General features: G+C 36.8%; 6 protein-coding genes across 6 annotated transcripts; 1 reads left to right on the forward strand and 5 right to left on the reverse strand.

The window, feature by feature from the left end:
• The first annotated feature begins 5160 nt into the window (after nucleotides 1–5160).
• On the forward strand, nucleotides 5161–8995 carry LOC102628105 (chloride channel protein CLC-b). Its single transcript, XM_006469981.4, has 6 exons — nucleotides 5161–5521; nucleotides 5612–5812; nucleotides 5895–6072; nucleotides 6667–7199; nucleotides 7357–8506; nucleotides 8626–8995. The coding sequence occupies exons 1-6, from the start codon at nucleotides 5337–5339 to the stop codon at nucleotides 8728–8730; spliced, it is 2352 nt and encodes a 783-aa protein (XP_006470044.1). The 5' UTR covers nucleotides 5161–5336; the 3' UTR covers nucleotides 8731–8995.
• Nucleotides 8885–13332, reverse strand: LOC102628392 (uncharacterized). Its single transcript, XM_006469982.4, has 15 exons — nucleotides 13023–13332; nucleotides 12817–12931; nucleotides 12592–12703; nucleotides 12431–12475; nucleotides 12039–12106; nucleotides 11892–11946; nucleotides 11700–11779; nucleotides 11530–11613; nucleotides 11014–11127; nucleotides 10527–10645; nucleotides 10310–10427; nucleotides 9907–10040; nucleotides 9485–9635; nucleotides 9293–9372; nucleotides 8885–9163 (listed from the first exon to the last, which is right to left on the reverse strand). The coding sequence occupies exons 1-15, from the start codon at nucleotides 13196–13198 to the stop codon at nucleotides 9079–9081; spliced, it is 1536 nt and encodes a 511-aa protein (XP_006470045.1). The 5' UTR covers nucleotides 13199–13332; the 3' UTR covers nucleotides 8885–9078.
• A 680-nt stretch (nucleotides 13333–14012) lies between these two features.
• On the reverse strand, nucleotides 14013–14453 carry LOC107175849 (uncharacterized). Its single transcript, XM_015527627.1, has one exon. The coding sequence runs from the start codon at nucleotides 14451–14453 to the stop codon at nucleotides 14013–14015; it is 441 nt and encodes a 146-aa protein (XP_015383113.1).
• Nucleotides 14454–20345: 5892 nt separating this feature from the next.
• Nucleotides 20346–51714, reverse strand: LOC107175848 (receptor-like protein EIX1). Its single transcript, XM_052435566.1, has 2 exons — nucleotides 50700–51714; nucleotides 20346–22461 (listed from the first exon to the last, which is right to left on the reverse strand). Exons 1-2 carry the CDS (start codon nucleotides 51447–51449, stop codon nucleotides 22411–22413), a joined length of 801 nt encoding a protein of 266 aa, XP_052291526.1. The 5' UTR covers nucleotides 51450–51714; the 3' UTR covers nucleotides 20346–22410.
• On the reverse strand, nucleotides 20570–22240 carry LOC127900281 (receptor-like protein EIX2). Its single transcript, XM_052434895.1, has 3 exons — nucleotides 21771–22240; nucleotides 20902–21045; nucleotides 20570–20735 (listed from the first exon to the last, which is right to left on the reverse strand). Exons 1-3 carry the CDS (start codon nucleotides 22238–22240, stop codon nucleotides 20570–20572), a joined length of 780 nt encoding a protein of 259 aa, XP_052290855.1.
• Nucleotides 48636–50686, reverse strand: LOC102629145 (receptor-like protein EIX2). The gene has a single exon (XM_025095019.2). It carries the CDS (start codon nucleotides 50475–50477, stop codon nucleotides 48696–48698), a length of 1782 nt encoding a protein of 593 aa, XP_024950787.2. The 5' UTR covers nucleotides 50478–50686; the 3' UTR covers nucleotides 48636–48695.
• Nucleotides 51715–72089: the final 20375 nt, after the last annotated feature.

Genomic DNA, 72089 nt, shown 5'->3' on the forward strand with positions numbered 1-72089 from the left:
CCTTTTCTTCTCTTTTTAATTCTGCTTTTAACTTTTCTGATTCCTCTAATATTTTTGGATACTGGGTTTTTATAAACCAGTCATCATAACTTCCTGGTTGAGGTTTTGTCATATGTTTTTCAATGCTTGTCCCTATTATTCCTGATTTTATTATTTCAAGTTTCTCAACTTTTTTATTTTTCTTTCGACTTATCTGAATTGTTGATAATTCTATTTTTATTTTTCCTATTTCCTGTTTTATTTCTCTCATTTCCTCTTTAAGATTTAAAAGTATTTCTTTTAATTCGATTAATGTAGTTTCCATAAAATGTAGGGGTACTAACAGCTATTTTTACTTTTGAGTGTATGTTACATCCAATCGTAACATAGGGTTAGCCTCAAAATAAATCTATATGTACAATAAAATATGGATAAAGTAATAAATTTAGAATCATAAAGATAATTTATTAATTTATTAATATTAATTAACCAATAAATTAATAATTATTAATTTATGAAGGTATTGTTTATTTTTAAAAAAATGATTACATTTATCATGTAAATTTTTACCTTAGTTTTATATTTATTATAGTCTATTTGAATAATAGTCGGCTGTCTTACATTGATCCTAATAAAAGATTTGTAGAATTTTTAATTTTTCAAGTAAAAAATGATAGTTCTACTATAGAAACCTATCTTGTGCAAAAAAGCACTTAAAGCGATATTGATATTAAATTATTTCTTATTTTGTTAAATTAATTCTTATTTCTAAACGATAATATCAACTGAAGTTTCTTTTTGCATAACACAGAGTCAATTCCAATGAGAAACAAATAACACCGAGAACATATTTTAGAAAAAACTTATAGATATTTTATATGGATTTAGTTTTAATTTAGGTAATTATTAATTTATGTAGTACTTGGGTCTTATGGGAAAATATGAATTATTTAAAAATTTTATTATCTTATAAATCTGTCGAATTATAATTTTACCACTTTAGTCCTAAGTCGAAACTGATAAAAACTATTATTTAATCAAATTTATTAATTTACCAAGTTCTATTATATAAATAAAATTGATGAAATAACAGTTAAAAGAAAAAAGTTTATTAAAAACTATATATGATTTGACATTTCAATTTTAGTACCGTTACATTTGGTTTTAGATAATTGGAGTTTTAGATATACTTCAATAAAATGATAAATAATTCGACCAAGTAAATCTTAATTGTCAATCACCCTCCACTTAGTGGTGGACAGTTTCTTGGTCTGATGTTGAAGTCGAGAGTTTAAGTTTCTCCGCATGTGTTGTGATAGTTGATTTTTCTCCTTTAGAAATAGATTTTTAGGTTAAATTTCAACTATGTAATATTAAAACTAACTTCATTAATTTTTCATATGTCTATTAGTAGATCTGCGCTGTATTATATAATATAATACTCAAATAAATAAACTAATTAATTAATTAACTCATGTACCTATTGAAGTTCAAATTTAAAACCGAATTTTAAGAAGACCACTCCTTACTATTATAGTTGGACCTTAGTTTCAACTTAATATTAACAAAAAAAAAAATCAAAACAACTAAAATGATATAAAATTAACTATTTCAATCATACAAAATTATCTATTTCAACTTAATATTAACCAAAAGAAAGTCAAAACAACTAGAGCCTACAAAACCACCAACACCCCCTTCCGTTTTATGAGAGAAAATTGTCAAAATCAGTTCAACGACATGAGACAGTTGAAGTGGTAATGACCAGTCATTTAGGCTTTGCAATTTGGTGGAGCCTGGGGTCTCGGTCTCTCAGGGCAAGACCACCCACTTGGGGTTCCCCCATAGGATTGGGAAAATTACAAAAATTTAGTGGCTGATCCTACACAAACTTTTTTCCTCCTACCGACTCCCCTTCCTGAAGAGAAACATGATCTTTTACAAAAGAAGATTTTGGCACCAACGGATTAAAATAGTAGGGTGAAAGAAAAATGGTTAAGTTCATCAAAGATTAGACAAGTTTTGATCATCTTTTCTTAAGGGTGTGTGCGTGCGTGTGTGTGTATATATATTTTCTAATTATTTGTTGTGAGCACAGACCAAGTATTTGAGCCTAAAAAAACATAAAAAAATTGTTTTCTAAATAATTGGAAGAAAAGATTTTGTGCAATGACAACGAAGAGACATGAAATATTCACATGCGTGAGAAAGTGACGTACCGCCAAATTAAAGTCTAATTGGACACGTAATAAAAATCAGTTCAATGATGCTTTCGTTGGATGCGAGCGGGACCATTGAGGTGAACTACTTTTCGTTTTAGATCCCAAAATTTGTGGGATTAAGTATTATAAAAATAAGATATGGGCTATATAATTAGGGATGGCAATTGTACCCGTAAATTCGTAAATTCGCCCAAACTCACCCGCCAAAATCCGTTCGTTGCGAATAATTTTATCCGTTGCGGGTGGGTTTAGTATTATAAATTAAAATCCGCACATGAATGCGGGTGGGTTTAGTATTAACCTTATATCCGGTGGATACCCGCATGGATATCCACCAAACCCGCAATATTTTTTTCAAATATTTTTAGTTTAATTTTAATCTAAAAATGTATAAAGAAAATAATGTCATTAATTAAATTACCAAATAGCCAAAGGCTCAAAGTTGTGTATGTGTGTGTGTGACCTATATCCTATTCTAAAGTCATAATCTAAAGAAAACTAAAGGCATTTTCCTTCGAATTAGTATTTGAAAATATTAATCTTAATTTTTATTATAGGCATTGTGTTGGATGGGTGCTTATGGTGGTGAATGAAATGAATATCTTCTCTTGGAGCTTGTTTTAAATGATAATATGAAATGTAATTATTATTTTTAGATACTAGTTTGCGTTTTTTAAATGGATTTGTGTAATTTATACTTAAATTTGAGAATTTGTGTTGAATTGATGTGGAAATTTTAATTTTTCATTTACATTATTTAAATATAAAATTGAGTATGTTATATGGAATTTGAGGTTATTATTATAAATTTATATATTAAACATTTGTGATTTTAAATACGGAAACCCGTAAAAAATCCACCGGATACCATTGCGGGTTTGGTAATTGTTAAAACCCACTGCGGGTGGGTTTTTGTAAAAAAATTAAAACCCGCTACGGATTACGGATGGATTTGGTAATTTAAATTTTGTGCGGGTTTGAGTTTGGTAATGGCAAACCCGCTGCGGACGGTGTCCATTGCCATCCCTATGTATAACAAATGACAAACTAAAAAAGTTGACCAAATATTAATGTGATAAATGATATTGGAATCTATTATTTTTATTTATTTATTTTATATGTAGGCTATTCATAATAATATTATAAATTGACTTTTTTGGAGAGCAAAGAGTGGGGTCTTGAAATTGTTTTGGTTGCACATTTATTCACATTTGAACTTTTCATAAATTAATGAAACACGTAACCAATCTAGATACCTCATGTTTCACGCTAAGCACCAACTTTCCCAAAGACAACAAAAATTAAATTAAAAAAAATAATGTAGATCTTCCGGATAACTCTTGTGTGAATTCAATCAATAGACAGACTGATGATTTTGATGTTGATCAAGTACTGAATATTACACCAGGCTAATAATTTAAATAGTTTTAATTAATAATTAAATTATTCTTTTTTTTAAGATGCTTATAAGTGGGTTTCAAATAATTTTATTTAATCAGCTATTTAAGCTTTAATCATATGATTAAAAATCAATTTAAAATTTCCCCATCTTTCTACTTATCAAAAGAAAAAAAAGGATTATCTAATTTAATTTTGTTAAAAAGGACTTATTGAGTTATATCTAATTTAATCCTAATTCAATAGAATTAGAAATGAGAAAATTCTTTTTTTAAAAATAAAAAAGGAGAAAATAATGCAGGCATTGTTATGGATTGGGATTGAAACATCCTAGCTGGATATCCATGGATCACGTTCACTGATGTTTGCCACGTGGACCACACCCCCCCCCCCCTGATTGAGTACGAAGAAACACAACTTTGATGTGGGCCCATGTCGATATGGCCGCTAAAATCCGAATAAATACCCGACAATCAATCATACAACGAATTATTTGACCAATGATAAAATAGATGGAAAAGATGACCCTTCACTAACACGAAGAGCCAGTTTAGTCTCCACCGTTCGATCTCTGAATGATCCCCGCTCCGATTTGTCACAAGTGTCTTGCTGGCACAAGTGCAAACAAGGCTGTGCTTATCTGTCACTCCACGTTTTTCAATTTTTTTTCCTTGAATGAAAGTGACTCAACGTTGATGCCACGAAAGATGTGTAATGTTAATAATATGAGGCCAAGTGAAACAATTTTTCAATTTTGTGCTACATTCATAATTTGTTGTTGCTAAGAAACAACAAGAACCCAATGGGAGAATTATATTATATAATTGGGACGCATAATAACATCATACATGTTGCATGAAAATGTTCTATTAAGAATTATTTCCTCTAGCTTGGAATACTTATCTTTTTTTTTTTTGAACATCTAGTGGGAATGTAATTAACAAGAAATGGATTTGATCGTGGACCACGATACGGCTATCAATAAAACATAATAATGTTATTGTCGATAAGATCTTGGCAGTGATCTTGGTTGCTGCTATGCATTGAAACCAAAATTATTATCATTATTTTAAATAACACTTGGCCATTACTCAAAGTTCCAAAGTAACGTGAAAAGTAGCTGCTCTCATCCGCAAATCATTATTAAGAACCAGCCTCAAGCTTATCAGGGTCTGAATATTAGGTGCAGGGCGGTTCAAATCAAATCTAGTTACAGATATTTGAAAGAATAGCAACGTTGCAAATTCAAGAGGATTTTCTGGTTAAAATATTATTATCAGCTGCATAATTTTGTTGTTGATACATTACTTGCAGAATGCTTTAACCATAATTATTTGCTACATTCCAAGCATGATTATCGCATTAATTAACTAAATGGACCCGATTCAGCAGGGACACCGGACACATTTAACCTTTTCCCAGCATTGAAAATTTTTTTCTAAGAAAATTGATAAGAATTTTCGAGTACCTCAAGTTGCCTTCTGGTTACACTGCCAGGGTGGCAAATGGGTAATTTGGCAAATTGGCTACAAATTAACACTTGTTATTCACATAAAAGGCAAGTCCAGTGCATTATTTGTAACAAGGTTTGACCATACATTTTCAGTAAGACAAATATTGAATGGTGGGAAGAGAAAGGAGTTAATTCAGTCCATTCCAATCCAGCGCCAACAACAGGATCATAATTCACCAACCCCAAAAGCCTCTGAGATTTGAAACTTGTGTTGGTTTGCTTCAATGGAGGAAAATTCCAATCCAGTGGCAAGAGCAACACAAGCCCACATGGAAGCTGATGAAGAAGAAAGAGACCCTGAAAGCAATTCATTGCAACAGCCACTTCTGAAGAGAAGCAGAACATTATCTTCTAGTCCATTAGCCCTTGTTGGAGCCAAAGTTTCCCATATTGAGAGCTTAGATTATGAGTAAATAAAACTTAAATTTTTTTTTTCCTTCTTGTAATCTCTTCTTAGAATATTCACTGAGAATTGATCAGGTGATTTTCCCTTTTGCAGGATCAATGAAAATGATCTATTCAAGCATGATTGGAGAAGCAGATCCAAAGTACAAGTGTTGCAATATATTTTCTTGAAATGGTCACTGGCCTGTCTTGTTGGTCTCTTAACTGGCTTGATTGCCACCCTCATCAATCTTGCAGTTGAGAACATTGCTGGATACAAGCTTCTTGCTGTTGTAAGCTTCATAGAGAAGGACAGGTAGGCATTACAATTGACAACATTCAATTTTCTTGAACAATATTCAAAGTTAGGAATTGGAAACTGTTTGTGATGATGACAGGTACTTACAAGGATTCCTGTATTTCACTGGGGTTAATTTTCTTCTGACCCTGGTTGCTGCTGTTCTTTGTGTATGTTTTGCACCCACGGCAGCTGGTCCTGGAATACCAGAAATCAAAGCTTATCTCAATGGTGTTGATACTCCCAACATGTTTGGAGCCACAACATTGATTGTCAAGGTAGATCAACTTATAGTTAAATTTACAAGCTCATATATGAAATGAAAATTTTTAACTAAGCTTTACATCGGTTTCAATAAGGATTTTGTGGCTTTAGTTAGAGTAGAATCTTGCTTATATTGGTGGATTGAATCGGAAGAAGAATTTCCACAGTGGGTTGATTTCTGTTCTGAAAATGACATTTCAAACACAAACTTGCCTGCTCATTGCCACTAAATTTAGACAAGGAAATGGGTCCATGTTCCAGTTTACTTCGGAAATTTATCCATTTCTTGAGTTTCGTAATATCTAGCAATCATCTGTTCTTCTTTGGCTCATAACTTTATATTAACAAAAGATTGTAGAAATCCATGAACATCCATTGAAAAATCCATTACCACTTGAAGGTTGTATAGGTTCTCAAAGTCGTTTTATGTGGCAGTTTGTATATTTCCCCCCAAAAAAAAATTTAACTTAGAAAATGAAGCTAGGAAATGGGAGCAATGAGACCTGGAATATCTGAATAATTATTACTTCTTTTTTTTTTTCACCCCATCTCGCTCTGTTTTGAATTAGTTAAGTAGGCCTGATTTCTTCAGTTTATTATGATTGTAGATTATTGGAAGCATTGGAGCTGTGGCCGCAGGGCTAGATTTGGGAAAAGAAGGGCCTCTGGTGCATATCGGCAGTTGCATTGCTTCATTACTTGGGCAAGGAGGGCCTGATAATCACCGTATAAAATGGCAGTGGCTTCGGTACTTCAACAATGACCGTGATCGCCGTGATCTCATCACATGTGGCTCTTCCTCAGGCGTATGTGCAGCTTTCAGAGCGCCAGTGGGTGGTGTCCTGTTTTCTTTAGAAGAGGTAGCAACATGGTGGAGAAGTGCACTTCTCTGGAGAACTTTCTTCAGCACAGCAATTGTGGTGGTGGTGCTCAGAGCTTTTATTGAAATATGCAATTCTGGGAAATGTGGGCTTTTTGGTACAGGAGGGCTTATCATGTTTGATGTGAGCAATGTTCCAGTTAGGTATCATGTAATGGATATCATTCCTGTAACTTTAATTGGCATAATTGGTGGAATTTTGGGAGGCCTCTACAATCACATTCTGCATAAAGTTCTCAGACTCTACAATCTCATTAACCAGTAAGCAACTCAAATGACCTGCATTGTTTCTCAATTACGCTGCATTCATATTCCAAAATCTCTGTTTGATGCTAGGTTTCACATCCAAGACTCGTTTCACAGTTAAGAAAGCTGAAAATCATAGTTCAACTTGTATTTTCACTTTATTTCATTGCAGGAAGGGAAAGATGCATAAGCTACTTCTCGCTCTTAGTGTCTCAGTCTTCACCTCAGTGTGCCAATATTGTCTTCCTTTCCTTGCTGACTGCAAAGCTTGTGATCCCTCATTTCCAGAGACCTGCCCAACCAACGGACGATCAGGGAACTTCAAGCAGTTCAATTGCCCAAATGGCCACTACAATGATCTAGCAACTCTTCTTCTTACCACCAACGATGATGCTGTTCGAAACATCTTCTCCTCCAACACTCCCACTGAATTTCAACCATCTTCCATCCTGATTTTCTTCATACTGTATTGCATCTTAGGACTCATTACTTTCGGCATTGCTGTGCCTTCTGGACTCTTCCTCCCAATTATACTTATGGGCTCAGCATATGGCCGCCTTCTTGGTATGGCCATGGGATCATACACCAATATTGACCAGGGGCTTTATGCTGTTCTTGGTGCTGCATCCCTCATGGCTGGCTCAATGCGGATGACTGTTTCACTTTGTGTCATATTCCTTGAACTAACCAACAATCTCCTGTTACTTCCCATTACAATGATTGTTCTTCTAATAGCCAAAACGGTTGGAGACAGCTTCAATCCAAGCATATATGAAATCATACTGGAACTAAAAGGCCTACCTTTCTTGGATGCACATCCTGAGCCATGGATGAGAACTCTAACTGTTGGCGAGCTAGTTGATGCTAAGCCACCAGTAATTACTGTGTCTGGAATTGAAAAGGTGTCACGAATTGTTGACGTACTGAGAAACACGACACACAATGGTTTCCCTGTTTTAGATGAGGGTGTGGTGCCGCCATCAGGACTGGCTAATGGTGCCACAGAATTGCATGGATTAATCCTAAGAGCACACCTGGTTCTAGCACTGAAGAAAAAGTGGTTTCTGCAAGAAAAAAGGAGGACAGAGGAATGGGAAGTGAGAGAGAAATTTTCCTGGGTTGAGCTGGCAGAGAGGGAGGGTAAAATTGAAGAGGTGGCTGTAACAAGCGCGGAAATGGAGATGTACATTGACTTGCATCCTCTTACCAATACAACACCTTACACAGTCATTGAGAGCATGTCAGTGGCAAAAGCTATGGTGCTTTTCAGGCAAGTTGGACTCCGCCATTTGCTTGTTGTACCGAAGTATGAAGCAGCAGGGGTAAGTTTATTAACCGTCTCTTATTGATCATTTTAGTGTAATTTGTACTGGCAATTCATTATCAATAAACTTTCTCAAAGATGTAAATATCAGTAACCTATTGTGTACTCCATTTGCAGGTATCTCCAGTGGTTGGAATCCTGACCAGACAAGACTTAAGGGCTTTCAATATTTTGACGGCTTTTCCACATCTGGAAAGATCTAAGAGCGGACAAAAACACTGAAGAACATACCTAAACATAGCGGGAGCAGCAGTTTTTCCGGAGAAAAGCCTCTCTTCAAGTTTGTTCTTGAATTTTTATATCCAGTTTAGCATTCTTTCATAAAATTCTAAAGAGATGGGTAACATGTATTCTTTGCACACACATTTGCATCAGGTGCACAAAATTTAAGTTTCTTATGTTTTGAGGAGAAAGATAAAGATGATCACATTATTATTTTACAACAGAAAAATTAGTGATGGCGTACAAAATATTTTCCATTTAAACATCTTCATGGTCTCAATTCTTCTTACATGTGGATTAGCTTATCTCTCTCCTTCTTCCATTCCTACTGCAGACCAATTGGACATGTCAAAATGCGTTTTTCTTCTTCTTTTTAGCCAATTTCTTTTTCTTGAGACCTTGACCCCTCTTGAATACAGCCAACACTTCGATGCTGCAAACAATACGCAAAATCACTTGGAATGCATACAAGTATACAACACGACAACATAGCTCCAATAATCACATCGTACTTTAATTTTCTAAAGAAAATCAGACAGGTCTCTCAATGAAATAGCAATACCTTTGTGTGCCGGGGAAGAAATTAAAACCATGGGCCTTTTCCAAATGCCACGCCTTGCTAGACAATAATGATTTGCAGTCCTGTTACAACAAATTTTCCATAATTACAATGAAAAAAATATTCCACTAAATGGTTTCAGGATAACCAGCAGAATATAAACCTAGTTCTTTGACAGTTTGACTGTGGAAGTACCTCTTTGAAGCTTTCCCATCCACAGCTTATATAAATGAGGGTTTGTGGAAGTGATTGATTCTCAGAATTTGATTTGCTTCCAATTTGAACTGAAGCCTCCTTTGCTCGTAAAATCCATGGTCTCTTTTCCTCTTTTACCATGGAGGATGAACTGAAGTCAACATAAAACAGATTTAACAATTTGCAAAGAATTAATTACTTAATTTCTCAAAGTGTGACTGAACAGAGCAGTCAGGTCCAGCAACAGATCCTAGACCTTTTTTCGTCTTTTTTCCCCCCTTTTTCAAATGAACATTGCAAAGGCAAGGGAATTTATTAAAAAGAAAGTGAATTGAGCGTTAAAAGCCACTGCGGTGGACAAAATGAGCCTTATAAGCAATAGATCCTAGAGTTGATGCCTAAGAAATATAAAAATGTCCTACCTTTCTGATAATGATTTAGCTTTACGCTCTGCTGATCCTATATTCTGTAATGCATGAACAAGAGATGAGTCCAATCCCTTTCTAGGAGGATCAACGACGAGCACATCTGATCCCACAAGCCAAGACAGAGGTTCCTAAACAATAAGTTGAGGGAAAAAAAAAAAAAGTTAGCCCTGCACCCACAACATAGTTGAGGGAAAATCTTGGGAACTCAACCAGTTTGACTGTTTTTCTCGTGTTTCATATAAAATTCAAAAAATTTGCAAATTAGCCACTTTAAACGAGAATAATTACCTTATGATCTTGTGGAAATAAAACACAGAGATATTCAAAGTATGAAGTTCTAAGGTGAATCCTAAGATGTGTATGACAATAAATTTAATTTGGAGAATTAAACACTAACTATTGAATTGTCTGCGTTGTGCCAGCTGATGTTGCCATCCACAGATTTAGGTAAGCGGCTCACTGTCTTCTCAAACGATAGCTGTGATTCTTTGTTTATCTCAACACATTTAACAGACCTGAAAAATGACAATATTAAATTGCGATCAATATGATTTTTATTTGGAATAATAAGAGTGGGGGTTCAGACACAGCATTTAAAATCATTCATTTCTTGCCTGCATTTTCTAGCAGCAGCTAATGATAATCCAATCACACCAGCTCCTGCATACAAATCAGTGACAGATGCTCCATAAGGGACATACTTTTGTAATTTCCGGAGCAAGATATCAAAAGCCTGAAAAAGTTGCATTTGACACAGTATAATCAAGTACAAAATTTTGAAGGTAGAAATAGTTAGGTTTGCTTGTTTAGCTACTTTTCAAGCCCTGTAATCAACATGGTAAGAAGCTTCATGAGATACAATAATGCCAAAGGGAGTGTCAAATTAAAATTTTAAAATCCTATACAACATCTATCGCTTCAGATAATGACATATCTCATCCTGAAATTGTATGCCAACTAATTATTGCATTAACTAAGAAGCATATATTGAGATACTGTAATGCCACTTTAAGCACTATCTTCATAAATCCTTTATTGTAAGAATTTAACGTACAAGCAAATTAACCAAGGAAAAAATGACTGGAGTAGAAATACGCATACCCGTGCGTTTGCTTGGCCAAAACTGGATGGAGCCAAAGATATATCAATTCCTCCAACATTTTCCCAAAAGTCAGTTTCTCCTAAAAGATGTCTCCACCTATTGCCAAATATTACCTGCATCATCGATAAACTTTTCTAAAATTTCAAACATTCATATCATTTGTAAATCAGCAACTATGTACAATGCTCACTTCCCCTCCCTCACCAAAAAATGTCAAGAAGGAGAATAAGAATATCTCCAGAGTCCCAACTCTACATATGTGACCTTCCTCTCAGAAGGCCTATTTGAAGAGTCAAATGAAATTGCAAAGCATCTTACATTGATTAAAACCATCAAAAGTAAGAAGCATATTCTTAATAATTGAAGCAACTATTATTGTTTTTGTTCCACCATCATTGACATTAGTTTTCTGCTATCAATAAAAGCAAAACTAATTGTACACTGAACCAACAAATACAGGGGACACCCATCCAAGCTAGTTCTTCTATTAAATTAAAAATCAAATTTTAACTCACATTATTAGTTGATGTCTGAAAGTTTGCCCATACAGAGTGAATGTAATGCTCACGGCTCCTTGAACCACCATTTCTCCATAAAAACTGCAAATTGTAATGAAGACTTGATATCTCAAAAAGGAAAAATGCAAAAGAATTGCAGCCAAAAAAAAAATCAACGTGGTGGTCACCTCGGCTAAAGACTCTAATTTGTCCGAATTGGGGGACTTTTCATTTCTTGAATTCCAAACTAAAGTAATCTGTACTTTTCCTAGAAAAGGAAACATGCTATATAACTTCAATAAAAATGGTTCAACTATTATTTAAAATGTCCAAAATTGAACATTCTATTAGAACAATGCACTTAGCTAACTTGTAACAACCATTTCTGTATCTTTCCGAGGCGGGAAGGGATGTGTTGTAAGTGGTCACAGCCATCTGCACACACATAATTTTATCAACTTTTAGATGGTTGCAATTAATAATACATTTTCAATAGGTATTCAGTAGATGTTAATTGGACTAGTCACCTGAACATATCGCAAATCACCTGTCCTATCATCCTCATCATATGGCTCAACATTTAACTCTTTAATTCCTACAAATAACACACAGAACGATATAAACAATGACTACCAAGAAATTTGCATGAAAGATCTCATAAAAACAAATAAATGTAGCATAGGCCATGGTCTAACTGTGAGCAAAGAACCTAAAGCAAGGAAGTAAAAAAAAAAAAAAAGCCTGTTTTCCAAAAATATCTAATTGAAGTTTTCTAGAAGGGGAAAAAGGAAAAAAAGCTAAATTTTTACTTAAAAATGCAAATAGAAAACTAAAGCAAACCAAACGGTAGGTTTCTTGATATTCAAAAGCTAGAAAACATAATAAAATTTAAAAAAATAAAACAGAAAAGAAAAAAAACCTTGTCTCAACAGCTCAACAGCAGCATTAATACGAGGATGATGGGCTGCAAAATCAGTAAACATCGACAATTAGTCAAAATATTCACCATTAAATACAATATACAAAAATTTAAAAGTTACAGTCCCAAAGTTAATCAACAAATATATAATTATAACAAACCTTTACAGTGAGGAATATCCACTACATTATGAGTCCCCTCCTGATACAGTCCAATCAGAGGGCTTGTCGACGTGCCGCGGACAGCCAATTTGGCTCGACACCTCCATCCGTACTGTTAATTAGCAAAGCTCGTTACCAAAATTCAAAAACCCTAAATTTTCAAAATAAAAAAATAATAATCGAAAATGAAATGAATTGAGAAATGAAAGATACATTCGTGCATACCAGTCTACAGCTATCGAAAGTGAAATCTAAAAGACCAATACTCTTGAAAAAATCAGTAGCCTCGTCGACGATGATCGGACGGTGGAGATTGAACTCGTGCGTACAACCAGAGCAGCTGAAATATTCAAAACAATTGGAATAGATAAATTGAGCTTTTTATTAATGAAATAAGGTATTATGATTTTTAATATGAAGGGGGTGCGTACGATTGGAAGTGAGGGCACTGTAGGGCGCAAGTTAGAGATGGGAGGTTGGCCGCAGGAGGGTCTAGAGGGAGAGAAGAAGGAGGAGCTGGGGGTGGAGGGTTGCGCACTGCTCCGAGTGACACACGGCAGGTTATGACCGGAGAGGGAGGACGAGCGGAGAGGAGGCACGCAGGCATTTGTGATTAGTAAGTACAGTCAAGCTCAGCAGTCGCTTCCCTGTGGCGGGAATGGATAAAGTGCGATAACTAAAATATCAGGAGGTAGGCTCACCGGGTCGGTTGAATTTCGATGGAGCCCGATCCCACTTAATTTCAAATTCATTTAAATTATTAGTTTTTACATTGACTTTCCAAAATTTTATTCTATTAATTAATCAGTATATTTTTTATTAAAACTTTTATTCTATTCGGGAGCTATTAGCACGTGACTGGATTGTTCACATGGAGCATGTGTACAGAGAAGCAAATAGTACTGCAGATTTCCTTGCTTCCTATAGCCTAATTAAACCCTTAGGCTTGCATGTTCTTCATTCTCCTCCCTGATATTGTTGGTTTACTTGGTAATGATGCTCATGACATTGCACACTCTCGTTTAGTGTTGCGGTAGCTCTTCGTGAGCCCTTCATTAATCAAAAAAAAGAAACAACCCAATATACTTTCTGAAATTATCTTTTTTAATTTTTCTTTCACAAAAAGTAACAAATAATAATCAGTGGTAACTAAACCCAGGTACTACAACGGAGTCGTTTAGATCAAAATACATCAACGTGAACGCCACTACAGAAAGTCAGAATCAAAACTTTTCCCGCAACAAACATCAGCCTACGAGTACATATACCGTGTTATATACACCCACTACACAGAGAGAAAAGGAAGGGAATTGGAAAAAAAAAAAAAAAAACTCACTAAAACGACATCGTTTTCGCTTGCGAAATCCTAATCCGTTTGATCTTGAATTTTGAAGACTTGAAGCAAAGCCCGCGCGCACAAGTCACACCAAACCACAAGTCGACGCATGGCTTACGTTAATAGGCAAAAACCGCGGAAGAGGAACCGCACTGGGAGGCGGCGAGGAGGAGAACGCCGTACCAGCAAAAAAATCCACATTATCAGACTCAACATTACTGCTACAAACTGCGATTTGCTTCTCGGAAGCGTCCTCCTTCTTGATCAAGCTAGGCGGCAGCACCGCCTCGTCGTGTTTGAGGATTTTGACCCGGCCGATCACGAGGTTATTTTGTGAGGGTAATTTGATCACCGTCAAGGACCGAGACTGATCGTCGCCAGAGCGCCGCTTTCGTCGGAGGCGATTGCTGAAGAGGTTAGGGACAGGTTTAGGGGTAGGGTTAGGGCCAGGGGGAGGTTTGTTGAAGCGAGGAGAGGATCGGAAATTGCGAAGGCAGTCCTGAGAGTGAAGGAATGCCGTCGCCATTACGCTGATTTTCTTTCGTGGTTCAGAGAGTTAAGTGGAGTGAAAGTAAAGACTAAAGACTAAGAAATGACATTTTAAGACGAGTGTTTGGGAGTATTAATAGATTTGTTCTACTCCTGGTCGGTTGAGGAAAGCCGGACTGGATTTCGCGATATAGAAGAAGCGCGTGAGCGCGTCGGCGGATGGACCTCTCGGTAATTTTACTCTTTTATCCTCCATTTTCCTTTTAATTTTACAACTCTGTAATATTTTTCTCTAAATTAAACGTGAACTTACAATATTAAAATATGCGTTGCGATTGCAAAACCACACCATTAACATAATCAAAATAGTAATTTGAAAAGTTTTATTAGATTTTTTAATAAATTAACTAAAATTTTTATTTTCTTATCCAACATGAGCGGAATTTAAATTCTTAATTTTTTGCATACTTATTTTAGGAGTTGAATGGATACAATTTTGTTAGACATCAAATGAATGTATTAATATTAAAGAACATATTACAAATGTGCACGCATAATTGTCTGAAGATGTAAAGTGTTTAAATTAGGCCATTGAATAAACGAGTTAATCCACTTTAATGTCTCTTACAAAAACAAAAAGCAATTGATCTATCTTTATAAATATATTTGCTTTACTTCTTGAACTCATAAACCAGCAATCTAACGTGCTTTATTTTAAACGCTGTTAAGATAGTTCATATTTTGGAATTAAGGAGTTAACGAGCTGATTAGTTTAGTTTGTTAATATTGCTGATGTGTAACTTGCTGAGTCAGCAGGTTAGTTAAAGTTGTTAGTAACAGTTTTTGTATTTGATCTTTGTTTTTGGTTTACACACACAACGTGTGTACAGCAGTCCAGAATATGTATATATACAGCTGTTATTAACAAGATCAATATAATTACAATTCATTTTTTCCTCTCTGATATTTTCTCCCTGGTTCGTTTATTTTCTCTGTATCCAAACACTCAAACTCTGTTCTTAACTTGGTATCAGAGCTATGATCCAAGCTGCCATGGCTTCTTCTAGCTCAAATCCAAATGTCAATCAAACTGTTTCTTCATTTACCTTTACAAATCCAATCAAATTAGACAGGTCAAACTACACAATCTGGAAGTCTCAGATCCTTTCTACAATTCGAGCCAATGGACTTGAATCTCTTCTTGATGGAACTCGAAAGTGTCCTAATCAGTTTCTGAATCAAGAAACAGCAAGCGTAAGTCCAGATCAAGTGACTGCAGTGGAGCCACAAGAAAACCCTGAGTTCAATAACTGGAAGAGGCAGGATCAGTTGCTGTTGAGCTGGTTGATGTCATCGATCAGTGTTGAAATTCTCAGTCTAGTGGTAAATTCTAACTCAGCTAATGAACTCTGGATTAATATTGAAGAACAATTTGGATCTGAAACAGGAGCTAAGAAAGTACATCTGAAAATGTTGCTTAATAATCTCAAAAAAGGATCAATGACAATCACTGAATACTTTAGCAAGCTTAAAGCTGTAAATGATGAACTAGCTTTAGCTGGAAGTCCTGTAACCAATCTAGATTTTATGACTCATCTGATATCTGGATTAGGACAGCCATATTATCCTGTGGTTGTATACATAGAAGCTAACATGTTGAAAATGTCAGTGAATGAAGCATATTCTATGCTTTTAACTCATGAAGCTAGAATTGAGAGTAATCAACAAAGTGCCAATAAAGAAACTAAGTTGAATTATACTGCCAATATAGCTCAAACTGGATCTAATAAGAAATCTAGTGGTAATAACGGAGGTGGTTATGGTAATTGGAACCAAAATGCAAATTGGAATGGAAATAATGGTGGCAGAGGAGGCTACAATAATTACAATGGAGGTGGTTATGGTAATTGGAGTCAAAATGTCAACTGGAATGGAAACAATAATGGCAGAGGTGGTTATAACAATAATGGAGGAAGAGGTGGCTTTGGTAGAAGTGTTACAGGCCAAGGAAGGGCTAACTGGTCTGATGGGAATCACTGGAATAACAACAATTCCAACAAGAACTACTCTGGACATGGAAGAGGTGATTGGAATGAATTTGGTAATGGTGTAGTTGGTCAGAATGGTGCCTTTAATGGTAACAAAGGTGTTCAGAATTCTCCTGCTATCATCTGTCAAATTTGTTTCAAGCCAAGGCATACTGCAGCTGAGTGTAGGAACAGGTTTAACAGAGATTTTGCTCCTGCATATCCACCATCAAACTTCAACTCTTATCAGTCAAACACAAAAGCTGCATTTCTTACAACTTCAGAGGGTGGTCTAGCTGATCAGGGATGGTATCTGGACAGTGGTGCTACACACCACCTCACAAACAATCTGCAGAACTTAAATATGGGAATGGAGTATTCAGGTAATCAGCTTTTACATGTTGGTAATGGTGAAGGTTTAAATATATCACATATTGGTTATGCTTGCTTTCATACATCCTGTGATTCACTCTTACACCTAAATGACATTTTATATGTACCTGCTATAACCAAAAATCTTATTAGCATTTCACAACTCTTGAAAGATAATGATATAACCATTGAGTTTGTTGCCAATCTTTGTTTCATTAAGGACAAGAAGAAGACTGTGCATCTGGCTCAAGGGATTGCTAAAGAAGGATTGTATCAGCTGCTGTCAAAGGATACTTTTCTTTCTAAATCCTGTTCTCTAGCCTATGTACCTAGGTCCATGCTTTCTGTTATTAGAAATTCAGCTTCAGTTCTGTCAAATAAAGCTGAAAATAAACCTTGTATTGATTCAGTAGATTCTAAGAGTCATGTAAACATTACCAAATCTGATATTTGTGGAAATTTACTGCATCAACGACTTGGTCATCCAAATAAACTTGCCTTGAAAAATATCATGCCTCATTTGTCTCTTAGACCTTCTATAACATTGCCTGATTTCTGTGATGCATGTCAGTATGGAAAACTTCATCAGTTATCCTTTTATTCAACTGGAATTAAAACCTCAGTACCTCTTGAGCTTATACATACTGACCTTTGGGGACCATCTCCCATGCCCTCTATCTTACATGGCTATAGGTACTATATCAGCTTTGTAGATGATTACACCAGATATTGCTGGATTTTTCCTTTAACTCTCAAATCAGAAGCCTTAGAAACCTTTCAAAGCTTCAAAACATTGGTTGAGAAACAACTTAACCTCTCCATTAAGTCAGTACAATCAGATTGGGGGGGAGAATTTAGAAGCTTTGTAACCTTTCTCCAACAAGAGGGAATAAGTTTCAGACATAGTTGCCCTCATACACATCACCAAAATGGGGTGGTAGAAAGAAAACACAGGCACATTGTTGAGACAGGACTGACATTACTTGCTCAAGCCCAAATGCCTCTCTCTTTTTGGTGGGAATCCTTTCATACAGCATCATTTCTTATCAATAGGTTACCAACACCTGTCTTGAACAACATCTCTCCATTTGAAAAACTTCACAACAGAAAACCAGATTATCAGTTTCTTAAGATCTTTGGTTGCTCCTGTTTCCCTCTGCTCAAGCCTTACAACAAACATAAACTCAGTTTCCACACCCAAAAGTGTCTTATGATAGGTTACAGTCCTATTCACAAGGGTTACAAATGCCTTGATCCTACTGGAAAAGTCTATGTTGCCAGGCATATTAAGTTTAATGAATTTGAGTTTCCTTATACTGAGTTATTTTCCATCCATAAAACTGTGAATTCTTCATCTAAAATTCACCAGTCTGAAAGTCCCTTTACAGTTCTGAATTTTCAGTCTATCTCTCATGACAGCAGCTCTACATATCCATCTGCAAGTAATCATGTTTCAGATGCAGGTTCTGATTCTAATGCCCTAAACTCAACACCTCCACTCTCTACACAAAGTACATCACCCAATCTGCAACACACAAACACTAGCACTTGTTCAACACACAATCCTTCTACCTCACCTCAAACACAAAACTCTCCACCTACTCATAATACACATTCCATGGTCACAAGATCTAAGGCTGGAATATTCAAACCTAAGTCCTACTTAGCAGTCACACAAGATCTTGAACCAACCTCAGTCAAAATGGCTTTGAGTGATCCAAGATGGAAGCAAGCTATGCAGGCAGAATTTGATGCTTTGCAGATCAATGAAACCTGGGAGTTAGTTCCTAAAGAAACAACACAGAAGATTATAGGCAACAAGTGGGTTTTTAGAGTAAAGTACAACCCTGATGGAAGTATATCTAAGCACAAAGCTAGACTTGTTGCGAAGGGGTTTCATCAAACTCCAGGTGTGGACTTCTTTGAAACATACAGTCCAGTAGTCAAACCATGCACAATCAGAATCATCTTGAGCCTTGCTGTTATGCATCACTGGCCTATAAGACAACTTGATGTAAATAATGCCTTTCTAAATGGCATTCTCAGTGAAGAGGTGTATATGTCTCAACCAGAAGGGTTTCTTCATCCTCAGCTTCCTACTCATGTGTGTAAATTGAAAAAGGCTCTTTATGGGCTCAAACAAGCTCCAAGAGCTTGGTATGATAAGTTGAAGAGCTCAATGTTGCAGTGGGGTTTTCACACTTCCAGGTCTGACACTTCCTTATTCATCCAGCATACTGAAGGAGAATTAGTTGTAGTTCTTATCTATGTTGATGACATATTAGTCACTGGGTCAAACACTAAACTTGTGGAAAGAATTGTTCATCAGCTGGGAAAAGAATATGCTTTAAAAGACCTTGGGGAGTTTAATTATTTCCTTGGTCTAGAAGTTACACCATCACATGAAGGACTCCATCTTTCTCAGACCAAATACATTGGTGATTTGCTGAAGAAGGCACAGATGCTGGACAGCAAAGGGTGTCAAACTCCTATGAGCTCAACTGAGAAGCTAACTAAAGACAAGGGGACAGCTTTTGAAAATCCATCTCTGTACAGAAGTGTAGTGGGATCTTTACAGTATGTTATCTTGACAAGACCTGAAATAGCTTTTTCAGTCAACAAACTCAGCCAATTTCTCTCAACTCCTTCTGTTTTTCATTGGCAAGCATGCAAACGTGTACTAAGATACCTTCAACTGACAGCAAGTTATGGTTTACAGTTCTATCACACTGGAAATCTCACATTGACAGCTTTTTCAGATGCTGATTGGGGATCAGATTTGGATGACAGGAAATCAATTGGAGGCTATTGTGTTTACTTAGGCAATAATCTCATTTCCTGGTCTTCCAAGAAGCAGCAAATAGTCTCCAGAAGTACAGCTGAGTCTGAATATCGAGCATTAGCTTTGACTACTTCAGAGGTACTTTGGATAACTTACTTGTTTAAAGAGTTACAAGTGAAGTTACAACAGACTCCAGTACTCAATTGTGATAACAAAAGTGCTGAAGCATTGGCCAGCAATCCAAAGTACCATTCAAAAACAAAACATATTGAGCTTGATTTGCACTTCATCAGAGAACATGTTGCCAGAAAAGAAGTTGTGATTAATCATGTTCCTAGCTGTGAACAAGTTGCTGACATTCTCACTAAACCATTAGCCATTGATCAGTTTAACTATCTTAGATCCAAGCTCAATGTTCTTCCCAGACCTTGAGCTTGAAGGGGGCTGTTAAGATAGTTCATATTTTGGAATTAAGGAGTTAACGAGCTGATTAGTTTAGTTTGTTAATATTGCTGATGTGTAACTTGCTGAGTCAGCAGGTTAGTTAAAGTTGTTAGTAACAGTTTTTGTATTTGATCTTTGTTTTTGGTTTACACACACAACGTGTGTACAGCAGTCCAGAATATGTATATATACAGCTGTTATTAACAAGATCAATATAATTACAATTCATTTTTTCCTCTCTGATATTTTCTCCCTGGTTCGTTTATTTTCTCTGTATCCAAACACTCAAACTCTGTTCTTAACTAACGCAAAACAACAGTACAGCAAGCTTATAAATAAACAGTATGCCATTACAATTGCAACTATTGCTATGATGAAGCAGTTACTCATCTTCGCACGTGTTTGGTAACTTCAGATCAGGTTTCCCCACTTCCATTCTTATCCAACATTTCTCTCTTCAGACGAACAACATTTAATGCCAAAATGTGAGAAATAATCTTTTATTTTATCAACAAACTGGAAGCAAGTTTATCTCCAAGACTTCTTGATGATCAAAGTGCCACAAACTCCCCAAAACCCCACAACGAAACCAAGTGTCATGCTAACAAAGAGCCATAGCTTGTCACGCTCATTTTCGTCTTCCTCATATTCATCACCACCAGGATCCCCCGGCGTTCCATCGATTTCAGAGCACCTTTTTGGTAGTGGATCGCCACAAAGTGGTAGATTACCCTCATAAATTGATGGATCATCGAGGCTTTGAAACTGGTTCGCTTTTGGTATTTCTCCGGACAAGTTTTTTTATGACAGGTTCAAGTGATTCATGAACGTAAGTGAAACCATGCTTGGAGGAATAGAACCAGAAAGCTTGTTTCTGGATAGGTCTAACGATTCCAGCCATTCCAGTTTTCCAATCTGTGTTGGTATTTTTCCCACCAAATGATTCCGTGACAAGTTCAAGGTTCCCAAATGAATAAGTCTTGTGAGCTCCACCGGCATCTCTCCTGATAGATTGTTGCTTGACAGATCCATAAGATTTACAAGGTAAAAAGTGGTATAAAATACGTATTCACTTCCTTTTAACACCACTTGCAAACTTCCCTCGTATTTAACAGAATCTGGAGGTTCAACTTTCATACCACTGAAGTTTCCTACACAGGGAGGAATGATTCCTGACAGGTTATTGTGTGAGAGGTCCAATATGTGAAGAGCAGGAAGCTTGCACAATTCAGGAGGAATGGTTCCATTGAAGTAGTTGGATCAGAGGCGCAAAATTGACAATGATGGCATGCTTTCTCCTATCCAAGCTGGAATGCTGCCCGATAGTTGATTGTCTCCAAGATCAAGACTATCCATCATTGAGCAATTTTTCAGTGAAGGAGGGACTTCGCCAGAAATATGATTGTTACAGAGTATTAAGAACCTGACTGAAAGAAGAGAACCTATTGATTCTGGAATTTCACCCGAAAGACTATTATTTGACACGTCTAGAATATACAGGGAAGAAATGTTGCTCCACAACCGAGGAATCTCACGGGCCAAATTATTGTTAGAAATGACCAATGTTAGTAATTGTTGTAGATTGCCTATGGACTTGGAAACGCTACCATTTAGAGAGTTAAAAGAGATGTCTAAGTCTGTCAGGAAGGGAATTTTTTGGCCAAAGTCACGAGGAATTGGCCCAGAAAAGGAATTATCCCTCAAGTACAGCTTCGTCAAGTTGAATTACCAGAGTGGGAGTGGACCCTCGAAGCTATTTGAACTCAAATCAACTGTGCCCGGAAAGCGAAATCCTAAGGAATTAGGAATTCTTCCACTTAATTCATTATAAGCTACATTTAGTTCATCTAGAGTCAAGTCTAATTGCCAAAACCAATCGGCTATGGTGTCTGAAATCCTAACATTGTTAAGAACCAAAGTTGTCAGTTCAGTTTGATTTCTAAGCCATGTTGGAAATTTTGGACCTAGTTGGGACGATCTAATATTGATGAATGTGAGTTTAAAAGGAGGAATCCAATGAGAACTGATGTTGAAAATCAAGGAAATGTTTTCCGATTGTTTGTGTAATGAAAGTTCTTTTAGGTTTGAGAGTTTCCTAAAATGAGTTTCAGTTATGATACCCTCCCATTGGTTCTCAGAGAGATCTAACACTTCAACTGCTGAGAGCTGCCCAAAATTTTCTGGGAATTTCCCATTCATTTGATTAGATGAGAGGTACAGTTCCTTCAGAAAGGTCAAGTTTCCTATTGATGGTGGAATTGAACCAACAAAGGAGTTATGCCAAAGTTCAAGATATCTTAAGTTTTTAAGATATCCTAAGGAACTGGGCAGATCACCATTGAGTTGATTGAATCCTAACTCTAGTTTCTCTATAAGCTGCTATTGGTGCATTCAGATAAACCATCAATGAAATCACTCACCTCACCACTGAAATTGTTTCTAGAAAGCTTCAAAGTCCGCAAATTGCATAGCTTTCCCAAATTTCTGGAAAGCCGGCCTCCGAGGAATGAATTTCCAGACAAATCTAGCTGTTGTAGAGAATTCAAGCTGGCAAATCCATCTGGTATGTCACCTTGCAGATCGTTGGTGTTGAGATCCAGGCTTGAAAGTCTAGTGATGTTGAACAACCAGTGAGGTATCGTGGAATTGAAACCATTGTTGGAGAGGTCAAGCACTTGAAGGGATGTGAAGTTTAGAGATGGAAAATGGATAGGTAGAATGGGAAGATTACAATTGGGCAAGTGCAACTCAACAAGAGAACGAAGCATACTAATACTTTCAAGCCAATATGCTGCAGCCTTACTAAGATCTGCCCCTCCCAAGTTAAGATATTTCAAGGAAGGAAGACCAGAAATCCATCCAAGGCCTATTTGATTGGATTGATCAAGAAAATTATTGAGATCAAGAGAAAGCAAATTCGAGAGGTTTCCAAGACTTTGAGGAATAGTCCCACTGAAAAATGAGCCTGACAGATTGAGGTATCTCAGTTCCTTTAGTGATCCAATGAATTCTGGAACTTTGAACCCTTTAAAATTATTCATGCTTAAGTCCAAGTATTTCAAATCTTTCAACTGAAGCAGAGATGGACTTATCGGACCACCCAATTCGTGTCCTGCATCATCTTCATATGCGTCAAAACTGTCTCGAAATGGGTTGTTGAGTTTGAGCTTGATGACACTTGCAGTTCTGTTGTTGCAGCTTACTCCTCTCCATCTACAGCAATCTTCTCCAACCCAAGACGAGAGCCGGCCTGAAGGGTCCGCAAGGTTTTGTCTGAACTGAAGAAGTGCTTTCCTCTCAACTTCTTTGCAACCTGAACCAAGTGCTTTTACGGTTTGCAGTGCAAAACTCCTGATAACAGTAAAATAGACAGAAGTGCCAATGAAGCACAATTTTTGTCACACATGTCTGCAATGTGCAACAGGATTGCTTTTGTTTTACTGAAAAGATATGCAACTCAGATTACTATGTATAAATATAAAATCCTAACACTGACTGTTTTGTTATTGACCTCACAATTCCGTGAATTAATGAAAGACACCGATATGGCAAATGTGCAGTGCATGTAAACGTGGAATTTCGCCACGTCCACATCTTCTGTGGGGCAAGTTCGGAGCATTTAATGAAGACTCTGTGATTTTATTGAATGAACATTTTGCGTGTCCTTCACTCCAGGAATTTTTATGCTTGGAAAATATGAATGCGAGTAGGTACATGCTAAAATTTTCCAAGAAGAATATTGGAAGTAAACATCAGTCTTTGTGGAGTCAATAAAGTTCTGCAATTCAAGTGTGGATGCACTATTTTTTGCATTGACCTATTATGGTCAATTTCCATTTTATTCCATTTCAGTGGGTCATTTTTCAAAGCAGAATGATTACATTTACAAAAAATTGTTCAATCCATATCCACCTTGGAATCCCTGTGTGAGAAGAAAATTATAATAACGTGAGCAAAGATGATCAAGATTATATTGCATCAAAGTGGTTTTATTTTCCCACAATATACTATCATAATTGGTCAACAGAGTTGCCAATAGTGTGTAAAATCGGCAACATTGAGCTTTAAAGCTCTGCAATTCTTATAATTTTATATCTAAGATTTATATATTAAAGTCATTGCATGGATAAATTTAATTTCGTTCATTGGTGATTTGCGTTATATTTTGCACTTTTTCTAGCCCACTTTGTTTTGTCCTCGACGCAGTGCTACTTCAAACATAAACATTTATAAAATAAACAATTATGACATTCGGAGCAATTTTTACTGAACAAAGACATTCTCCAAAACTAGGAGTAACAATCTGGGTCAGGATTCGTTTATTCGATTCAAATCGATGCAAATTAAATAGGTTTGGATTTGAAAAAATTAATTCGCTTAATAAATGAGTGAATTCAATTCGTTTTGCTAATTAAACGAATCGAATCTGGGTTTCAAGACATTGATTCGTTTATTCATTTAGGATTCGTTTAATAAGTGGGTCATAAACAAATTGAATACGATTCATTCGTTTAAAATTCGTTTAATTAAATTATACTTTTATCTTTAAACTTATCTAAAAAATTTTGAAACTTGCAGGTTAATATAATAATTTAAAACTATAATAATACAAAGTATATAAGTGGAACAAAAACTAGGGCATAGCCGGTCCTAATTTTTGTTCTTCATCATTTCCGATCCCACTCTTTCTTTCCCTTCTCTTAGCCCTCTCTTCCCTTCATATCTGCCCTCTACAGCCGACTACAATTTTGTTTTGTTTTCTCTACAACTTAGCTAGCTAGCAACCATTTCGTTTGTCTCCACCATCTCGCTCTCAATTAACTCACGGTAAGCTCCTATCCTTTTTTTTTTTAATTTTTGAACTATGGATTTATTTTTTATTTTTTTTGTTGGTGATTATAAATTCTAAAAATTAATGATCAGTTCCAGATTAGGATGTAGAGCTTATTGCATTTTTATTTTTGCTCTATTTTGATATTTCTTATTCAATTTGTTGTCTCATTTGTATTAATCAGAGAGAGTGATTAGATACAGAAGGCTTTCAATCTTTTGCTATGTTTAGTCTAGGATAGCTTGCGTTTATTTTTGTCGATCGAATGATGTGCCTTTTTATATCTCTTGCATTTGAAATATGCAGTTATCTAAAATTCTCAAGCATGCATGTTCTACTTCTGCACATGATTTGACCCATTATTTGTGGCATCCGCATGCACGACCGGTGCTTTGAAGCATTTTACAATTGGTTTTAAAATAATTAGGGTGTTTTCAATTTTCCCTTTTTGATAATTAATTGCTTTGTTATATATCTCAAATTGCTCCATAATCCCTCTTCGAAACTCTTTACATTTGCAAAATTCCAATCTCTAATTTCCATATTCATATATAAAAATAGATATTGTGTTTCATTTTAGTTTTGCGAAATCTGTGTATTAATTCAAATACATAAAAATCGATACACATTTGTCAAGATTCAGGACAAACATATTTGATGTCAAAGAACTGAGATTGTATTTTGTGGCATATGATTGTTCATGAGCATTTGACGTCCATTGCTGCATTTTAATTTTCTAGACAGAGCTAAGTAATTTTTTTTCAATTATTTAAGTTTAATTTTTAATTTATCTTGTTAACTAATTTTATTTACTTTTTATGTGTAGGATTCTTGTTTTCAGGGTGACAAAGACAAGATGAAGAGTATTAAAGAAATCACTTAAGAATTTATAATTCAGTGTTTGGATAACTGTATATTTTAATTTTAGAATATGGTTCGGATTATTTTTATTTTGTAGAATGTTAAATGTCTGGAATTTTTAGAATTTACTTTGCTTAATTTTATTTATTAATTATGTTGAGTACATAAAAGCACCAGGTCGGCCATGCTACTATTTCCGCCCCGGCACGGATCGCTTCAGCCAAAGTGATATGAGCAGAACACGTGGGCTAACATGAGCCGACCAGAGATGAATACAACCAGGGAAACATACCGACCAGAGGTATATACCGAGCCGACACTCATCCCCAGAGAAGCGGGAACACGATCCCACAGAATCGCGGTAGTTGTGCTTTTCCCAGAACCGTTGAAGGACACGCGAGATCCACGTTTGCCCACAATGTAACAGTTAGAGTCTTATGAGGGGCTGCCACTACCCGAAAAATGTGGGATGAATGGCAAACGGAAACGTGGGGACAGCGGCTATAAAAGAAGAAGAAATCGATGAAGAAAGGGAGAGAAAAATTGGAGAGAGGGAAAACGCTGTCAAATTGCAACCAGGCCATTTCCTTACAAATTTCTAACAAACTTCTTGAATCCAAATTACATTGTTTTCCCGTAAATACCTTGTGCTAACTTAGGCATCAGAGGGTTTACGCCGGCAAAACCACCGGCGTCTCTGACCCATTTTTGTGAACGCAGGTCTAGTGAGAGAAAGGAGGGTGATACCAGCCTTAGTGGTTCGAACAAACAGTCGATAATACAAACGTTGGTGAAAGAATCTGGTCGGTCCAAGGGCGAGCAGATTTTAGCATCAACATTTTGGCGCCGTCTGTGGGGATCTGGATAAAAAGTTACCACTGAATTAGTAGTTACCGGAGAAACAGCGAACGATTAGACATGGATTTGCCAAGGAAGGACGCTTTGAGGGAGGATAACGAATCGGGGGAGACAATCACCCTTCGGGAAATTGCAAATGAAGCCCGAGAGAGGGTGATGCAAGATCGATTGGAACGGATGGAGAAGCAAATGGAGACTCTCGCTACCATACTGAATGAGCTGAGAGATGAGCGGAGAAGGGATTGCGAAATCCCCGGGGGGAGAGATGATGTTGGAGCAGAACTCAACCTCCGGAGGTGTAGAGTCGAGGAAATCCCTCCGCTGGCGGACCAACCTTATGGGGTGCATCCCTACAGGAGCACTGGTCGGGTTCCTGGAGAGCAAGTAGATGAAGGGAGGAACCAACCTCGCCCCAGGCGAGTACCGGAGGCTGATGGCCGAGGGACCAGTGCTGATGAAGGAGAGTTAAGACAGCGGTTGCAGAATGTCGAGCAGGAGCGAGATCATATGGCTGCATGTGACCCTGACCGTGCTGTAGAATTGGAAGGAGAGGTGCGCAGATTAGCGCAAGTGATAGAGGAGATACAGGGTAAGAGGAAACCCCCAAGCTGGAGGATAATGCTAGATGAAGAATCTCCACTATCAACTGAGATCATGGGCACCATAATCCCAAGAGATTTCCGCTTCCCCGACCTCAAATACTCCGGGCGAAGTGACCCGCTGGTACACATTGAGCGTTTCAACGACATGACGAGTGTGTAGGGGCTGACACCAGCTCAGAGGTGCAGGGTGTTCCCGTTGACATTAGAGGGACGAGCCCGAGAATGGTACCGCAAGCTGCCCCGAGGAAGTATAAAGGGGTATGAGCAGATGTGCCAGGAGTTGGCCGAGCAGTTCCGAGGGGCAGTGGCCCCAGAGGACGACATGATGGAACTGATGGGGATGAAACAAGAGGAGCATGAGTCCCTTCGAGATTTTGTAAAACGATATCACCGAGCCGTGCTGGATCTGGGAGCTTTTAATCACCCGCAGGCGTTGAGGGGATTAAAAGAAGGTGTAAGAATCGGCCGACTGTGGTATAACTTAAGAAGCCCCCTTGTACAGAATTACTCGTCAGGGTATGAGCAGGCGAGGCGAGATATAGAAATCGAAGAGGAGAAATCGGCAAGAATAAAAAGTGAACAGCTGGACGAGCTGAGGCGAAGGAACGGAGGGCCCCGACGGGGAACAGGTCGGGAAAACGAGCTGGAGAATCTTCAGTGATGGGCGGAATATCGGCTCGGTCCCGCCCTTACTCTATAGCTCCGAGATCACAGCAGTTCCAGCACAACCGGGCTCAACCTCCGCATCCCCCATTTTCGGATCGGCAGTGAGAATTCCGGCAGATGGCTGCTCACCCTTATCACAACACTCCTAGAGCATTAAATGCAACCAATTCCAGGACTAGTCGACCAGATCAGTTAGCGACTATGCCAGCCCGAGGTGACATTCATGATAGCTGAACAGTTCAACTGGTAGACCAGAGCTTGGCGTATAAACAGTATACTCCATTAAAGATCTCCATGGAGGAATTGTATAAGAGGATCGAGGGACGAGGCCTGTTGTACCCTCCAGCCCCTATAACAAAACCGGCTCACTGACGGGATAAGAGCAAATTCTGCAAATTCCACGACACTCATGGTCACGCTATCAGCCAATGTCGTGACCTGAAAATTCAGGTGGAGGATTTGGTGAGAAACCGTTATTTGGACGAATATGTAGATGGAATGTCCCCCGTCACTGAATCACAGTATACGCGGGATGAAGGGGCTGAGATGGGCCTGGAACATGAACAGCCGACTATCCGTGTAATAGCAGGGGGGCCAACATTGGCTGGGGATTCGAACAGAGCACGAAAGAACTATGGGTGATATGCCCTGACTAGCAAAGAAGTGCTTTTCAATTTGCCGGCAACCAAGAAGGCAAAAGTGCGGCAAGTTCCCATTATGTGGACAGATGACGATGAAGAGGGTATCTTATATCCGCATGAGGATGCATTGGTGATCAAGGCAATGGTGGCTGGTGCAGAATTGCGATGAGTACTAGTAGACACAGGCAGCTCGGTTGACATCCTGTTTAAGTCGGCTCTAGATGATATGGGGATTGCAGACTTGAAATTGGAGCGGACAAATACATCCTTAAAGGGATTTGGAGGGGGACGGTTAACTCCCATGGGGATCATCGAACTCCCAATTACTATGGGGACGAAGCCATTTGAAAGAACAATGATGTTGGATTTTGTTGTGGTAGAAGAAAGAAGCCCTTACCAGATGATACTGGGGAGACCATTCATGAGGATAAGTCAATGCGTTGTATCCACGCATTACTTGGCACTGAAATACAGAGTAAATGGGATGGTTGGCGTTGTAAAAGGCGACCAGAGGATGGCAAGGAGTTGTTATGCTACAACGGCCAAGGAGACACTGCAGGTTACTTCTCTAGATAATCGAGGAGAGTCCAAAAAGGGCCGCCAAGAGCCTGTTGAGAAACTGGAAGAAGTTGCGGTAAGCAAAAGCAACCCGAGCAGAGTAGTAAAGATCGGGTCAGGATTGGTTGGGGCAGTAAAAAGCGAGCTGATAAATTACCTACAGTCTCATGCGGATATATTCGCCTGGTCTCATGAAGATATGCCCGGAATTGATCGCGGGGTAGCTTGCCACAAGTTGGCAATCAAAAAGGGGGCAAGGCCGGTGAGACAGAAGAGGAGATGCTTCAACCAGGAAAGGTACGAGGCCATAAACGCCGAGGTGGAGAAGCTGTTGAAAGCAGGATTTATAAGGGAAGCCAAGTACCCAGAATGGATTTCAAATGTAGTCCTGGTAAAAAAGGCCAACGGAAAGTGGAGAATGTGTGTGGACTTCACGGACCTCAATAAGGCATGCCCAAAGGACAGCTTTTCCCTACCCAAAATAGATCAACTGGTGGACTCAACAGCAGGTCACAGTCTGCTCAGTTTCATGGATGCCTTTTCTGGATACAACCAGATACCCATGGACGAGCAGGATGAGGAAAGCACTGCCTTTATAACTAACATGGGTTTGTTTTGCTACAGGGTAATGCCTTTCGGCCTAAAAAATGCAGGAGCCACCTATCAAAGGTTGGTAAACAAGATCTTCAAACCGCTGATTGGACACACTATGGAGGTATATGTGGATGATATGATTACAAAGTCCAAAGAGCCGATGGATCATATGAAGCATCTAGAAGAGACCTTTGAATTACTGAGGAAGTATGAGATGAAATTAAACCCGGAGAAATGTGCATTTGGGGTCAGCTCGGGCAAATTTCTGGGATTCCTGGTAAGCCACCGAGGGATTGAGGCCAACCCCGAAAAAATACGAGCGGTTACAGATATGAGATCTCCACGGACAGTTAAAGAGGTGCAGAGCCTTACAGGGAAGTTGACAGCATTGAACCGATTCATCTCGCGGGCCACAGATAAATGCCACCCTTTCTTCCAAATTATAAAGAAAGGGAGAAAGATGGAATGGACATCAGAGTACGAGGAAGCATTTGGGCAGCTGAAGGAATATCTGGCCCGTGCACCGTTACTATCAACTCCGAGAGAGGGTGACCAGCTGCTTTTGTACTTGGCAATCTCCAAGCGGGCTACCAGCTCGGTCTTAGTCAGGGAAGAAGAAGGGAAGCAACACCCGGTATACTACACGAGCAAGGCCCTGGTGGACGCAGAAACCAGATATCCACTAATGGAGAAGTGGGCGCTGGCTCTGATAACGGTAACACGCAAACTCCGACCATATTTCCAAGCCCACCAGATCGTTGTGATGACTGACCAGCCTCTTCGGTAAGTGCTTCAAAAACCAGATGCGTCTGGTCGGTTAGTAAAATGGTCTGTGGAGCTGAGCGAATTTGACCTGTCCTACAGGCCCCAAGGAGCAATCAAGGCCCAAGCCCTGGTAGAATTTATGGTAGACCGAGCTGAACCAGTGGAAGGAGATCAGGAGGAGCAACAGTTAGAGCATGAGAAAACAGAGGGGATGTGGTTGGTAATGGTTGACGGATCATGTAGTGAGCAAGGATCCGGAGCAGGGGTTGTAATACGGAGCCTAGAAGGATCCGAAATAACGTATGCAGTGAAGTTCGAATTTCAGCTCACAAATAACCAAGCTGAATATGAAGCCTTTATCACCGGGCTCGGACTCGCACACGCCTTGAAAGCAAAGAGGGTAGAAATCCGAGCAGATTCCCAATTGGTATGTAATCAGCTCAATGATCAGTTCCAAGCAAGGGGAGAGAAGATGGGCCTTTATTTGAAGAAGGCGAAGCAGATGGTCGGACTTTTCCAAGAGGTGGAGGTAAAGCAGATATCCCGGAATAAGAATTACCGAGCGGATATGCTGGCTAGGATGGCTGCAATTGCAGACCCGAAATTACCTAAGTCGGTCCCACTAGAGGTAAGGACCTCGCCGAGCATAGGGGAGGAAGTGGAGATGATGAGAGTAAGCACTGGAGAATCCTAGATGGGCCCGATTCGCGCGTATGTCCGCGACGGAGTTTTGCCTAAGGACAAAAGGCAAGCGAGAAAGTTAAAATGCCGAGCAGCGAGGTACACGCTACTAGATGAAGTGCTGTATCGCCGAGGGTTCACCTTGCCCCTTTTGCGATGTGTGGATGATGAGGAGGCGATTATATACTAAGGGAGATTCATGAAGGAATTTGCGGCAATCACTCGGGAGCAAGAACTTTAGCCTTCAAGGCACTCCGTCAAGAGTACTTCTGGCCAACCATGCACCAGGATGCAAAAAAGATGGCAAAAAACTGTAAAACGTGCCAAAGCTTCTCTGAGGTCCCCACACAACCCCCAGAAAAGCTGACCACTATGACATCCCCATGGCCTTTTGCACAATGGGGAATCAACCTGATTGGTCCGTTACCGAAAGGCCGAGGAGCGGCAACCCATGCAATTGTAGCAGTAGACTACTTCACCAAGTGGATAGAGGTGGGGGTCCTTAGCCAAATCACGGAGAGAAAGACAACGGATTTTATCTGGAAGAATATCATCTGCAGATACGGAATCCCTTATACCATCATCACCGATAATGGGAGGCAGTTTGACAACAACAACTTCAGAGAGTTTTGCCGAAACCTAGGGGTGGATCTGAAGTTCTGCACCCTCGCACACCCCCAGGCAAACGGACAAGTGGAAGCAGCCAATAAAATGGTAAAGAAACTCCTGAAGACTAGACTGGGAGAGAAGAAAGGAGCTTGGGTTACTAAGGCAACAAAGTGCCTACTTATGCTCGGTCAACGAAAAACCAGCAGCTAAATTTACGAACTTTTACTAAGGCAAGTAAGTGTCTGCTCCTGCTCGGTCACCGAAGACCAGCAGGCGATTTTGCGAAAATTTTACTAAGGCAAATAGATGCCTATTCTTGTTCGATGCACTAAAGAACCAACAGGCAAAACCAGAAAAGAAAGCCAATATAGAGCATTCAAATAATTTTTTTATAAACGTTCAAATGTTTACAAAGCAAGTGAAAAACTAGAGTCTTTACAAAAATAGACTTAAGGATTAGGAGGATCAACGGCCTCAGCAGGTGAAGGGTCAGCTATCTCGGGAGGTAGAAGGTCGGCAATATCGGAGGGAGGAGGCACGGACTCCTGTCCCACTTCAAAAACACGCTGCCCAGCTTCTCCCTCCTGCACCCCATCCAAAGGAGCCTCCACCTGGTCCTGCTCACCCTGCTCCTTATCTGCTTGGTCGACCTCTGCCATATACCGCTGCACTCCGGCCTCCAGCTTGCTCATGTCCATCTCGGGATATTCTGTCTTAAGCACAGACATGATGCACTTGTAGGAGAAGGCAACCCCAGAATCATACTCGGCATCTAGCCGATCATCCACATCAGCGGATTTGCCTTTCTCCTCAGCCAGCTGCTCACCCAAGGATTTTATTTCCCCCTCAAGGGCGGCCCTCAAAGTATCCCTTTCAGTTTGAGTAACCTGAAGATCAGATCTCAGGTCACCCAACTCGCCCTCAAGTTTGGAGGAAGTGGATTCAGCAACCGCAACTTTCTCCTCTAGCTCCGTGATCTGCTTATTCAGCTCAGCCAGCTTCTCCTTGGAGCGATCAGTAGAGTCAGCTTTCTTCTTCAATTCCTGGTTGTCAGCCTGGAGCTTCCTCTCATGGCGCGCGGACCTAATCTTGTAGCACGAAACCATGGTGGCCACCCTGAAGGACACTCTCTGAACAGAAGCAGCTAGCTCGGAGAAGTTCATACTCTCGATGTCCTTCACTATCTTGGGCCCCACCGATCTCTTGTAATCCTTCTGATACGGGCTCAGGTAGTCCGCTTGATCCCGAGATGGTAGAGGAGAAGATCGGTCCCCAGACGGGTAGCTGACCTCAGGACTTTTGTCAGAAGTTTTCTCCTCGCCACTCTTACGGGGTGGATGAGGGGGCAGAGCAGGGACAGGAGCCTTGGAAGGGCCGACACTGGTTTTCTTTGGAGGAGGAGGGGGGTTGCTGGAGCTGCTTGGAGCCCGACCACGCTTCCTGCTCATCGCGCTGAGGATCGTGTTATCCATTCCAGCGGCTAGGTCTACTAGGCCCGAACCGACCAGACTTGTTGGTGACAGGAGGTCCTGGTAGGTAGACGCGTTCAACAGTGTAGTTTCCACCTGAAGCAAAGGTCGATCTTCAAGCCCCCCGATCAAACCCCACGACTCTGAAATAGTAAAAGAGGTTAAAGAACTCGATAAGTGACAATTTGAGTAAGAGCATAGGCAAAAATGAACGACCTCGGGTGACAAAATGTGTGGGAAGATAAATGTCCCCACCAAGCGACCGAACTGCTGGACACCAGTTCCCCCCGGCAAAGAAGAATTTGTTCTTCCAATTTTTACATGAAGAGGAAAACCCAGTGATCGGTTTCCTCTTTGCAGAACTGGACATAAGTAGTACCAGCCCGCTTCCTTCGGGCTACTCCGTAGCGGGTACAGGTGTTTCACTTCAACAAGGGAAGGCTCCTCCGACCCGTACCTCTCCCACAACACAAACATTGCCGAGAGAACCCTCCAGCCATTTGGGTGTAGCTGACCTGGGGCCAGGTGCATACTGCCCAGTATCTTGGCAAAATAACGTTGAAGGGGCAGCTGAGCTCCTAGTCTAAAACTCTCCAAATGCATCGTCACATGCCCTTTCGGAGGCCGACTAGGGACATCACCTTTTCCAGGAACTACAAGAAGAACATCGTTGGGGATGTTGTAGAGGTTCCTAAGCTTAAATAGATCAGTGGGGGTGGTGGCACAAGCTATGAAATCAATAGGATAGGAATCAGCCTCCACCCTATGGCCAATATGCCTTTTCTTAGCAGGTCCGCTCGGTCCGGAACTACTCCCCTCACCATCACCAGCTCCCTCAGGGATCCCAACCCCACTAAAGCTGTGGTTCTCACCAGAGCCCGACGCAGGTCCACCTCTATTCCCTACAAGCTCTAGTTCGGGGGAGGGAGAGACAACCAAGGGTCGTGGGTACTAGAGGGTACCCTTGCCATGGGAAGGACCTACGCTACTGGAGGGGCCTAAGAAATCTGTGGGTATTGACACGTTGAGGCATGAATCCCCTGATTCTTCATCACTCTCATCAACAATTAACTTTTTTTTCCGGTTTGACATATCGGAATCCCAAAAGAAAACAAGGAAAACTCGAATATACGGATACAAAATGGGGCAACATGAAACCCAATCAACAACAACCAGAGAAGGGATTAAAAACAATACCTGAAATGAATTGGCCCTGATAGCGCTGCCGTGACAGAGAAAAAACAGCAAGTAGAAACTCCGGACCCAGGGAATGTGAGTAAAGTTCAGAAAGGGGGGAGGTTAACGACGGAGAGACGAATAACAAAACAATGACAATATAAGTCTAGGGATTTGAAACGAAAAAGGGGAAATGAGAGCATTTAAGTGATGGGGATGCCAGCTCACTCACCAAATATCGAGGACAGATAGCCCGTCGTTTCAAATTTCAAATATGAAGAATCTGGAGGTGCCACATCACCAACCGTTACAAGGGGCCAAGATAGACGTAAGCCCAGATATGCAATAGACATGCTCATTTAGGCCCATACTCAGGTCGGAATCTCCCCAAAAGAAAAATGGTACCTCAGGTCCGCCCCAGCAAACAAAAGACCAGATGAAAAGCTCCCCGGGTTGGTGAGATTTGACCATCAGTTTCTACTCTTCACTCATTTCACTCGCCAGACCAGAAATTGGGGGACTGGTGTTGAGTACATAAAAGCACCAGGTCGGCCATGCTACTATTTCCGCCTCGGCACGGATCGCTTCAACCAAAGTGATATGAGCAGAACACGTGGGCTAACATGAGCCGACCAGAGATGAATACAACCAGGGAAACATACAGACCAGAGGTATATACCGAGCCGGCACTCATCCCCAAAGAAGCGGGAACACGATCCTACAGAATCGCGGTAGTTGCGCTTTTCCCAGAACCGTTGAAGGACACGCGAGATCCACGTTTGCCCACAATGTAACAGTTAGAGTCCCATGAGGGGCTGCCACTACCTGAAAAAGGTGGGATGAATGGCAAACGGAAACGTGGGGACAGCGGCTATAAAAGAAGAAGAAATCGATGAAGAAATGGAGAGAAAAACTGGAGAGAGGGAAAACGCTGCCAAATTGCAACCAGGCCATTTCCTTACAAATTTCTAACAAACTTCTTGAATCCAAATTATATTGTTTTCCCGTAAATACCTTGTGCTAACTTAGGCATCCGAGGGTTTACGCCGGCAAAACCACCGGCGTCTCTGACCCAATTTTGTGAACGCAGGTCTAGTAAGAGAAAGGAGGGTGATACCAGCCTTAGTGGTTCGAACAAACAGTCGATAATACAAACGTTGGTGAAAGAATCTGGTCGGTCCAAGGGCGAGCAGATTTCAGCATCAACAAATTATATTTTGTAAACGAATAATAAACGAATCCAAAATTGTTATGGATTCATTATAGGATAAACACATAATAAATGAATCCAAATTCAGTTCGATTCGTTTATTAATTCTACTAAACGAATTAAATGAATCAAACTAAATATTCGTTTAATAAACGAATCGAATTCGAATTAGTATAATTTTGACCCTATTCGTTAACAATTCAATTCAAATTCGATTCATTTATTTGTTTTGCCACCCTTATCTAAAACTAACTTCAACTGAAATATTTTATATATGAAAATTCAATTCTCACATTTTTTTTTTTGTTGGTCTTCAGATCTCACTGTAACTTGTTAAAAAAATCAAAGTCTTATTTGGAATTGAGGTTGAGTACTAAAGTATTTGGTAAATATCCGTTTTTGTAACTTGGAAGCAAAATTAATTTGATTTTACGATTGTGTTATGAAAAATTTACTATATCTTTAATAATTTTGTCAAAATTATTATTCAAAAATTATAATTATTACATATTATTAATTTTTATTTCATACTTATAGTTTTTTCTCACAATATTTGTAAATTAAAAATTATAGCACCTTAATACTAAATAAGGCTCATATATAGTATACGAGGTAATTTTACCGGCACCAATAATGATCGAACCCTAATACATAATATCATAAATTATAATTTTCCAAATGACATATTCGGAGTAAAATTTGACAACTTCAATGACCTCTAAAATTATGCAATTGGATTGAATGGATCCAACAGAATTAAATTAGTTTGCTCACTACACTATACATAACTGTTATTTGTGAATTAACAACCATAGCAAAAACGGTTGCAATTTGGGATTTAGCGTTTCAGTTTTAGGTATGGCAAAATAACCACCAACCTACAAATCTGCCCAAACCCACCCACAAAAACCCGCTCGCTATGAGTAATTTTGTTCGTTGCAGGTGGGTTGGTATTTCAAATTTAAATTCACTGTGGGTTGCGGGTGAGTTTGGTATTGAGAAAAAATCCGTTGGGTACTAGCGCAGGTATCCACCACCCCGTATTCTTTATTTTAATTATTTATATTTTTTATTTTAATCACAAAAATTACATTAAAAATTTTAATCATGAATATATTTAAAGTTAAAGTTTATAATTGGGATATTATCATTTTACCACCAAACTTATTCTGACATATCATGTCAGTACCACGGTTTGGTGAAAAGAGCATTTTAGCACCAAACGTTTTTGCCGTTATCAATTTACCATCATTCCGTTAACAATAACAGAAAATGAGTTAAAAATCGATTTTACCCCCAAGAGAATAAAAGATAATTTTACCCTTTGAGAAGAAAAAAAAAATAAACAAAAATAAGATTTAGAAAACAACTAAAAATTGTAATTAATAAAAAATAATGAATAATATGTAGAAATACAATAAACGGCAAAGAACAATTAATAAAAATTTATGATTCAAAATTAATATTATAACATATGAAATTCAAGTATTAATCACAACTAAAAATAATAACAATTTACAATAACAATAACAATTAATAAGATTTAGAAAACAACTGAAATTTCTAATTAATAAAAATAATGAAGAATATGCAAAATTATGACAAACAACAAAAATAATAATAAAAAATTCTGCTTCAAAATTAATATTATAATCTATGAAATTCAAGTATTAATCACAAATAAAAACAATAACAATTTAATTAAAGGAAAAAATTAATGAGAGAGAGGGCTAATTTTAGGGTTATCAATTTCCTAATTCTCTAATTATTTCCCTTGAATTTTTTTTACTTTGTTTTATTGTTTATTTTACACTTGCAATGGAGTGTTTTGGCTTCAATAGGAAATGTCTTTGATGCCCTTATGACATCAGCAAAACATCAGCAAATTTTTTACTTTTTTAACAGAATGGTGATAAATTGATAATGGTACAAACGTTTGGTGGTAAATTGCTCTTTTCGCCAAACCGTGGTACTGACATGATATGTCAGAATAACTTTGGTGTTAAAATGATAATATCCCTTTATAATTCCTAAACCTAACTTATCTCACTACAACATATATACAATAAACTTTTACTAAGTATAAATTTTATAATTTTTATTACTAATATTTTATTTTAATTTAATTGATTTTGTTTGTTTTTCTTTAAAGATAATTGTATAAAATCTACTTGTTAATATTATTGATAATACTCGTATATTGATTAAAAGATGAAGCAAGCATTGATATTAGTGATGTTGATTTGCCTACAATAGAAAAATTGTGTTAGATTAATATATTTTTTGTATTTTTTAATGTTAAAATTTTAATTTCTTATTTACATTGATAAAATCTAGAATTGAATTTTTTTGTAGATTTTTTAGGTTATTATTATTTATTCACAGTTTGAATTATTTAATTTAAGTTTTTATGTATTATTAAAAGTATTTTTTTATATTCGTGATTTTAAATGAGAAAACCCACAAAAGATCCGCTGCGAATTGCGGGCGGATTTGGAAATTTTTTGCAGGTGCGGGTTTACTAATGGCAAACCCACAGTTGGCGGTGCCCATTGCCATCCCTATTCAATTTTATTTAATTTGGTATGAAGCAAGTTTTCAACTTGTTCATTTAAGTCCCTATATGTGCCAAGCACATGAATCACTTATGTTGACTGAATCAAATGCTTGTTGTGGCTCTTGGGAAGCCAGGGAAAGATTGTTATGCTGTCATCTGAGCAGTTTATTTAGTATGTAAAATATAATCAATAGCATACAACAGTCTTTTCTTCCAAAAAAAAAAAAATTCTTCCTCGAGTTTACTAAAAACAAAGTTGTCTGTGAAATACTAACTAGGCAAACCCAAAAGGGGGGGTGAATTGGGATATTAAAAATTATTTAATTCTAAAGCAACACTCAATTCAAATCCAACACAAATTTAAAGCATTGACAGATAAATCAATCACAATATAAAAAGATAAGGGAAGAGAGAGCAAATACAATGATTTTTATGTGGTTCGGCAATCCCCGCCTACGTCCACGCCTCCAAGCTCATCGGGCTTGAGGATTTCACTAAGCTAGCCACCCAAGGCTTCAAACGCTTACAATTGACTTCCAAGGTGTCAATGGACCTTTACAACAAGAGATTATCCCCAATCTCTTAACCCAAGTGTATCCCAACACTTACAATCACTCAAAGTAAAAGATTGCAAATTGTTTTTCTCTCACACAATATTTAAGATTACAAATCAATGCCCAATATGTGAATAGATGAAGAGAGAATGTGTTTTAAAGCTCTATGAAGATTGTATTCTCGGATATAAGCTCAGTGGTAGTGTTGTGATCCACCTTCTTTGAATTTGAATGAGCTTATTTATATCTGGAGCTGAAAATCTAGTCGTTACAAACTGTCGGACAGAAAACGGTTCGCCGTTAACCCTAAACGGTTAACCGTTTCGGTTGGTCAAAGTTACCGTTGGGCCAGTTTTCAAATAAACGGTTTGCTGTTTAGGATTAACCTTTCGCCGTTAAATTCCAGAGACCTGCAAGATGAACATTAGTTATCCGTTTACACTAAACGGTTAAAGACTTGCGTGAAGTGGCTTCTCTAGATATTATCGGTTAACCGTTTGCAATAAACGGTTAGCCGTTTGGCTCCAGTAACCTGCAAAATAATTTAGCCTTATCAAGTTTTGTTAATCAGTGCCAGAGGATGACAACCTTCAATTCTGGACGTTATCGGTTAACCGTTGAAATAAACGGTTCACCGTTAAGTTCCAGTAGCCATCCCATCTTTTGTGTTTTCCGTTTTTCATAAACGGTTAGAGCTTTAGGCAATATGTTGCTCTCTGGATGTTATCGGTTAACCGTTTATATAAACGATTCACCGTTTATAACAAGAATTGCATTTTAAACTAGTTTTTGCAGAGAATTTTTTTCTAATTTGAAAGTCCATCTTTTATGAAGAATGAATGGAATGATTATTAAGGCTTTCGTTTATTAAGAAATAGCTCCAATATTTTTATCAAAAACCATTTAAAATTTGTTATCATCAAAATCAATATTATTAACATATTCATGTTAATAGTCTGCAGGATGAAATTTATAGTGAAACAACAATTGATCATGCAGTGCGAGTGTGTAGCACTTTACATAAACTTTTTTTGAAACTCGAAAGTAGCCATACTTCATTTTCTTCTTGAATTTGTTAGTGACACTTCGATAATTTAAAGATTTCTCCAAATAAACATGTCAATTGACTTTTGTGCTTTTCCAAATTTTGCTCACTTTGCTCTCCATTTGAAACGAATTTAAATCTATCGCATATAGATGTAGGCAATTAAAAATAAAAAATTAACAACTTAATTAATTTTTAGAAATTTTGTCCACGGTTATTGTTTACGATTACTGTTCATCCGCATAAAAATATTAATTTTCCAAAAACACAATAAATTGCAGAAAATAAATGACATGAAGATTTTTATGTGGTTCGGATTAATCAATCCTACATCCATGAGGCCACACACAGATGAAAAGTAATTCACCAAGTTGAGATGTTACAACCTATGAATTTACCAAATTTAAGACTCTCACTTACAGTTTATCACCATACAATTTACTTAACCTTAGACTGAATCTGCTTCTCTTGAATAATTGCTGCCCCTTTTGATCCACGATCCTCAAGGCACTTCGCAAAGTGATCAATAGCAATTCTTCAATTCTTCAATATCTAATGATTCAAGATCCACATAAACTCTCCATAGAGATGAAAAGAAGATAAATAAATAAATCAACACAACATTATGCGCCAAATCTAGATTCTCTAAGGAGGAGGTCGAATTTTGCTTCTCTGCTTTATGCTCTGTGTTGTGCGTGCCTTCAATTGTGGAATACCTCTCTTTATATAGGCACTACGGTTTCACGAAAATCAAATCTCAAAAGACTTGGATTCTTTCCAAATAAGAGTCTATTTCCTCTTATAATTCCCATGAATCTGAATATGAATAAATATGATCTTGCCTTTCTTGTCTCCCAAGAAATATCTAGAGCATTTAATGAACTTCCTGTTTGAATCAACTTCTTGCTCTAAATAGATCTCATGCGCCAATTATAGAATCTCATCACTAATAGACTTTCTAAATTAGACATCTAACTAAATTAGAAAAAAAATATCCATGATAAATTGGAATCTCACTAAATTAGGGAATTAATAAATTAATCCATATTACAAGATATGCAATAAATAAATTCTAATTTAATTAGACTTGCCATAAGATGCCAACTTTATAAATAATGGACTTAACAATGTCCCCCTTTGGCATTGTTATGGCAAAAACAATCCAACACAAGTCTTCCATGAATCTTGGCGCTAAGATATGAATATGAATCAGGCATAAACAACAATAAGGAACTAATCAAAATAATTGGCAATTAGCATGTTAGTTCATGTAAATAAACCAAGGCAAGAATTAAAATAAAATGCTAATTTTATTGATCAATAAATAGAAAGACAACATTAAGCAGAAAATTAAAAGCAATAAAAAGATAAACTCCCCATAAGAACTAGAAATCCTAAAATCTAAAAATTCTTGAGCAAAAATAAAAACTCCCCTTAGAATTGAAAATACTACTCCCCCTAACTCATTACATTGAGCAATTGAAGACTTGAAACAAATTACTCCCCTCTTTTGCCAAAAGATTGCAAAATGGAAGAATCTGGAGCACCCACAAACATAAATTTCATAGAAGAGGAATAAAGAAACATAATCCAATGCAAATAAGTCAGAAACATAAAGGAAAATGACAAAAACGAAGTGCTATGCATGATATTTTACGAAACAAACACAGTGCAGAACAGAGAAATTCGAAATTCAACTGAGAATGAATAAACTAGAATCAGAATATGATCTACATGCCGTTGGAAAGCTTATTGAATCAACTTTTCACAGGATTTTACAGAACTGAATTTGGATTTCTGTAGACAATGTTATGACCAAAAGAACACAACATACTCAGTTGTGACGGACAAAAGCTTATCACTGCACTTAGAAAATAAAACTTTGAGTTTTGCTAAAAAATATCTAACTCTTAAAATCTAAAAATATATCATCATGTAAGAACATGTGAATGCACATGCATCATGAATATTTTTTTAAAAAAAATGCATTAATAATGAAATTGAAAAAAAAATGTCTGGGAATTTTTCACAACAAGCATTAATTCATGAAATCAAACTCTAATTTCCTCAAATAAGTAAAGATTAGAGAAATTTAAGATTGTGTGTGCAAACAACTCAATCTAAACTTTTTTCCCAAAAATTCATTAATTTTCACAGTCAAAGTCTTAAATACAAAACATAGAGCTGGTCAAACTAACATTATCATCTTGATCTCTACGTCAAACTAACCTTATCATCTTGATCTCTACTTTTTTATCATTTCAATTGTGACAGACTTTTTTTTTGTAGCAAAGTTTTTTTTTTTAAATCTATGGTCGGAAGTTTTCACTCTACTCCTTAAGGTAGCCTTCTTCTTTGATAGTTCGTCCTCTGTTATATTTATGATACGCAAACTCAAATTACTCAAAGATAGCTTCACTCTTAAGAGTTATAGGTAGCTATTTATGACCATAGTGTCTGTATATATTAGAGGTCTTATGACAAGATAAGAATCAAGGCAAACAGTTATAACTTAAGTTAAATATTCTCAACAAAGACCATGCCAATATCAAAACCTTGAGTCAAAGTAAAGACTAAATTGTCATTCATATGCTTTTGAAGAAATGTTAAATAACTCTAATCAAAACTTATTCAAGGCCTTCAAATATTTAACAACATGAAAAACTGCTTGTCAATTATTAATCACTTTTTTTAAACAAAACACAAAAACAATGATTTAAACAAAAACTCATAAATGCATGTCATATATCTAATGCACAAATGCATGATTTAAATTTAAATGCAAAAAAGTTTTGACTTACACAGACCACACCCCTAAAGATTTCCTTAAATATTCAAATCGTTTGGAGTCTAAAGCTTTTGTGAAAATATCTGCAAGCTGTTTTTCTGTATCAATGTATTCTAAGGATACGGTCTTGCTCTCAACTAAATCTCTAATGAAGTGATGACGAATATCAATATGCTTAGTCCTAAAGTGTTGAACATAATTTTCTAGAAATATTGATAGCACTCGTGTTATCACAAAACACAGTCAAAGTATCCTGAACCATACCATAATCTGCAAGCATTTGTTTCATCCAGAGCAATTGGGTGCAACAATTTCCAGCTGCAATATATTCAGCTTTAGTCGTGGAAAGAGAAATTAAATTATGTTTCTTACTATGCCACGACACTAAGTTATTTCCAAGATAAAAACATTCACCAGTGGTGCTTTTTCTATCATCAGCATTGCCACCCCAATCTGCATCATTATATCCTGCAAGACTAGAATTATTGTCATTAGTGTACCAAATACCATCATTAACTATTCCACTGACAAAACAAATGATTCGTTTGACAGCAGCTAAATGTGATTCCTTTACATTTGCTTGGTACATAGCACATACACTAACACTGAAACATATGTCAGGTCTACTTGCAGTCAAATAAAGTAAGCTACCAATCATGCTTCTATATAGACTAGGGTCAACACTAGAACCCGTATCATCAATAGTCAACTTGGATTATTACTCATAGGGGTTCTCACGTGTTTTGTAGAATCTAAGCCAAACCTCTTAACTAAAATCTTGACATACTTACTTTGATTAACAAAAATTTCATTCTCCATTTGTTTCACTTGCAAACCCAAAAAGTAAGTCAATTCTCTCACCATGCTCATCTCAAATTCCTTTTTCATTTGACTCACAAATTATTGCACATGATCATAAGAAATGGAACCAAACATTATATCAACATAGATTTGAACAACTAAAATCCCTAGATTAAGTTGCTTAATAAGTAGTGTTTTATCTACTCCCTCTTACTTATAGCCATTTTCAAGCAAAAAATTAGTCAACATTTCATACCAAGCTCGAGGAGCCTGCTTTAAACCATACAAAGCCTTTTTAATTTAAAAACATGGTTTGGGAAATGGGGGTCTTTAAAACTTTTAGGTTGTTCAACATAAGCTTTTTCATTTAAGATGCCATTCAAAAAGGCACTCTTGACATCTATTTGAAATAATTTAAAGTCTATTAAACAAGCAACTGCAAAAAGAAAACGAATATATTCGAGTCTAGCAATAGGTGCAAAGGTTTCATCAAAGTCAACACCTTCAATTTGCGTGTAGCCTTGTGCAACCAACCTAGATTTATTTCTCACCATGTTACCAAATTCATCAGTTTTGTTCTTAAAAATCCATTTGGTTCCTATAGCATTAGTGTGAATTGGTCTAGGTACTAGCATCTATACATTATTTCGCTCAAATTGTTCTAATTCTTCTTGCATAGTTTTGACCCAAAATTTATTAACTAAAGCTTTCTTAACATTTTTAGGTTTAGTAAAAGATACAAAGCAAGTAAATCTTACTATATTTGCATACCTTTTCATTGTGACCATTTGTTCATAAAGATTACCTAGAATAAGATCAGATGGGTGATTTTTCTTAACTCTTGATGATGGTTCATTTCTAATTGGGTCCTGTAGGTCTATAGTTGCCTGAAGTTTTGAAACTTTCTCTTTCACATTCTCTGGTGTTTCCTTGGAGGCATCTTCTTCAACAGGTTTTTTTTTTCTTTCAGAGAAGGTTCACTAGATTGACCTTTCTCAATAACTCGAATTTCAGGAGTAGTTGTACAATATTTGGTGTTTCTAAAAGACTGGTTATCTCTTTTTGAATTAAGTAATCTACAAAATCTTGATAATCACCAGTAACCACATTTGCAGATTCAACAATATTTTGAGTTCTCATATTATAAACACGAAATGTTTTGCTATTATTGGAATAACTAAGAAAAACACCCTCATCACTTTTTGAATCAAATTTACCAAGATGTTCGCGATCATTCGATATAAAGCACATACTCCAAAAAATATGAAAGTACCCTAGATTAAATTTTTTTTACCTTTCCATATAAGGAGTTTCTTAGTACCTAGATGAAGATAAACACGATTAATGGTGTAGCAAGCAGTATTAAGTGCTTCAGCCTATAATCTCTTTGAAAGTTTCTTTGAGTTTAACATCACTCGTGCCATTTCCTGCAAGGTCCTATTTTTCCTTTCTACAACACCATTCTGTAATGGAGTAATAGGTGAGGAAAACTCATGTGAAATTCCATGTAAATTATAATATTCTTCAAAATTGGAGTTTTCAAATTCTCTTCCATGATCACTTCTAATTCTGACAATATTGCAATTTTATTCATTTTTAACCTTCTCACATAGTTTTCTGAACACATCAAATGTATATGATTTTTCTTTAATAAAGTCAACCCATATATACCGAGAGAAATCATCTACACACACAAATGCGTACCTTTCTCCATCTAAACTTTCAACTTGCATTGGTCTCATAAGGTCCATATAAAGTAGTTGTAGCACTTTTGATGTTGCTCTATCCTGAATGGCTTTATGCGACGCCCTTTGTTGTTTTCTAGATTGACATGAACCACATATTCCAGGTTGTTTGTTTTTAGGCATTGGAACTCCTTTTACATCATCTGTTTTTACAATTCTAGTCAGTAATCTGTAGTTCAAGTGACCCAACTTTTGATGCCATAATTCTTTGTCATCAAGAGTCTTATGACAAATAATTAAGCTAGTCAATTTGTAACAATGATCGGATGATCGATGTCCTTCCAAAATGTAATTTCCATCAACATCGAGAATGCAACATTTATTCCTGTCAAAGTTGACAAACAAGTTTTTATCACAAATTTGACTAATGCTGAGTAGATTTGCTTTGAGATCCTCCACATGCAGAACATTGTTAAGTTTTGGAAAACCTTCCACATTCAAAGTTCCCTTTTCAAGCACTCGACCTTTCACGCCATCAGTAAAAGTTACATTTTCTAGATCAACTTTTTGATAATTGATCAAGGCACTTCTATCACCTCTCATGTGTCTAGAACAACCACTATCAAAGTACCAAAAGTCAGTAGTACAAGTTCTTAAGGAAATAAAGGAAACATAAGTTTTATAATCAGTCTTCCTCATCCAAGTAGTTCTAGGTTTATTTTCACTTGTCTCGTCGACATCCTAGGTTTTCCATAAGAATAATTAAAGAACATAGCCTTTTTATATATATATTTAATGAGTTTGAAGCAATTAGATCTTATATGCCCTTTCACATGACAAAAATGACAAGTGGGAATAAACATGTTGTTCTTACCTTGATGAACTGGTGAAAAATGTGCAATAACTTTACCTTTTTGAAGATATGAAAATTTAACTATTGGTGGAGAAGCTGTAACTTGAGAAGCTTTAACAAACACACCTTGAGAATTTGAGTCTTTACCATTTTGATATCCAAGACCGTGATGATCTGAGCTGGACTTGTTAATTGACAAGATATGATTTAACTTTTGAGTTTCAGAATTCATCATTTTGAGTGACTTTTTGGTGTTCTATAATTCTGTGGTCACTGCAAGTAATTGTCGTCTTTGTCAATAAGTAAAGACTGTAATGAATTACCTCATTTTCATGAAAAAAAATTCTTGTAATTTATATTAATGTCACTGACGTCGCTATCTGAATCATTATTCTTGTTAACATGTTGCATAGTTGTGTCAAAACGGGAATCAGTGTCTTATTTACAAGGAGCTAAGTGCGAAGTTTTAGATATGGATGCATATCTGATGTTAGATTCATGTTTACTGCCATCATTATGGACAACAAGTCCTCCAACAAGGTTGTGTTTGTATGTGCCCTATGCCTCCATATTCTCTACATCGAATACCCTCAAGTTTATTAAAATCAAACAATTTTGAATTAGATTTAGAAGAACATTTTTGAGCCGTAAGAGCCACTGATGTAGAAGTCTTCTTTGGTTTATTAAAGTTCTTCTTTTTCATCATCTTCTTGAAATTCTTTGCAATGAGTGCAAGTGAATTATCCATGTACAAATATGGATCATCATCTTCACTTGATTTGGTGACGGAAGCCTCTGTTTCAATCGTATTGTCGCCTTTAAAAGTGCTTCAGAGTATATCCCAAGCAGTTTTAGATGTCTTGCATGTAGAAATTAGTTAGTGTTGAAACACATCAACTCCATTAACAATGACATTAAGTCTTTTTGCATTATATCTAGATGCATCAAGTTCATCATTAGTACATTCTCTGACTGGCTTGGGAGATTCTACACCATCTTCGTCAATTTTGATAGGTGGAGTATATCCTGTGAGTACGCATTGCCAAACTCGTTTATCAATAGTTGTCAGATAAATTTCCATCCTTTGCTTCCAATAAGCATAATTCGTCCCATCTAGTACAGGTGGATGAGCCAAAGAACCTCCCTCTCTTTGGAAACTCGATCTACAAAATAGATATAGGTTCTAAGAATCTCACCAAATAAACATTTAGTGTCCCGCTCTGATACCAATTGAAAGGAATTTAAATTTATCGCAAATAGATGTAGGCAATTAAAAACAAAAAAATTAATAACTTAATTGATTTTTGGAAATACTGGTCACTGTGACTGTTCATCCGCATAAAAAAATATTAATTTTTCAAAAACACAATAAATTGCAGAAAATAAATGACACGGAGATTTTTACGTGGTTTGGATTAATCAACCCTACATCCACGAGGCGCCACCCAGATGAAAAACAATTCATCAAGTTGACATGTTACAACCTATGAATTTACTAAACTTAAGACTCTCACTTATAGTTTATCACCATATAGTTTACTCAACCTTAGACTGAATCTACTTCTCTTGAATAATTGTTACACCTCTTGATCCACGATTCTCAAGGCACTTCGCAAAGTGATCAATAACAATTCTTCAATTCTTCAATGTCTAGTGATTCAAGATCCACATAGACTCTCCATAGAGATGAAAAGAAGATAAATAAATAAATAAATCAACACAATATTATGCGCCAAATCTGGATTCTCTAAGGAGGAGGCTGTATTTTGCTTCTCTACTTTATACTCTATGTTGCGCGTGCCTTCAATTGTGAAATACCTCTCTTTATATAGGTATTAGGGTTTCACAAAAATAGCAAGTCTTAAAAGACTTGGATTCTTTCCAAATAAGAGTTTATTTCCTCTTATAATTCCCATGAATCTGAATAGGAATAAATCTGATCTTCTTGCCTTGCTTGTCTCCCAAGAAATATCTAGAGCATTTAATGAACTTCCCATTTGAACCAATTTCTTGCTCTAAATAGATTTCATGCACCAATTATAGAATCCCATCATTAATAGACTTTCTAAATCAGACATCTAACTAAATTAGGAAACAAATATCCCTAATAAATTAGAATCTCACTAAATTAGGGAATTAATAAATTAATTCCTATTGCAAGATATGTAATAAATAAAATTTCAATTTAACTAGACTTGCCATCAGATGTCAACTCTATAAATAATTGGCTTAACACCATTAAATTTCAACCTTTTCAGTTGCTTTTTCATCAAGAACAACTTTCTTTTGTTCAATGTATATAGGCATAAACATATCAATTACCTTGGGGAAATTATCTTCAAGAATAATTCTTGAGCCTTTAACTCGAATTGGCAAAATCATTTCAATTATATCATCTTCACGAACAGTTGGTGTCTCTTCAACTTGAGCTTCTTGCACAATTTTAACCATATCATTAGATATAAAACTCAAATTAGGAATATGCATTTACCTCTTTATTGGAAACATAATGCTTATTTGAAATCTTTTTAAAAGAAGTTTTTGTGACATTATGCTTCCTACATCATATTTATTATATGATTGAGAATAAAGGAAAGGTTGATATCAAATGAAAGTATACATATTGAAGATCATCAGATAACAAAATTAATATTCTTGTAGTTAGAAACTTACTCAGTATTATAAGTTTATTTTTTTCACAGAAGGATTGAAGCATTACGAAAAGTTTATCTTTATCACAAAACACTTGCAGTATTACAACAAATTTACTAATACTTCTAAGCCTTGAAGTTCTAAACATTGCTGAATAGAAGCAATTACTCATCTTTGCACATATTTGGTAACTTCAGATCAGGTTTCCCCAGCTCCATTCTTCTCCGACATTTTCCTCTTCAGACGAACAACACTTAATGCCAAAAATGTGAGAAGCTGATCCTTTATTTTGTCAAAAAACTGAAAATAAGCGTATCTCCAAGACTTCTTGATGATCAAAGTGCCACAAACTCCCCAAAATCCCATGATGAAACCTAGTCCCACGCTAACAAAGAGCCATAGCTTGTCATGCCCGTTTTCATCTTCCTTATCTTCATCTGCACCAGGAATCTGCGGTGTTCCATCAATTTCAGAGCACCTTTTTGGTAATGGAACACCACAAAGTGCTAGATTACCCTCATAAATTGATGGATTAATGAGGGTTTGAAATTGGTTGGCAGTTGGTATTTCTCCGGACAAGTTGTTGAATGATAGGTTCAAGAAACTCAAGAATCTAATTGAAACCATGCTTGGAGGAATAGAACCAGAAAGCTTGTTTCTGGATAGATCTAAAGATTCCAACCATTCCAATTTTCCTATCTGTGTTGGTATTTTTCCTACCAATTGATTCCCTGACAAGTTCAAGGTTCCCAAATGAAGAAGGCTTGTAAGCTCTACCGGCATCTCTCCTGATAGATTGTTCCTTGAAAGATCCATGAGGTTTACCAGGTAAAGTGTTTGTTGGTATACATATTGAGTTCCTTTTATAGCCACTTGCAAACTTCCCTGGTATATTTCTGTATCTGGTGGTTTAACTTTCATAGCACTGAAGTCTCCTACACAGTGAGGAATGGGTCCCGAGAGGTTATTATGGGACAGGTCCAATATGTGAAGAGCAGAAAGCTTGCACAATTCAGAAGGAATGGTTCCATTGAAGTGGTTGGATCGCAGACGTAAAATTGACAATGATGGCATGCTTTCTCCTATCCAAGCTGGAATGTTGCCAGAGAGTTGATTCTCACCAAGATCAAGACTATCCATCAGCGAGCAATTTTTCAGTGAAGGAGGAATTTCTCCAGAAAGATGATTGTTAGAAAGTACTAAGAACCTGATCGTAAGAAGAGAACCTATTGATTCCGGAATTTCACCGGAAAAATTATTCTTTGTCATATCTAGAATATACAGGGAAGATATGTTCTTTAAAAATTGAGGAATCCCACCGGACAAATTATTGTTAGAAATGACCAATGTTAGTAATTGCTTTAGATTGCCTACGGACTGGGGAATGCTACCATTTAGAGAGTTAAAAGAGATATCTAAGTCTGTTAGGAATGGCGTTTTTTGGCCTAAGTCGTTAGGAATTGGCCCAGAAAACAAATTGTCCCTCAAGTACAGCTTCGTCAGATTGGATGACCAGAGAGGGAGAGGACCCTCGAATCTGTTTGAACTCAAATCAACAGAGCCTGGAAACCGAAAGACCAAGGTATTTGGAATTCTTCCACTCAAATGATTACCCCCAACATCTAGCTCATCTAGGGTCAGGTTTAATTGCCAGAACCAACTCGGTAGGGTGTCAGAAATACTGGCACCGTTAAGGACCAAAGTTGTTAGTTCAGTTTGATTTCGAAGCCATGTTGGAAATTTTGGACCCAATTGGTAGTATCTAATGACAAGGTATCGGAGTTTAAAAGGGGGAATCCAATCAAAACTAATGTTGAAAGACAAAGAACTGTTTGACGTTTTAATTAAAGATAGTTCTTCTAGGCTTGTGAGGTTCCTAAGATGAGCTTCAGTTATGAACCCTTCCCATTGGTTATCAGAAAGCTCTAACACTCTGATTGCTGAGAGCTGCCCAAAACTTTCTGGGAATTTCCCATTCATTTGATTACTTGTGAGGTACAATTCCTCCAGAAAGGTTAAGTTTCCAATTGATGGTGGAATTGAACCTAGAAAAGAGTTGTACCAAAGTTCAAGGTATCGTAAATTCTTAAGATATCCTAAAGAAATAGGAAGATTACCGGTTAGTTGATTGTATCCTAACTCTAGTCTCGCTAATGAGCTGCTATTAATACATTCAGATAAACCATCAATAAAATCACTCACCTCACCTCTGAATTGGTTTAAGGAAAGCTTCAATGTTTGCAAATTGCATAGAGTTCCCAAATTTCTGGATAGCTGGCCTTCAAGGAATGAATTTCCAGACAAATCAAGCAGTTGGAGAGAATTCAAGCTGGCAAATCCATCTGGGATGTCGCCTTGAAGATCGTTGGAGTTGAGATCAAGACTTAAAAGGTTAGTGATGTTGAACAACCAGTGAGGTATCGTGGAGTTGAAACCATTGTTGGAGAGGTCAAGCACTTGAAGGGATGTGAAGTTTAGAGATGGAAAATGGATAGGTAGAATGGGAAGATTACTATTGGGCAAGTGCAACTCAACAATAGAAGGCAGCTTACTAAAAATTTCTAGCCAATATGCTGCAGTGTTGCTAAGATCTACCCCTCCCAAGTTAAGGTATTTCAAGGAAGAAAGACCAGAAAGCCATCCAAGGCCTATTTGATTTGATTGATCAAGAAAGTTATTGAGATCAAGGTAAAGCAAATTTGAGAGGTTTCCAAGACTTTGAGGAATAATCCCACTGAAAAATGAGCCAGATAAATTGAGATATCTCAGTTCCTTTAGTGATCCAATGAATTCTGGAAGTTGGACACCTTTAAAATTATTCAGGCTCAAGTCTAAGTATTCCAAATCTTTCAATTGAAGCAGAGAAGGACTAATCTCACCCCTCAATTCATGAACTGCATCATCTTCGTATGAGTCAAAACTGTCTCGAAATGGGTTGTTGAGATTAAGCATGATGATGCTTCCAGTTCTGTTGTTGCAGCCTACTCCTTTTCAGCTACAACAATCTTCTCCAACCCAAGACAAGAGCCGACCTGAAGGGTCTGTAAGGTTTTGTTTGAACTGGAGTAGTGCTTCCCTCTCAACTTCTTTGCAGCCTGAACCAAGGGAATGTTGAGAAAAACTAAGTTGAATGGTTTGTGGGAGCAAAATTCCTGACAACAGCAGAAGAGAAAGCAGTGCAAAGGAAGCACTATTTTCATTACCCATGTCAGCAGTATGCAACAGAATGCTATTTTTGGAGATAGAGATATGCAACTCATGCTACTATATATATAGTCCTATGACTCAACTGGGCTGCCAGCCTTCTAATTGTCTTCTCAAATAGTAATATTTTTGCCAATGAAAGTGGATTTGACTTTATGAAAGATACTGAAAATGATAAAATGCAAATGAATATGGGCTCTCCGAAATGTCCACATAAATTGATGCTGATAGATATAATATAAAGAAGTAAGACCAAATCCTTGGAAGTAAAAATTGGAAATAATTGTTGAGTCAAAGAATTTTCTGCAAGAGAGAGAATGCATTATTTTCTGCATTGAATTTCTCCCCAGATCAGTCCTCCACCAAGAATTTACATGATGGAAAAAAAAAAATTGTGGATATTTCCATCATCAGAAGACTCAAATTTTGTCTTTTATCTTACAGCCAGCCACCATACGTACAATTTTTTGTCTCATTATTTAAAAATCATTAATCTAATAAGGGAGTGACGGTCCTAATCTATAATTGATTTTTGATTCATTGTCCTCCCAACTTTCCATGATTTTTAAATTTTCTGATGATGTGAGCCTCTATGTCATGAGAAATTGTAAATGTTCTAATTTTAAGCATTCAAAGTCTTCACCTGCAGTGCAGTGAATTAGTTAAAGCTAATCAGACGTGATAAAAGATAAATCATCCTTATGAATACTTTTGTTCTTTCTCTTACTGCAGTCCTGAATCTGCTGAATCTATTAGTTCTGCAATTAGAGGCTCTCTTTGTGCCGGACATAATGCAGTAGCGAGGTTGGGCTGTTTATTTGGTTGTCGCTGAAAGTAGAGCAAGTAAGGCATTTTATAATCCAAGTTTTGTACATAATTGATGTTTCCTGGGATTTGAGTTTGTAGGTATCCGTCTAATTAAACTTAGAGATATTTTCAGTTTCCCTATACTTAAATCAGTATATATCACTTATTTATAATATCCAATACTTATCTCTCTTGCATCATAATTTTATAATATTGTCCTTATTTTCAAATACACTATTATTGATATCTATTATAAATTGAACAAATCAGATCAACTGAAATTAAAATAAAAAATTAAAATACTAAAAATAAATATAAGTTTTGACGTGAATAAAAAAATTAATAGTAAGATATTTTTCTTATATTTTTTAAATAATTATTTTCCTTATATACATGTATGTATGTATGTATGTATATATGTATGTGTTGAGCCTTGATCGAATTTAATCAACCAAGATTCCCCAAGACTGCTCTAAACACTCTGATGCTTGACTAAGAAACAAAATAAAAGATACACAGAAGAAGCTAAAGAACAGCAACAATCGAGAAAACAGTTTAAGTGGTTCAGCCTGGAGATGGCTTACATCCACTGAAGAACAGAGCAACAATCTTTATTCAATCACCAGGAACAAGATACAAGTTTTAAGATGAAATTACAAGCATCACACTGCCTGACTCCGTATCCCTTAAGTCTATATATACACGCTTAAGAGAGCCCAGAAAATCCCCCCACCAGTCAGCTCTCCTCTGTCAATAAGGCCCAGATTTTCCCGCTCTTGTAACAGACCATAACGACCTCTGAGCCACGTGTTTGCTTCACGTTAAATGCAGGCTCTAAAACGGCACTCAGCAAAGTCGTATGGATAAGTGGAAGCATGTGATAGCCACGTGCTTCACTTACTCACAGATAGATGAATGAACATCTTGTCATACAGCTTTGAATGATCTTAACCGACCAGTCGTATTCCGTTCCAATCACGAACTGACATGTCGTATGGATTTCTGGAAATCAGTTTCAGAGCTCACACTTCAACAGTATGTATATGTGTTCTAAGATCAAAAGCCCTTAACAGGGTGGCTCAATGGTTTTCAAGTAATTTTATTTGGCTGCCCACCCGAGTTCAAAATGTATTGTTGAGATTGATCATGATGGCACTTCCCGCCCTGTTGTTGCAGCTTACTCCTCTCCAGCTGCAATAATCTTCTCCAACCCAAGACAATAGCCGACGTGAAAGGTCTGTAAGGTTTTGTTTGAACTGAAGAAGTGCTTCCTTCACACCTTTGCAGCCTGGACCAAGGGCAGTTTGGGAGAAACTAAGTTTAATGGTTTCAAGCTGCAAAATACCTGACAACAGCGTAAGACTAAGAAGTGCAAATGAAGCACTATCGTTATTACCAATGTCGGTAACACGCAAGAGAATTACTGCTATTTTTGCAGATAAAGATATGCAACTCATGCTATACATATAAAATCCCAACTCAAGTGGGCTGCCAGCCTAGTAATTGACTTCTCAATGACATGACTTAGTAAAAGATATTGAAAATGGTAATTTGCAAATGACTGAGGAGTTGACTTGATCAAAGATACTGAAAACCATTATATGCAGATGATTTGTCAAATTTCAGCAATATCCACATATTTAGATTGTTGAGTTTAATATAATCAAATTGATGTTGATGGATATGATTTAAAAAAGTAAGACCAATTACTTGGAAGTAAACAATCTATATCTATATCTATATATATCTATATAAAGCTGGGATTATCATCACAATTTCTCATCTTCTTATATTTTTTATTATCTAATATATTAGTTGAGATTAAAAAATAATTACATTACAAAATATTAAAAATAGAAAATAATTATTAAATTACAAAAGATTACATGTCTCTTCCCCTTTCTATTTAAATTCAACAATATGTAACCATTAATGATAATTAATTATAAGTCTTGAAACATTCATTTATTTTATAATGCCAACAATTAAACTTTAGTGTCTTAGAATACATCAATTAATTAATATAGGAAGGAAGATTCCTTCATATTCCCTCAACAATGCCACTAGGGCGTAATTTTAATGTCATAATCCCATATTTAATTATGCAACATTTTGTTTAGTGCCTTTTGGCTTTTTCAAACTCCATAAACATTAAGTATTTAAGATTTATGGCATCATTATTTCTCATCTTTTTATATTCTCTATTATCTAAGATATTGGTTGAGATTAAAAAATAATTACATTACAAAATATTAAAAATAGAAAATAATCATTAGATTACAAAAGATTACATATCTCTTACTCTTTCTATTTAAGTTCAACAATATGTAACCATTAATAATAATTAATTATAAGTCTTGAAACATTCATTTATTTTATTAAGCCAACAATTAAACTTTAGTGGCTTAAAATACATCAACTAATTAATATAGGAAGGAAGGTTCCTTCATCTTCCCTCACCAATGCTACTAGGGCCTAATTTTAATGTTATAATCTCATATTTAATTATGTAACCTTTTGTTTAGTGTCTTTTGACTTCTTCAAACTCTATAAACATAAAGTATTTAAGATTTATTATGATTGAGTTTTTTTTTAATTGTTTAACTAACATCCTCTTTAGAAATATTATTGTATTTTTATTTTTTGACTTATTTGAATTTTTAGTATTGTGTGCTTCATGAAATACTCTTTTCTTCGTGAGTTGAATAATGATAAAGATAGTTGGATGATAAGGGTTAGACTATGTAAGATGTGAGAGTCTGTTAATGCCAAAAAGAATGGAGAATTGATTAGTGTGAACATGATTTTTATTGATAAAAATGTTGTATAAAAAATCCATTCTCCCATTGTTTTCTCTAATTTTTTTCCCAATTGATTTACATTTAATGTAGCATTTTTTTTTCATAGGAAAATCTAATGCATGCAACAATCAGGAAAAAATTAGTGACAAGGTTTAGGCACATGTTGAGTGAGGGTTCTTTATACAGTGTTGAGAATTTGAAAGTTGTTTCAACTACAGGCGAGTACAGACCATTTTCAAATCAGCATAAGATTTTTTTCTTGGTTATAACTTCGCTTAAGAGGTTAGAAGAATGAACTGTTAAGATTCCGATCAATGGATTCCAATTCATATCTTCGAATTTGATTGATATACGTGTGAATGATAACACAATTCTCTCGGATATTTTTTAATTATTAATATTTGTTAATCTTTAAGTGTTTATTAGAAATTATTGATCCTTATGTTTTAACATGTTTATGTTATTTTCCATAATATTTCAAATGTTGTCGGAAGTTTATGTAGTGTAGGTAACATTGAGATCGTTAGAGCTAGTTCGAAAAAAAAGAGATATAAAAGTTATAACAGATTAGCAACTTGAATATAATTTGGAACTTATCAACAACTACAAAAGGTTTAAGGTCTGTACAGTTACACTATACACATTAATATATATTTTTAAAGTTAACAAAAAAATAATTAACTTTCATAAATAACATTAGTTTTATAAGGCTGCCTCATCTTTAAAAAAAATCAATTCATATTTTTTATCAATTTCATCAAGTGCAAAGTAAAAAAAAAAAGATAGTAATATATTTTTTTTCAAAGCCGCACGAAGCGCGGTTCTATTTCCTAGTATAGATTAAGGGAAAGGACAACTAAACCTCAAATTTTAGGGAAATGCTATACAGACCCTTAAATTTTCAATAAGTTACTCTTTAAATAGTAACTAATAAAGTAAACTTTTAAATTTTTTCATGCATACAAATATAATATAAATAATTTATTCTGCTTGGTAGGCTAATATTATTAAAATATTTTTTAATATTTGGAATAATTTTGAAAATCTAAATTATTATATTATTAAAATAATATATTTATATTTATTATAAAGATCTTAAATATGTTGTATTACATAGTAAGCTTCAGCTAGGCATGTTAATTTTGTTCGAGAGAGTTATTTTCTCTTAATATATATAAGAAAAAGTTCATGTAATTATCACTTCTTTTTTTAGATAGAAATTATTGTAATTGTCGTTTAAATAGTAAAATCTTTCTGCATTCTCCTATGATTTTTTATGCCAAATTATTTGGAGGGTTTCTCGTGTAAAATACATGTGTCCATTTTATCTTCATTTCTCTCAATTTCACTTTAGTTGACTGTGTCACCGGTATTGTCCTAACAGTAGTGAGCTTGGGCGTGTTCATTCGCTGGCAGTAGCAACATTAATATTGGACTTTATAACATTTGCTATGACCAAAATTACCTTACAAACTCTCATTCATTACTAGAAAAAATAGGTTTTACTGACACCAATTTAGTGTCAGTAATTACTTTTACTGACACTTATTAATTGTGTCAGTAATGCTCAAGTCAGAACACACTGACACTAAAAATTAGTGTCAGTGATATTTGTGTCAGTAATTCGTGTCACTATAGTATCACCAAAATAGTGACACTATAGTGTTAGTATTTAATGATACTATTTTTGTGTCAGTAATTCGTGTCACTATAGTATCACCAAAATAATGATACTATAGTGTTAGTATTTGATGATACTATTTGTGTGTCAGTAATTTGCGTTACTATAGTATCACTAAAATAATGACACAATAGTGTTAGTATTTAATGATACTATTTACATATTAGTTATTTATATAATTTTAAATATTTAGTGATGTTATGTTGCTTTTGATTAATAGTATATATTTATTTTAATTATATTTTTCGTATTTATTTTACAATTAAATAAAAACTCAAAATATATTAAATATATCAAATCTCGCAACATAATTGACATAATAAAAATCTCAAATACATTACTTAAATTAACATGATTCAACTACACCATTGTTTGAAAAAGAAAGTACAAAATTAAGTTTTCCACAAGTTCTAAACAACAACAAAGTAATAAATTAAATTTTAACAAACATTAACCAACAAGAATATGCACAAGAATGTCATTGAATATCCATACATGGCTTTAAGTGTTTCCTACCTACAAGTATATAAAATCAATTTGTAGAAACTGAAGGGCACTCAAATGCTCAAACACCTTCAGCTTCTGCCTAAGATCCAAGATCAGATTTCTAGATGCTTGACTATAGATGAACTTGAAAAAGGTTTAACTAAGAACTGCGACTAAACTGAACAACCAACGGTTTTAAGAATCAAAGAATTGGAAACAAACTAAAGAATAAAGAATAGAAGAGGTTTTTAACGTGGTTTAGCTAAATCACTTAGCTTACATCCACGGAGGAACAAGACTTCAGGCTTTATTGAATGAACTCAAGATTACAGAGAATTGCAGATTGTATCTCATGGAATTTCCCTCTTGTATTATGAGAGATAAACTCCCCTTTATACTAATGACTCGTAGCCAGCTTATTTGCAACAGAATCAGCTCCTTTCAGTTGCTGGTAACTTCCTGGAAACAATTCCAGATGCTCACGTGCAAGCCATGCTTCACTAACGACTTTAACAGCTTAGATAATTAGAATCCATTCACGTGTGCATCATGTGTTTCACTAACTTAAACGACAGTCATAGATGTCGTTTTAGTTAGCTCTGTATTTAAACACCAAAACACTAAAACACATTCTTCTCACGTCGTTTCAAAGCTACTGAATTGCTTTCACTGGTTACTTTACAAATCTCCACCTTGAAACAATTCATCCCTGTCAGTCTTTCTCCTCAAATCCATGCAAGTTACAAACTGCATATTTCAGCTATGTCCAAGCAGGTCTTGAACTTAGCTGAGGGTACAACCGTTGTAAGCATATCAGCAGGGTTGTTGCTGGTATGTATTATGTATTTTTACCATATTTATAACTCCTTTTGATATTACATTCTTTATGAAATGCAACTTAATATCGATATGCTTGGTTTTCTCATGATGAGCTGGATTTCTGCTCAAGTAAATGGCACTTGAACTGTCACAGTGGATATCAACAATCTTCTGAGGTATTCCTAACTCACTGATTAAGCCTTTAAGCCATAAAGCCTCCTTGACAACTTCTGAGGCTGCAGTATACTCAGCCTCTGTAGTTGATAAGGCCACTACATGTTGCAAGCTTGCTTTCCAGCTTATCAGACATCCATTCAACATGAACATGTATCCAGTTTGTGACCTCCTTCTGTCCAGATCTCCAGCATAATCAGAGTCAACATAGCCCCATAAGCCAGCTTCATTTGTCTCTCTATTCTTTCCATATAACAACCCAAACTCCAAAGTTCCATTCAGATATCTCAGCACCCATTTAGCTGCCTTCCAATGCTCTTTTCCAGGTGATGCCATATACCTGCTTATTAAGCTTAGAGCATGTGAAATATCTGGTCTTGTGAGGACCATTGCATGCATCATACACCCTACTGCATTTGCATAGGGTACCTTAGACATCTCTTGCCTTTCTTCACTTGACTTTGGACACTGCTGGTTTGAGAGTTTAAAATGAGAGGCCAGAGGTGTTATCACTGGTTTACAGTTGCTCATTCCAAAGGTATTAAGTACTTTTTCCAAGTACTTCTTCTGAGACAAAAACATAGTTCCCTTCCTTCTGTCTCTTGTGATTTCCATTCCCAAAATCTTCTTGGCATGACCCAGATCCTTCATATCAAACTCAGAGTTCAGCATATGTTTTAAAGCTTCAATTTCTTCCCTCACTTTACAAGCAATCAACATATCATCAACATACAGTAGCAAGTATATGTGATGATCTGAATCTATCTGCTTGTAGTATACACAACAATCGAAATTACACCTCATGAATCCATGTGAAATCATGAATTCATCAAACCTGAGGTACCATTGCCTTGGGGACTGCTTTAAGCCATACAAAGACTTCTTCAGCAAGCATACATGGTCAGGGTATTCAGAGCTTACAAAACCTTCAAGTTGAGTCATTAAAATCTCCTCTTGTAGTCTACCATGTAAGAAGGCTGTTTTGACATCAAGTTGATCAAGCTCCATGTCATATACAGCTGTTAGAGCTAACAAAACTCTTATAGAAACATGTCTGACTACTGGAGAGAAGACTTCCTTAAAATCAACTCATTCCTTCTGTGTATATCCTTTTGTTACTAACCTAGCTTTGAATCTCCTAGGCTCATCAGCTGTCAGCCCTTCTTTTACCTTGAAAATCCATTTTCACCCCACAATCCTTCTTTTCTCAGGTTTCTTTACTAATTCCCAGGTGTTATTCTTGTATAGTGAGTCTATTTCATCTTCCATAGCCCTCTGCCACTCTGATTTATATGAACTCTTTATAGCTTCTTTGTAGCTTGTTGGCTCATCTTCATCAATCTCATGTGATGCTGCTAGTGCATATGCAATGAGGTCAGCATAACCATATCTTTGTGGAGGTCTTATTTGTCTCATTTCTCTGTCTTTGGCCAGATGGTAGTCTCTCAGTTGAGTTGGAGTGTGCTGTTGTGGTTGTGCCTCAGTGTGTCCACTATTGTCATCTTCATCTCCATCAGAATCTGCAGCTTCTTGAGAAGACTTCTTGTTTGGATGCTCCACCTCAAACTGTATACTTTCAAGTATTTCATCCTGAGGTTCAGCATCATTGTTTTGTGGTTTCTTCCTGAGCACAGTCTCTTCATTAAAGATCACATCCCTGCTGATGATGCACCTTGGTGGGGATAAATCAGTACACCATAACTTGTAACCCTTTACACCATCTGGATACCCAATAAACTTTCCCCTTAGAGCTCTTGGAGATAATTTCCCTTGCTTAATATGTGCATAAGCATCACATCCAAAAGCTTTAAGGTCTGCATAGTTACTAGGTTTTCCATACCACTTCTCTAATGGTGTTTTAAAGTCAATTCCAGCAGATGGGCTAAGGTTCACTAAATAACAGGCTGTCAGCAAGGTTTCTGCCCATAGCCCCTTAGGAAGTTGGGACTGTATCATCATGCATATGACTTTGTCCATTAGAGTCATATTCATCCTTTCAGCTAGGCCATTTTGCTGTGGGGTTAACCTTACTGTTCTATGTCTTGCAATCCCTTCATTTGCACAGAAACTGTCAAACTCTTGATTGCAATATTCAAGGCCATTGTCTGTCCTTAGTTTCTTAACCTTTTTTTCAGTTTAATTCTCTACAAGAGCTTTCTACTCTTTAAATTTTCCAAACACCTGATCCTTACTTTTCAGCACATACACCCACACTCTCCTAGAGTAGTCATCTATCATGGTCATAAAGTATCTATTTCCACCCAGAGATGGAATCTGAGCTGGACCCCAAAGGTCTGAGTGTATATATTGCAAGATCTCAGTGGTCTTATGTATTGATTTCTTGAAGCTATTCCTAGTAGATTTACCTAGGATGCATTCTTCACAGAAAACTAGCTCCTCAATTGTATCACTCCCCAGAACACCTTGCTTACTAAGTTCTTTCAGACCTTTGATACTCATATGCCCAAGCCTTAAGTGCCATAGGGTAGTTTTATCTACGGCAATGCTTTCAATGGTATTAGAGACCCCTGTTACAAACTCCCCATCTAAGACATACACTCAATTCTTTCTGGTCCCTTTCATAACCAGTGTGGATCCATTAAGAATTTTCAACTCCCCTGATTCAAGCTTAATGCTACAACCCATTTGATTTATCATGCCTAAAGAAATCAAATTCCTTTTAAGTTCTGGAACATGCCTAACTTGTCTGATTTCTTTTATAGACCTATCATGCAGCTTAAGATGAATTTTACCAATCCCAATGACTTTACACACTGAGTTATTACCCATCATTACTCTTCCTCCATCTAAGTCTTGATAGTCGGAAAAATAACCCTTATATGGACTCATATGAAATGTACAACCAGAGTCAAGAATCCACTTACCCTTTTGTATGTTCTCAATAGCAACACACACATCTGCTGACTCATAGCCATCTTCTTCTTCTTCAGCTGTTGCTGCATTCCCAACTCTCTCCTTATTCTTGTTCTTTAAGTCTCGGCAATCCTTCTTGAAATGTCCTTCCTTATGGCAATGGAAATATTTCAGGTCCTTTGGCTTAGTCTTAGGTTTGGACTGCTTCTGATTCTTTGCTGTATTCTTATTCTTTTCAAACTTCCCCTTTACTGTTAACCCAACTCCACTTTCTATACTTACAGACTTTTCTTGTAGCCCTCTAGTATTTAAGGCTACCTTTACCTCATCCAAGGACAATGTCTGCCTCCCATACATTAGGGCATCCACAAAATTAGAGTATGATTGTGGAAGTGAGCTTACCAAGAGCAGAGCTTTGCTTTCATAACTTAGGCTTTCATCAATGGTCTCCAAGGTGTCACACACTTTATTGAATTCGTCTATATGATCATCAAGAGAGGATCCCTCTGCCATCTTTAGAGTAAACATCATTTTCTTGATATGAAGCCTGTTGGCAAGAGACTTTGTCATATAGATGGTTTCCAGTTTTGCCCAAAGATCAGCTACTGTCTTTTCTTTGGCAACTTCTCTAATAACCGAGTCTCCAAAACTCAAGATTATTGTGCTTCTTGCCATTTTATCAATGTTAGAAACCTGTTGAGGTGTTAGTGATGATGAAGCTTCCATTCCCTCTTTCTTGGTGACTGGTTCTAAAGCATCTCCCAATCCCTGAGTTATCAGTAGAGCCTCCATTTTTACTTTCCACATATTGAAGTCGTTCTTGCCTGTAAACTTCTCCAAATCAACCTTAGGGTGAGCCATACTAGAATCTGATTAAAAAACCCTGCTCTGATACCAATTGTAGAAACTGAAGGGCACTCAAATGCTCAAACACTTTCAGCTTTTGCCCAAGATCCAAGATCAGATTTCTAGATGCTTGACTATAGATGAACTTGAAAAAGGTTTAACCAAGAACTGCGACTAAACTGAACAACCAACGGTTTTAAGAATCAAAGAATTGAAAACAAACTAAAGAATAAAGAATAGAAGAGGTTTTTAACGTGGTTCAGCTAAATCACTTAGCTTACATCCACGGAGGAACAAGACTTCAAGCTTTATTGAATGAACTCAAGATTACAGAGAATTACAGATTGTATCTCATGGAATTTCCCTCTTGTATTATGAGAGATAAACCCCCCTTTATACTAATGACTCGTAGCCAGCTTATTTGCAACAGAATCAGCTCCTTTCAGTTGCTGGTAACTTCCTGGAAACAATTCCAGATGCTCACGTGCAAGCCATGCTTCACTAACGACTTTAACAGCTTAGATAATTAGAATCCATTCACGTGCGCATCATGTGTTTCACTAACTTAAACGACAGTCATAGATGTCGTTTTAGTTAGCTCTGTATTTAAACACCAAAACACATTCTTCTCACGTCGTTTCAAAGCTACTGAATTGCTTTCACTGGTTACTTTACACAATTAGTACACCATAAAAAATAAGTCTTGGATATTTGAAAAAAAATAAACATAAATTATTCATATATTACCTCATAATTGTAGGTTGTAATTAACTTGGCAACATATGTGGCCCATTGATCACGAAGTCGCGAGAGCTCTTCCATGGTGTACTCATCAATTCCTTTAAACTTTAATTTCAAAATAACAAGTTATTCATGAAAAATTGAATTGTAAACTATAGCTATTCACCTAATCTCTCTAACAAAATGCCAACAAAATTCCATATACCCATTATTACCTTGACGGTGACCCATTGAACATTAGTCTTTGTACCAACCTTCAAAGATTGATGTATTCTAATCCCACTACAAGGAAGACATAACGAATGTTAGCAAACAAATTAACTTAAAAAAGAAAAATTAAAGAATATGATCAAAAATAGAAATAAGAAACTTAACTAATTCACAATTTGCATCATCTCTTCATTAGAATTATTTTGCGATGGATCAAGATAATAGGTTGTACATCTCACCATATCAATTGCAAATAACACCCAATGGAAGCTACACAAAATAAAAATTATTTGAAAACATGGATGTTGGTAAATTTTATAAGCAATATCTATCAATGCCAATGTGCAAGTATACACAACAAGTAATAAAGTGATAAGTATTCAAGATCGTCTCCACAGGGATTGATGTTATTCAAAATGTTATAGCACTCACAATAACGCAACTCAACTTGAAACCAAAACAAACAATTGTCAAATAATTTCTATCGTAATCAGTAATTGAAATAAGAATTAAATAAGACAATATCGTAATGAAATAAACTAGCTTAACTGTGTCTAAGATTCAATTGAGAATATAGTAGTTGAATGATCAAACTCTCCTAATGGGGTGACTGTTGTTTACCAAAATAGCACCAGTTGTTACAATAAGTGCTGTAGCACTGGGCAAAATAAATCTGCATCCTCAGCTATCGCATGTTGGAAATCTCATACCTTTAAATCTACTAACAATGACCAGTTGCTCATATATTTATGGTACGACATTATAACATGTAATCTCTCTACCTTACAAGGTGAACACCTATGTCTAGAGTGCCACAAATCTTAACTTCAAGCATTGTCCTTTTTGGATTCAAGATAACCTAATCTAGGAAACTCGATTTAAGAACAAGTAATACTTTAATAATATCCGCTAAGACATCCCTTTTACTGCTCTATTTTAACTGAAACTATTAAATGGGTGGTCAATCGAAATAACAGTTATATTCATAAAAACTACTAGAGTATAATGCTATAGTAATACCGTAACAACATATAAGAACAGTCAAGAACCCATTTAATTATTTGTCACTCAACTACAAGTAAATTTAGTTCATAATCTGAATGAGAAAAGTAAACATAAACATATTGGTCTGGAATACATCAAATCAATTAAAGGAAAAAGATAAATATAAGTTGAGCACAATGAAAATCAAAGTCAAGTAATTATGCGCGATTGTCCAATGTTACCGAAACAACACTCTTCAATTCTGATCTTCTTCTTCTTCATTCCTTCTAATTATTCTAATGATAATTCCTTGCCGCCTTTCTATGTGGTGCACGCCTCATTTTTACATTGCAAATTAGGTTAAACCAAAGCCCGTGAGCGTGCATGTGTTTAAATTAGGAAACATGCAGATCACGATTTATGGCTGACTCGCGCCTAAGTTTTCTCTGTATTGCTCCCAGATTGCTACAGCACTGGTTGCTCTAACAACCGCTACAACACTGTTTTATTCCCGATTGTGCTTTACTTCTTTTGTGGCCATCTTCCTTCCTCTTGTTCTTCTAATGACTCAACATCCTCTCATGAATTCAAAACGTACAATTTAAAACCTTTTTTTAGCACAAATTACTATGGTTCAAGCAAAACTTATTAAGACTCAATTAAAATGAATGTTTATGCAAAAGGTAATTAAAATGTAATGAAAACACCTTATTTTTTCTCTAAGTGACCTTAATTCAAGTCTAGAATTGATGTAATAACTCTCATTTCCTAGAGTTATCACACCCCCAAACTTAAACCATTGCTTGCCCTCAAGTAATGACACATACTAACATTTCCCACAAACAAACAAGCACACAACTTTAGCTCTTTTATCAAATTTGCAAGGATTCTTCCACCTTCAGATCACAACCCAATCATACAAAATGCTCATAGTACCTCAGTTCTAGACTTAAGCTTCTTTCTATCCATATTGTGTGTGTACTCCTTCGGTTGAATTCCAGATATGCTATAACATCACCAAGAGATTGCATGAATTTCAGCAGTGAGAATACTTCATTCATAAATGAAGTAACAAAACTTTCACATACTCAACTATGACAAATTTAAGATTTTACAAACTAGGGAATATTCAACCTCCTTACTGTAACATTTATCTTTCATGTGAATGTCAATCAATTGTAATTATGACACCCAATTGCTCAAACCATGCTAGATCAGAGTTACTGCAGCAGTAACTATAATATAATCTTATCTAGAGGTATCTTTTACTCAAGGCTGAACATAGGGCTCATGAACAGACCTGGCTACTTAATGCCTTAGACAGAGGATTTTTTTTTTTTTAACAGTGCTACAACATTGCTCATAACTCTTGCTACCTTTGAACACAATTCTGCATATGGTGTACATACTCAGATCTGGTTACTCCGCAACTTGAGCCATTGGAACAGATTGTATTTCATAGAAATCACAGTTAATCAAACTTGCTTCTCCCCCCAAACTTAGGATCTGCTCTATTCTTTTGGCTTTGCTCTAGCAGTCTCATACAATTCAACCAAAGTCTAAGTGTCATAACATAATTTCACTTTCATCTATAACTTATCTCTACTTGGCATTCTTATAATACTGAATAACACTCAATTTATCTTCATTAGGTATTCAAATCCATACACAAATACTAGATAATAGAGCTTCACACCACACAAACATGAGAACATGCATACAAACATAAACATATGCATTCGGAAACAACCCCCCCAAACTTGAGAGATGTTGTGTCCGCACAAGCATACAGAACAAAGGCACACAACTGGACAAGGATATGGAAGACCTTACGAAACTACCACACAAATTGACAAACATAATTTTTTTTTATAATCACTAGTAAGGACATGATACTCCCCTGTGGTGGGGATTGCAGCTCATAACGGGATGCTATCAACGCTTCTTGGATGCACTGCGCAGCTTATCCTTTGGTGAAGCTTGTGGTGAAGTAGCTGGCAATGTCTTTGTCTTTTTTGTTGTGGGGCTGGTGAGAGGAGTTGTAGATGGGGTTACTGTAGCAGGGCCTTTAGAAGTATTGCCTTTTCTTTTATTGGGAAGTTGTGGGATGGCGCGAACAAGCTAGCTAGGAGTTTGCTGGGGAGGAATTAGAGTGGATGTATCAGCTGCCTAATCCTCAGCTGTGATGGCCGCAATGATGGCTAGTAGTTGCTTGGCTTGTTTAGGTGTAGGCGTAGCTTTGGCTGCTACAGCAGCTAGCTCGGCATCAACTTGCTCCAATTCATCTCTAGAGTCAGGAGATGTTTCCATTTTAGCTTTACCCTTGTCCTTTCCTTTGCCTACAAAGACTGGAATAGACGGTTCCTCTTCAAAGTCTTCATCCTCTTCTTCTTGAATAATGTGCTGCTTCCTAGTTTTGGACTGAGTTGGGATGGTTGGTTCCTCACGTTTTTTTCTCTGAATTGTCCTCTACCTCTGAGGGTGAGCTATCAGTCTCAGACTTGTCACCTTCGTCCTCAGGTGGGTCAGATGATTCAGCATCTTCTGATTCAACTTCTGCTGGTTCATCTGTAGCAGTGGCTTCTTCATTGGCTGCTGTTGGAGCACCTGTGGTGTTGGTATCAAAATTGTACTGCTGTAGTAGTGAATCAGGGAAGTTTCGGTGAGTGCGTTTCATGTGCAGGGCAAATTGGTGTAGTTGGTTATCTAGGTGTTGTAGATAACTCCAAAACTGGCCATTTTCCCTCTGCTAAGCTTCCACACATTGAGTGATACTAGTGCTGAGTGCCTGGATGGTCTGTTCTAAGCCAATAGCTCGTCTTGCTCCTGTCACAGCAGCTGGTTCAGTAGTTGTTCCAGCACTCTCACCTGCAACTCTCTCAATTGTACGTGCCGTAAAGGCACCATCATTCTTAACATTGTCATCTCTGGCATCAAGACGAACACATGAAACTATACAAATGCTGGTGACAAGTGAAGGAAATAGCAAGGCAGTAGTTCGGTGAGTCTTGAATGCACACTCTCGGATTTCTTGTGCAATGATGCTACCCACATCAATGGGAAGCCCTCGAACAAGGACATATAACAAAACCAATCTCTCTTGCGAAACCGTGGTAGTGTGAGTGGTGGGCATAAGCCCAGATTTCAAAAATTTCACCCACACCTTAGCAATAGGTTTCAAATCTATCATATTAACTACACGCCCTTCCTCGTTAGCCCATGATGCCCCTTCGATGGTAAGAGTTGTGAAAATGGTGGTCTACTTTTTCGGAGTCAATTTATCACGCAACTTGGCATACTCACACTTAATTTCAGTAGGTAAATTATAAAAAGCATTTATAACCGGGAGTCTAATGGAACAAGAGTGTTTCTTACTTAAATGTTATGTTGATCAGGGCTTACCAAATTGGCGTAAAATTCTTTGACTACTTGAAGCACAGGATCACGAGGATGATTGCAAAACTCTAACCATCCTCGCTTTGCTGCAGCATTATGAATTGTTTGTACAATTCCAGTGAGTTGATCTGGGAATTGAAACCCTTTCTCTTTCAGAATCTTACGCGACTCTATGAATTCTTCATATTTTTCTTTGGCGTGGTAGCTCTGGAAGCATGACGGATCTTTGAAGCGGCTGGCTATTTTCTTGTATCTCGGCATTGCTGTAGCAGTAACAAATTGAAGCTACTTTTCCTAAGAGTAAAAAGAGAAAAAACAATTTAAGGATTGTTAGAGTTGTCTTTGCGAAGGAGATGGGGAATAGTGGCGTAGAGCCCTAAACACAATGGCTTCTTTTTATAATGGATTTTAATTTGAAGATAAATACGGTAACTAGAGATAATTGAGGGAATAAAATATTTGAATTAAATGTGCATATCCCCAAAATTATCGGTCAGTGAAATTAAAGCTTTAATTTCAAAGATTTGTTTCCTCAATTTTCTATCCATATCCATGCATTCATCTGTCACGATTTTATCTCCAACGGTAAGTGAAAGGGTCCAGCTTTTAATTTACTGTAACGGTAAAATTAGTTGCTGCAGCACCCATTTGCTTGTTTTGGCAACGGATACATACTCCATACTAAAGCTTCTAACACGTGGCTTACCCTTGCATTCTGCCATCATACACTCTCACTTGTCAATATGGAATTCAATTGTCATACTGACTTCAAAATAAAATTAATTCTAAAATTGTTAAGAGAAATAAATAGATAAAATTAAAGCGAAAATAAACAATGCAATAATGTGGAAGGATAAAAATAAATGGCTAATCATAGAAAAACAAAATTAAATAAGATGGTAAAGAGGGAGAGCTGTCTACAAAACCAAAGGATATCAAAATTGGTTTGAAGCGGTTGTCTCCCCAATGGGTTGCCTCCCATGAAGCGTTTGAGTTAAGGTCCTTCAACCTGACCTTCTTTCATCTCTCAATAGTTGGGTTCTTTAAGGAGTAATACCGCCTTGGAATGATCTGCCGCTGGATGTATGTAATGCTTAACCATGTGCCCATAACCTTGAATTCTTGACCTGTTTGTTCATCTAAAAGATCAACAGCTCCATGAGGATAAAATTTGAGCAGCTTAAACAGGCCAGACCATTGTGACTTGAGCTTTCCTGGGAATAATCTTAGTCTTGTGTTGTGGAGCAATACTAATTGTCCAGGGCTAAATTGCATGTGTTGGATATGCTTGTCATGCCAGTATTTTGTCCTTTCTTTATAAATTCTTGCATTTTCATATGAAAATAGTCATAATTCATCAAGCTCACAAAGCTTAAGCTTTCTTTGCTCTGCTACAGCATGAATATCCCAATTTAATTTCTTCAGTGCCCAATGTGCTTTATGCTCTAGCTCTAATGGCAAATGACAAGCCTTTCCATAAACAATTCGGTAAGGGGACATGCCGAGTGGAGTTTTATATGCTGTTTTGTAGGCCCATAGAGAATCATGTAAGTGTAAAGACCAATCATTCCTTATTGGGTTCACCACTTTTTCTAAGATCTTTTTTATCTTTATGTTGGACACTTCAGCCTGACCATTAGATTGTGGATGATATGATGTAGCTACCTTGTGTTTGACTCCATATTTTACTATTGCTGTAGCAAATACTTTGTTGCAAAAATGTGTTCACTCGTCACTAATAATTGCTTTAGGAGTGCCAAATCTGGAAAAAAATATTTTTCTGCAAAAAAGCCACTATTGCTTTAGCATCATTGATAGGTAATGCTACAGCTTCTATCCACTTGGAGACATAATCCACAGCAATAAGGATATATAAGTTCCCAAAGAATGGGGGAAAAGGTCTCATGAAATCTATTCCCCAGACATAAAAAACTTCCACTTCCAGTATGTTAGTCAATCGCATCTCATGTCTGCTAGTTATGTTCCCTGTCCTTTGACACCTGTCACAACATTTAACAAACTCATAAGCATCTTTAAAAATAGTTGGCCAGTAATAACCTGATTGCAATACTTTAGCAGCTATTCTGTGACCACCAAAATGTCCTCTATATGCTGCAGCATGACATGACTCCAGTATATGGGGAATCTCTCCTTCTGCAGCACATCTTCGTATTACTTAGTCTGGGCACAGCTTATATAAATGTGGGTCATCCCATTGGTAACTTCTAACATTATGAAGAAATTTTTTTCTCTTGAAACTTTAGCTCGGGTGGTAACAATCCACTTACTAAATAGTTAGCAAAATCTGCATACCATAGAGATTCTAACTGCTGCAGCATCTGTGCTTGTTGTACCACCTACAGCTGTTCATCAGGAAAAGTTTCAGTGATGTCTTTCCTTGTCAATGTACTTGTGTCTGCTTCCAATCTTGACAGGTGATCTGCTACTTGATTCTCAGTCCCCTTTCTATCTTTAATTTCCAGATCAAATTCTTGTAACAATAAGATCCATCTGATTAATCTTGGCTTGGTATCTTTTTTTGAAATTAAGTATTTGATGGCTGCATGATCTATATATACAGTCACTCTAGTGCCCACCAAGTAGGCTTTGAATTTGTCAAAAGCAAATACTACTGCTAGCAATTCTTTCTCTATAGTGGTGTAATTGATTTGAGTTTGAGTAAGAGTTTTGCTTGCATAGTATATGGAGTGAAAAACCTTATCTCTTCTTTGCCTTAATACTCCTCCCACAGAATGGTCACTAGCATCACACATTAATTTAAATGGTAAAGTCCAGTCTGGAGATATGATTACTGGAGCAGTGATCAGAGCTTTCTTTAATTCTTCAAATGCTTGATGACATTCTTTGTCAAAGTAAAAGGGTTTATCATGTTCCAGAAATAAGCATAATGGTTTAGCCACCTTGGAAAAATCCTTAATGAATCTTCTGTAAAATTCATCATGACCCAAAAGCCTCCTTATACCCTTTACTGAAGTTGGAGGTGGCAGTTTATCTATTACCTCTATCTCGGCTTTGTCCACCTCAATGCCATCCTTGGATACCTTGTGACCCAACACTATTCCTTCTTGCACCATGAAATGACATTTTTCCCAATTATATGTTTCTCTAAACACTAAGAAGTCATGCATGAAAACTTCTAAAGTCTGCTCTACCATGTCAGAAAATATAGACATCATGCATCTCTGAAAAGTTGCTGGAGCATTGCATAACCCAAAAGGCATTCTTCTAAAGGCAAATGTGCCATAAGGACAAGTAAATATTGTCTTTTCCTGATCTTCTGGAGCTATAGCAATCTGGTTGTAGCCTGAATACCCATCTAAGAAAAAATAGTACTGTTTTCCAGCAAGTCTGTCCAACATCTGATCTATGAATGGAAGTGGGAAATGGTCTTTCCTTGTGGCTTTGTTGAGCTTCCTGTAATCCATACATACTATCCATCCAGTTATTGTCCTTGTAGGAATAAGTTCATTCTTTTCATTAGCTATTACTGTTATCCCTCCCTTCTTTGGAACACATTGAACTGGGTTCACCTATGAACTGTCTGATATTGGATATATGATTCCAGCATCTAACCATTTGATGATTTCCTTCTTCACCACTTCTTTCATGATAGGGTTCAACCTTCTCTGGTGCTCAACTGAATTGCTGAAGCAATCTTCTAGTAGGATTTTATGCATGCAAATTGATGGGCTTATCCCTTTTATATCTGCCATGGTCCATCCAATTACAAGGAGTGTGTTGTTTTGACCAAGATAAGCATATTTTAAATGTGAAGGTAACGGTTTTAATTCAAGACTAGGAGGTGATTCAATAGATGGTAAAGTTGTTTTTATTTCACTATCTGAAAGATTCAGATACTCAATGAACCTGGTGTGCCTATCAGATTGCTTTTCGTCCATACAATCTGTCTGAATTGCTGCAACATCTTCCTATTCTACATCATCAAAGGTATTGACTCTGTCAGATGCTTTACTGCAGCATCTATCCATTCTGTCTGCTACAATAAAATCCACTACACTCAGGAAATTATAGTCTTCTACTTCATCAAGATTTCTTATAGCCTCTAGTACATTAAATGTGACTTGCTGATCATTCACTCTTATAGTGAGCTCTCATTTCTAAACATCTATTAGAGTCTTTTCAGTTGCTAGAAAATGTCTTCCAAGTATAATGGATACCTCTTTATTAGCTTCAAAATCCAGTACAATGAAATCCACTGGAAAGATGAATTTATCAACCTTCACCAGTACATCCTCTATTTTTCCTTCAGGGTATGCATGAGATCTGTCAGCCAATTGCAGAGTGATTGTTATTGGTCTGCATTCCCCTACTCCAAGCTGTTTAAATACAAATAATGGCATCAAATTAACGCTAGCTCCCAGGTCACAGAGTGCTCTGCCAGCATACCTAGTTCCTATAGAACATGGTATTGTGAAACTTCCTTGATATTTTACTTTTGCTGGAATTTTATTTTAGAGCATATGACTGCTTTTATGTGTTAAAGCAACAGTTTCAAACTCTCCCAGCCTTCTTTTTCTTGCCAAGATG

The sequence above is a fragment of the Citrus sinensis genome, chromosome 2, assembly GCF_022201045.2.
Source record: "Citrus sinensis cultivar Valencia sweet orange chromosome 2, DVS_A1.0, whole genome shotgun sequence".
Taxonomy (NCBI): Eukaryota; Viridiplantae; Streptophyta; class Magnoliopsida; order Sapindales; family Rutaceae; genus Citrus; species Citrus sinensis.

Excerpts from the sequence above, each read along its gene's own strand:
- LOC107175849 (XM_015527627.1), bottom strand. The coding sequence starts at position 14,453 with ATGGCGACGGCATTCCTTCACTCTCAGGACTGCCTTCGCAATTTCCGA.
- LOC107175848 (XM_052435566.1), bottom strand. The coding sequence starts at position 51,449 with ATGCTTAATCTCAACAACCCATTTCGAGACAGTTTTGACTCATACGAA. Across the intron at positions 22,462-50,699 it reads TAAACCAATTCAGAGGTGAG|GTGAGTGATTTCATTGATGG; the intron begins GTGAGTGATTTT and ends TTCAGTGGTGAG.
- LOC102628392 (XM_006469982.4), bottom strand. The coding sequence starts at position 13,198 with ATGCCTGCGTGCCTCCTCTCCGCTCGTCCTCCCTCTCCGGTCATAACC. Across the intron at positions 9,636-9,906 it reads GCTAAATCATTATCAGAAAG|TTCATCCTCCATGGTAAAAG; the intron begins GTAGGACATTTT and ends TGTTGACTTCAG. Across the intron at positions 9,373-9,484 it reads GATGGGAAAGCTTCAAAGAG|GACTGCAAATCATTATTGTC; the intron begins GTACTTCCACAG and ends TTGTTGTAACAG.
- LOC102628105 (XM_006469981.4), top strand. The coding sequence starts at position 5,337 with ATGGAGGAAAATTCCAATCCAGTGGCAAGAGCAACACAAGCCCACATG. Across the intron at positions 7,200-7,356 it reads CTCTACAATCTCATTAACCA|GAAGGGAAAGATGCATAAGC; the intron begins GTAAGCAACTCA and ends ATTTCATTGCAG. Across the intron at positions 8,507-8,625 it reads CGAAGTATGAAGCAGCAGGG|GTATCTCCAGTGGTTGGAAT; the intron begins GTAAGTTTATTA and ends CTCCATTTGCAG.
- LOC102629145 (XM_025095019.2), bottom strand. The coding sequence starts at position 50,477 with ATGAATGGGAAATTCCCAGAAAGTTTTGGGCAGCTCTCAGCAATCAGA.
- LOC127900281 (XM_052434895.1), bottom strand. The coding sequence starts at position 22,240 with ATGAATGGGAAATTCCCAGAAAATTTTGGGCAGCTCTCAGCAGTTGAA. Across the intron at positions 21,046-21,770 it reads GAGGGTCCACTCCCACTCTG|GAGAGATGCCGGTGGAGCTC; the intron begins GTAATTCAACTT and ends ACAATCTATCAG. Across the intron at positions 20,736-20,901 it reads ATCCAGAAACAAGCTTTCTG|GTGCTCTGAAATCGATGGAA; the intron begins GTTCTATTCCTC and ends ACTACCAAAAAG.